This window comes from Notothenia rossii, assembly GCF_949606895.1.
Source record: "Notothenia rossii genome assembly, chromosome: 12".
NCBI lineage: Eukaryota > Metazoa > Chordata > Actinopteri > Perciformes > Nototheniidae > Notothenia > Notothenia rossii.
In genome coordinates this window covers 15,411,641-15,483,729 of record NC_136911.1, presented here as the reverse complement: position 1 = coordinate 15,483,729, position 72,089 = coordinate 15,411,641, and the positions used below count along the sequence as shown (strand labels likewise).

General features: G+C 39.6%; 2 protein-coding genes across 2 annotated transcripts; both read left to right on the top strand.

Annotated features, from left to right (window-relative positions):
- Window positions 1–8,692: 8,692 nt before the first annotated feature.
- dselb (dermatan sulfate epimerase like b) lies at window positions 8,693–15,217 on the top strand. Its single transcript, XM_079661185.1, has one exon. The coding sequence runs from the start codon at window positions 9,693–9,695 to the stop codon at window positions 13,347–13,349; it is 3,657 nt and encodes a 1,218-aa protein (XP_079517311.1). The 5' UTR covers window positions 8,693–9,692; the 3' UTR covers window positions 13,350–15,217.
- Window positions 15,218–30,344: 15,127 nt separating this feature from the next.
- On the top strand, window positions 30,345–54,322 carry LOC307026449 (uncharacterized protein; the record flags this gene model as incomplete). Its single annotated transcript, XM_079661836.1, has 5 exons — window positions 30,345–30,394; window positions 36,996–37,072; window positions 37,883–38,019; window positions 53,685–53,753; window positions 54,305–54,322. The coding sequence occupies exons 1-5, from the start codon at window positions 30,390–30,392 to the stop codon at window positions 54,320–54,322; spliced, it is 306 nt and encodes a 101-aa protein (XP_079517962.1). The 5' UTR covers window positions 30,345–30,389.
- Between the last annotated feature and the right edge of the window lie 17,767 nt (window positions 54,323–72,089).

Here is a 72,089-nt window from a genome sequence, read left to right as displayed (position 1 = left end):
GACTTTTGACTCAATAGTACTCTGGAAGGAAATATCTTGGGGAATGACAACTTAGTGGTCAAAAAGGTAATACTTGAGGTTCCCAATGAAATGTTCCTTTAATCAGTTATTTATTCAATAAATCCGGATTTGGCCGTATCTTTTTAGGACCAAAACTGACTTAAATATTGAACAGTTTTACATTTGTCTGAGTATGATTTTAAGAAGCATTTTTCAGCATATGCCATCATTCTTTGATTACCTCTCCAAAATATTACAGAAATGATTTGCTATACTGGCTCTGCTGCAAGAGAAGGCATTGGCAAGAAAAGCTACTGAAGGCATTGGCATTACAAATCACTGGTTTGTTGACACATTTTTGTAATCAGATTGCTTGATCATACACCGTTTTGGCAAACCGGCAGTTAATCTGATGTTTAGCCGTTTTTAGACATTAGACATCTAATGACAAACTTGTCTTAGATGTGTAAACCCTGATGCTATTAAATTGATTATGTGACATTGCTACTGAATAAAGACATGCCCTTAAAAGTCAAAGTATGTTCCCTGTGAGGGAAAGGTTTCTTAGTTTTTGTTAGAAACTTCAGAATTAATTAGAAATCACATCAGGAGATGTCAAGGGATTTACTTCAAGGCTCAGCAAGGAAGCCCTTTTTCTGGTGAGGCATCCTTCAGTGAGGACAGCCTGTGTTCATAATTCCATTTTTCATCAAAGTGTGTTTTAATCTCAACATCCTCAGTAAGCTGCAGACACATCTTAACAGGGAATCCACTGTCCTTATCATTTATGTTATTCCCTACTGGTCTTGCCTAAACTATTTTAAACTTTAGAAAAGTTTAGATTTTCTCCTACAAATTGCAAGACAGGACTGCTTACTGTGCGTAATTACATTTCAGATTTTCATGATTTCATGATTTGGCTGTAGAAGTGACTCCCATCGAGTGAATCCAATGCATTTAAAGTAAGTCAGGAGTATCACTTGAAGAAGAACTTCACGTCTGAGTCAAACTTGCAACCTAAACAAAGCAGGAAACCAGAGAGTTATGCAGGGGAATATGGTCACTCCTAATGCAGACTCCCTTTGAAGTCAGAATGTCTGCGGTCTGCAGAGCTGCTTCTTCAGGCCAGGCCTCCGAGCTCCATTCGGTTTGCCAGGGAGGAAATGATGGCAGTCCAACAATAAGGACATGCTGCAAACCTCAAAAGACATATGGAAATGAAGACTGGTCGATGGATTTTAATGCGTTTTCTCTTACCAACCAGACACCCAATTGGTGATATAAAGTTTAATTATACTACAAAAGTAAACTTCCCATTAGAGTTAATGAATCGCCAGATTTACTACGTAACATTCTGAGGGGACCATGAATGTCTGAAACAAATGTCATACCAATCCATTCAGTAGCTTGAAATGAATTCTAGACACAATAAATGTCTGTGCAAAATTAATTGCTAATTCATCAAAATACATCCCTTGGGAGACGAAAACTATGACCTTATTGTGGCATTAGATCAACAGTCTGGATTAGCTAACGTTGCGATTTATTCCTCAGGGGATCATGACTATCTCTGCAAAATGTTATGGCAATCCATATAATAGTTGATGAAATTTCACTAAAACCCACAAATATCAAACTTGTGGTAGAAATGTCATACAACCAGCAAAGCCATTATGATGGAAAATGTCATGGCAATCGATCCAATAGAGATATTTCAATCTGGAGCAATCGCTATCCATAGTCATGCTCGCCAAAAGAAAGAAATATGCAAGTAAAGTTATTTCTCTAAACACAATAACAGCAAAAAGGTAAGACACAAGAAAGAGAGTTTGAGAGGTGAAACCTTTGTACCATGACTTTCCATTTAGTGAAGGATTTTCCTCAGGGGAAGATTATTTGCAAGCCAATGAATTTGGCCCGAAAGGCCACCATTCAGAATTCCTTGGCTATTACAAGAACACAGGAAATCAATGAGACATTTTGCTGTGAACTGCAGATGAACTTGCACTTGCGCTTGTTTATGGATTTTAATTAGGGCCAAATAGTCTCATGCATTTATGTAAAACCCTCGTACGCTAGTCTGCGTACCTCACAGACGGAGCTGGGGGAATGGGGCTAGGGTTGCAGGCTGTGGAAGAGTTCTGTTTTCTCCTGCCAAAACATTGCATGAAGTGAAGCAGGCACAGTTTGCTCTGCTCTCTCTATGTCTCATCTTTTAGTCCCTTTTCAGAGACACTGCAGTTTCCCACTGGATACTGGTGTGAGTGACACTAGAAACTCATCTCCTTTTCCCCTGCCTCACGTCAACAAGTCAGCCGTACAAGCTGACGAGGTTTAAAACTATGAGAGGCAAGTTATGCACATTTGAATAATGTGCACCTTTGAGAATACACATCCTCTCCCAGACTCTTTGATATGTTCACTGCGAAACGACGACTTTCAGGTTCAGATTTAACTGCAGACTCTATGGAAGTTGCGAAAAACGAGTGGGGGGTGAGGGCCTTATACCCTTTGAGTTCTCACCATGCATAGAGCTTAACCACAGCAATGGCAGTAAACGGTGTATCAGCCACAGTGTGATGTTGACTTTGGCACCCTCTGAGAAAACCATATGTCACTCTTTGGGATCGGAATTAGTTTTGAGAGCTGTTTATTCGCTTCTGTACAGAGTCACCGTGTCGTGTTACACAAACCAATATCTGCATAGCTGTATCAGCAAGTGGGGAAACAGGACCAAATCAATTCCAGCAGAGGAGGCATTGTGTTGTGACCAGAGCGCTGCCAGGCACTATTGTGAGCTTCAATTGGCTCTGTGTGGTTCACGATGTTTTTTAAAATAGATTTAACAATCTTCCTGTCACCTCTCATAAAAGCATGCCTTTTTTAAATTCAAATGATCCTTTTGGGAGGCTGGAATTAGCATCCTGAAATATTCATGACATGTTTCAGAACTTGAACACCTCCAAGGACTTGAACAGGTACTGTATCAATGCGGCTTGTGTTTGTGAATGTTTCATGCGCTGTGCAGCAGAACTAAGATCAGTTAGTCCTCAATGTCACAGATACATTAAATCTTTCGCTTGCAATTGATGTTTTTATTAAAATCATATTATTATCCTTAAGAATCATTGCTCAGTGTCCTAAATCTGAATACCGTGTATGTTTAAATGCTTATTCTGGTTTATAACAACCTACGTGTAACCTATTTTCAATAGAATTAGATGGGGCAAGAAACATTAGCGATGAGAGAAGAGTTCTAAACCAGTTATACCTGATTACTTGTTCTCCTAAAACAGAGCAATCACCTGATGGGACCTATTGTCCTGGCATTGATTAGTATCTACAATTTCACCTTACAAGTGATTTTCCTCACAATGTTGATATGAAACAGTTTTTGAAGGGATGGAATGCATAACATAATTGTAAAAGTGCACGTAAATGAAATATAAAATGTTGTGTATGACTACTAATGGTCCTAATGACCCTTTAACCTACCGACTGCTGTGTTGAATACAGTGTTATTAATTTAACACATTTCAGATTCATTTTACCTTCAAAACGTCAAGCTCAACACCCAGTTCAACAAAACCAAACCAAAACAAACTGAGGATTTGAGCTTTGGTCAGTGACATTATAGGGAAGTAAAACAAACATGGATGATACTGACAATCATTGACACCCTTTTCTTGACCCTCTTGACAAAGGTCAGCCTAATTTCCTGTTTCCTGTTCCTTCTTTGGATACCCGTTGGCAGTGACATCATGCAAATGTAAAGCAGTGTTTGGAAATATGGAGTATTAGGTGGTAATAATGATACATTCCAATGAAGGACATACATACAGTATAGGCCTACTGCACTTGTTAATATGCTTACAACATTTTGTATTACCTATATGAACAACGGCCAAAACTCTAAAAGTATTTAAGTAATTTAAACAGGATATTTCCTTTTTGTGATAAAATGTATATGAGTTTTCAGAAACTGTGTGGCAGTCTGCACAGGTCATGATCCCCACAATGAGCTTTGTACATTTGTTTGAGTGTTTTTTTAATAAAAAATCAAAGCACTTCACTGTACTACAAGGTCAACTAAAGAACTCTGAGGATGAGTTAAAGGAAACTGGAAATATAAAACATCCTTTGTGCTATAGAAGATGAATGTGAGGTTGAAAAAACATGAGTACCTACTATTTGCATCCATCTGATGTCCTCAGCTGCCGCTCAATGTCAGCTGCTGTGTGTTCTTTCCATTCTACAGATACTATGGAGAAACAAAATGCAGATGTCACAAGTGATGTATAAGCTGCAAAGACAGGACAGCGTGTGCACCAGAACAAACCCGCAAACTGAAATGAACGGGGTGAGCGATGATTTGAACACTTCAGCAAACGGAAACGACAACAGATGTCAGTCCACATTAAGCAGCAGGTATTAGGGACATCAGACAGATGCAAACGCCACTGAAAGGCAACACAGTGCAGTCGTTCACAACACATGCCAAATAACAATTCAATGAACAATGCAGAAACATTTTCTTGCAGTATGCTTTAAAATCTTAAGAAAAAACCGTATTCTGGCACAGCCTTTTTTTTACAATGAAGGAAAAAACAACAACATTGAGTTTAATACTGTTATGCTTTCAGGCTACTCACATTAATAGCCTTGGAATGTGATCATCTTCAGTTGTGTTCAAAAACACTGTAAATGAGGCGCTGACGAACTGAGAACTGCTCGCAGAGGTCTGAGATCATGGTGTGATAAACAGAGCTTACACGATTGTTCCTATTGTAGAAAGGTTCTCCATATTTGTGTGTGAACATTATGAAGTATTGCCATTCTCATCAGGTATCGTATTTCCTGTTCTATAGACAATGTAATGGTTTTAAGGGACCACTAAAGGTACCTTGAGAATACTGGAGCTGCATGCTCTGTTTGGAGGAGACTGCTGTGATTGACAGACGGCTTCACAGAAACCATCTTTGAAACCTGAACAGTTGGAGCCAATTTTCCCTGTGCCTTCACCCAGAAGGCCGGATGCAGGACACAGGCCTGTCGAGCAACCTGAGAGCCTTTGGGGGGGGGGGGGGGGGGGGAATTGAAATTCTCTGCAGGGAAAGAAAAAGGGCAGTCTTTCAAGGGGCCTGGATCGCACCAACCTTTGCTCCCAGCATGGCTTATTTTTTGATAAGGGCATTCACTGTCAGCACACAACTCTCCTTTCAATATGTATGCCTGGAGATTCTGTTTTTTCTCAACAAGCAAAGCCGATATTTGCAAAGCTTCAAACATACAGTCTAAACAGCAGGAGAGCTGCTACACAAGGCGCAGAGACACTAGGTGCCACCTGTCAATCAGTGGTGCATTCAGGATCCATGTTGGACACGTTCTTGGCAATCTACTGTTTATCTCCTCTGATCAGATGTGCTTGGAATAGCGCTAGGCAACCAGCGACAAGGAACAACTCGAGGACCTCCCGCCCGACCCGAGGCCCTAACAGCTGCGGGTGAGAGTGATTAGAGTGTCGGTATACTCGGGTTGACATCATTCCATCACTTCCACCACCAACCGAGGACTCCTCTAATTAGGACGCTCCGTTGAACTCCTTCTCCGCAATGGAAGTCTGACTGGGTGGAATCGACATGCGGCATTGTGGCGATAAGGAGTTATTCCTGTTAGTTTTGGAGTAAAACTTCAAAGGATGTCGGTTGAACAACAGGAAAACATTCCTCTCGCTCAGAGCCCATTTGGAGAAGCGATTTTCGAGTGACGACAGGACATAACGCAAGTGGAGGCAACAAAATGAAGATCAAATTAGTCAGAAGTACTCTGCTGAGAAACATGGAGGTGGAACAGATGGGCAGTTAATGGAAGTGCAAGTCTGGTAGAGCTGAGAGCAGAGGGGAGTGCACTCAAACAAATAAAAAGTTCCTATTTTGAGGTTTTAAACAAGAAATAATCTGAATTTTAGCAAAAGAGATAGTTACACTGTTTCCTTCATATCAGATAATATCTTATAAGACAAGGTTGATGACCTAAATCAGAAAATGCTTGAAAATGAACCAGTTTCCATTTAATAAATCCTTATGCACTTGATTGCGTTTTCTAAAAAATGCATATTTTATAAATTCCTGTATAAATGAAACAGCAGAAGTTCTATAAGGACTTTGGGGTAAACAGTTCTTGCCAGTGAGGGTTGAACTGGCTGTGAAACAAATCCATGCACTTACTTACATTACATTTACATCAGAGGATTGCTCTGATTCCTGGCAATATGTAACACAATCTCTAAGTGTTGAAGTAGCTGAAGTCAAACACATGAAAAGGTGGCAGAAAGACATTAAATAGGGATATATTTTTCTAAGTTCACATGTTTGGATCAGGGAATAGTTTTAGGTTCTCAAGCTGCTGCTGCCAAAGAATTCAGCCTCAGTGTAACTGAGTAAGTTCTGGCCTGAAAGCAAAATGTGGTTAAAACTCGTAGCCCGCAGAATCCTAACAGTCATTTTATCTCCAAGGATGATAGTGGCTCAGTTTTCAGATCAAATATACAAAAGTAATGCACTCAGCTGCCTTAGCTTTTTTCAGCACTCTCATGACCAACCATAGGTTTTAATTTCACCCTTTTTTAGGTTACGTCTAAAAAAAGATATGCCAGTTTTCAGTGCTTTTTAAAAACAACTTCTTAAACGAGCATGTGAGGAACACTTCAACAACAACCGAGCAACATTTTACGTGGCTAAGCTTTATGTGGACATAGCATAAGACACTGCATCACTTATCACTAGCTGTCATCAAGGAAATGCAAGCATGGATTTAGGTTTACATCTTGCTGCTATCACATCATCATCATTTGGGCACTCTTAGGAGTCTGCGTGTATAGATGAGGCGGGATAACCACTACTCATGATGGCCAGTACAGTGAAACTCAACTCTTTTTAATAAAGTATATGATAACCTGAGCAGACATTGTATTGGTTTTTCTACTGAATGAATGGCAATCTATAGACACTAAATGCCATTTTGATTGTCTCCTTCGTAGCCTACTGAGGTTTTATTTTGAAAATCTGAACATTATTTATGAATCAGATGAGATAATTATAAGTATTTATAATTGGCATGTTGGTCCTCATGTGTTCCTCTGCAGGGTGGACAGTTGATGCAGGGAAGCCACATTAAAAACAAAATCTGTTGAGAAGTCTAATCAGTTTTTTTGTTGTTGATAGTATTTCATTAAAATCTGTCGGTTGTTTTCAGAGTTTTAAGCATCCTTTTGATTCACAAAGTACAATCTTTATGTTTATGAAGTCATTTGACCGATGTGAGCTCAAGATTATCCTCACTGTTTAAATCAAGACAGCTGTTTAGCAGTGCATCTCCTCTCCATATGGACTGTTTGTCCTAAGAGAGATTACTGTTCGTGTTTTCTGCAGCCATCCTGATAAGGCCAACTGTGTGCCTGTAGGGTTTGCTTTTGAGCTGAGGGAAGTAAAAAAAAAAACATCATGCAACAGTGTTCCCTGAGGGATGGCATGCTGCAGAAGACACATGTGAACCGGGTATAGAGAACACGATCCATCATTAAATGAAGATGCCGCGCAGAAACCTAACGCACACAGAATGAGGTGATCAATGAGAGCGCAATGCCTTGTGTTAGGACAGTCAAATGTCACACATTTCTCTAAGGGGAGATGCTTTTGAGGCTATTGAATGCCTCTTCGGTTGCCTCAGGACATCTGTACAAAGACATGCAACTGAGACTGAAGATAAAACTGTGTAAAGAAACATTTTATGCAAAGAAAGTCATTTTAAATTTAAAAACAGGATCTAGACTGTAATGGTTATTATCTTTATAATACAAGTTCATGTTATTTCCACACAAAGGCTGGTATAAATGTCAAGGCTAATCATAGTCACTCTTAGCGAAAGTAATGAGTTTTATTTTTAAGTGCCAGTTTCTTAAAGCAGGGTTTTATCTTTATTTGTTCTGTTTATTATAAGGCCAGCAGCTAGTTAGCTTAGCATAAAGGCTGCAAGCAGGGAGGAAACAACTAGCCAAGCTTATCAAAATGTTAAATTATTCCAATTAAGAAAAAATATCAGAATAATGGACTTGTTCAACAGTTTGGGATTCAAACGTTTGCTTTCTCACTGAGTCAGGCTAGCTCAGCATAAAGACCTGAAGCATAGGGAAACTGCCAAATTAAAGTACAATTAAATAAATAGTTTGACAATTCTTGAAACCGATCCTTCCATCATCAACATATAGGCTATAGACTTAAATATGTTCTCTCATTTACATTTGAGTGTATTTCCCATGATCTACTTCTCTTTATCAAAAAGTCCAAAACAAACGTGTGTCTATTAAGTGCAATGCATATCTTTTATTATAAATCCAAAAAGAGTGTTTGTGTGATTTGGCTTCTCTAACCTCCTGCTTTTAGCATGGATTTAACATAATTAGTAACATCACATTATACTGAGTCAGAGAGAGAGAGAGAGAGAGAGAAATGGATATTCAGCTCTCTCTCTCTCTCTCTCTCTCTCTCTCTCTCTCTCTCTCTCTCTCTCTCTCTCTCTCTCTCTCTCTCTCATGAGCGATGAGGCTGGGCTTCTGAAGCCACGGCTCCCTCTACAGTTTGTACAGTGGTAATTTCCCATCCAGTGCAGGAAAAAATAATCAAACTGACTGTGTTGAACAGTCGGGGGAGACACACAACGGAGACGCGTCCGGAGATCTCACACACATACACAGCTCCACACGTGAGATGTGTGTCTCAATCGGCATCGGATACATGCACAACCCGACAGACACATTTACATCTGGATCGCTCATCATTCGGGAGGCTGATTTACTGTTTCCTGCGGACAAACCAAAACATGCCTCATTCTTTGAATACTTGAGGAGTGACGACAACTTTCCTCTCCTCGGACTTCACTATACTAATCGGCGAATATAGGAAACGTGGAGCTTTAAAAGAGGACAGTGACGGATTTGACAATGCAAACGGATCAGTTTCCCGATCAGGATTTGCAATTTTAAGCAGCAGCCAGTTTGGAGTCTCCGCAGCGGGGGGAAACCAAGCCATGATATCCGCGGAGATGCGTGGTTTCCTGAGGTTCCTGTCCGTGGATGTTGCGGCTCGGTCGGGCTGCACAGGGAGCCTTTGGGTGTCTGTGATTGGACCGGACACAGACTGGGGCTGACTGATGTTTGTCAGAGAGGAAATGTTTTGGGGAGGAGATCAATATGAGCTTCTGGCGCACGCGAGAAGGAGAGATCTTAACGAGCACATTTATTACTATGAAGACGGAAGCAAACCTGCAGGAATTTCTCTCTTGGATTTAAATTGAAAACAGACCACAAACAGCGCATTATCGACAGACATTTCTGTACAAACTATCTGATGTTTTTTTTTGCCTTTGCAAACTGTTGGAACATTTTTGCAAGTGGATGTGGTTAGTGTTTCTTTTTGCACTGAAGTTTTCTTCCTCTTCTTTTTTATTATTCATTGGACTACGATATTGCACCATTTGAGTTTTAAAATATATATTCTTCAAACTCTTTTTCCTCCAACAAATCCTGGACTTTTACAAAAAAACAAAAAACGACTAGAGTTGTGGGTAATTTTAACAACGCTTTTATGAAGGCGAATACATAATAAATAATTTCCCTTAGTTTTAAATGCAGTAAAATGTATTCACACATGCCTGGCAACATGGCAGTGAACTGGGTTGTATATTCAGTTTTTTTACTTCCACTGTTCGCAGTGGGGACAGCTTTCTCCGGGGTCTTCAACGCCACAGACAGAGACATTTTTACAGATGACTTGCTGCAGGTCAAGCTCACAGAAGCCAGAGCGACTGAGCAGTGGAAACTCAAGTCGTCTGATTCCCATCCCAACCTATATTTTAACCAAGTGGATGTGTTGCACTTGAGGCAAAGGTCCTCCACCACCCACAGTCAAATATTTAAAGTCATCCGAGCGGCTGCGCTCACAATGTTGTCTAATGTCCCCTATTACATGCCCCCTGTGAAACATGCAGAGTTTACAAGCAAGTGGAATGAGATTTATGGGAACAACCTGCCTCCCCTGGCTCTCTACTGCCTGCTGTGCCCGGAGGACTCTGCTGCCCTGCAGTTTCTTATCAAGTTTATGGACAGGATGGCTGAATACCCGGACTGGAAGGTAACCAGTGCCCCCAACGACGAGGTTCCCACTGCGCACTCTCTCACTGGGTTTGCTACTGCTTATGACTTTGTTTACTCTTACCTGGATGAACGACGGAGGGATCTTTACCTCAAGAAAATTCGATCAGAGACAGAGGAACTGCTTGAGGTGTCAAAGCACAGGGGGTGGGGGAAACAGTACCTCCAAAATCATCAAACCACTAACATATTGGCTGTCCTGATTGGTGCAATAGTGGTTGGATCACATAACTACCCAGAGTCAATGATCTGGAAACAAGTTGCAGTGAACTACATGGAGAAAACTATGTTTCTCCTTAACCATGTTGTTGATGGGTCGCTGGATGAGGGAGTAGCCTATGGGAGCTACACAGCCAAGTCCATCACACAGTATGTCTTCTTAGCTCAGAAACATTTTGACATTGACAACATGCAGAACAACTGGCTGCGGGAACACTTTTGGTTTTATTACGCCACTCTCCTGCCGGGGTTTCAGAGAACAGTTGGCATAGCAGACTCCAACTACAACTGGTTTTATGGGCCGGAGAGCCAGCTTGTTTTCCTCGACTCATTTGTCATGAGGAACGGGACGGGCAACTGGCTGGCTCAGCAGATTAGAAAACACCGACCCAAGGATGGTCCCATGGGGCAGTCGTCTGCCCAGCGCTGGGCTACACTTCACACAGAATACATCTGGTACAACTCCCACCTCACTCCACAGCCTCCACATGACTTTGGAAAAGCTAAGATGCATATTTTCTCAAACTGGGGCGTGGTTACCTACGGAGCAGGGCTACCAAATGGCCAGGGTAACACTTTTGTCTCCTTTAAGTCTAGCAAGCTGGGTGGCCGTGCAGTCTATGACATTGTCCATGAAAAGCCTTACTCTTGGGTAGAGGGCTGGAACAGCTTTAACCCAGGTCACGAGCACCCTGATCAGAACTCTTTCACTTTTGCTCCTAATGGACAAGTATTTGTTTCTGAAGCACTTTATGGTCCAAAGTACAGCTACCTTAACAATGTTTTGGTGTTCAGTCCGTCTCCTACTAGCCAATGTAACAGTCCGTGGGAGGGTCAGTTGGGGGAGTGCGCCAAGTGGCTGCGCTGGACTGATGAGGGGGTGGGTGATGCCAGAGGAGAGTTGATTGTCGCGTCCTCACACAGAGACACCATGTTTGTAAGTGGGGAAGCGGCGTTGGCTTATTCCCCTGCTATGAGACTGAAGAGTGTGTTCAGAGCTTTAGTTTTGCTAAACTCTCAGACTCTGCTGGTGCTTGATCACGTAGAAAAGTGGAGTGATTCACCTGTAAAGTCCCTCAGTGCTTTTTTCCACAATCTTGACATTGACTTTAAATACGTTCCTTTCAAATTCATGGGCAGATATAATGGCGCCATGATGGATGTGTGGGACGCTCATTATAAAATGTTCTGGTTCGACAGCCAGGGTCACAGCCCTGAAACCAGGATACAAGAGGCAGAGCAGGCAGCTGAGTTTAAAAAAAGGTGGACTCAGTATGTCAATGTCACTTTTCCAATGACAGGCACTGTCAGCAGAGTAGCTTACGTGTTACACGGGCCATATGTCAAAGTGTCTAGCTGTAAATTTGTGGATAATAGCAACAATGGCGTGAGACTATCTTTAACCTTAAATAACACAGAGACGATAGTATCCATTGCTACAAACTACAAAGACATAGGGGCTAGGAGGACTTATCTGGGATTTGGAGGTCACTGTAAAGTTGAGGATATAAATCAAATCACTCGATATGGCCTTGGGACTCAACTTATCCCTAAACAAATCAGCGCTGATAATCAGCTATTTGACTTTGGGTTCACAGTCAATGTAATAGCAGGGGTTGTTCTCTGTGTGGCCATAGGATTTTTGACCATACAGAGAAAGTTTTATGTCTGCTTCAGCAGGCTGATGCGTTACGCCCTCCTCTCTGTGCTTATTCTGTGGATAGCCGAGCTGCTGTTTGTGTCTAATAGTTGCGATCAGCTTCTCTGTGGGGTTAAATGGAAAGGTGCGGGCGCCAAAAGTGAAGTAAACAAACAAATCGCACTGTACGAGCTGCACCGGCTCCCCCTACCCACCGTTGTCATAACAACCCTTCCCGGATCGGGGTCAGAAATACTCAAGCACCTTTTCTACAACAGCTCAGACTTTGTTTACATAAGAGTTCCCACCGAGCACCTGGATATTCCTGAGACAGAGTTTGAGTTTGACTCTTTAGTCGACGCCTGTGAGTGGTCAAGGTCAGACGCTACGCACGGACGGTTCAAGATTATTCAGGGCTGGCTGCATTCGCTGGTCCACAACACTAAGCTGCACTTGCAGAATATTCAGCTGGTAGAGGGCAGTAGGGTCAAACAGCCCCAGAGAGGTGGCCCCTCAAGGGACAGGAAGACAAGATTTAGGAGGAGAGAGCCAGCGTCTGAGCTAAAGGGCAAGCTGAGAGCAAGTCTGGACAGAGATGCAGAGTATGTTAGGGAGATGAGACGCCATGTTGTGGAGTACCCTAACGCCCGAGTGGTCCTCAACATGCGGAGCGGGAGCTGGGCGCTTAAACTGCCTTTCATTCAAGAGGTGGTGGGACCTTCCTTGAGGACAATCTACTTGGTGAGAGACCCTCGAGCATGGATTTATCTCATGGTTTATAACAGCAAACCCAGCCTTTACTCTCTTAAAAACATCCCTCAGCACCTTTCCTTGATATTCAAGGAGGATGCTGTGAGTGACAGGTGCCCATCTTCTGCGCCAGAGTTTAAAATAATCCAGAGGCTCCTGTCCCGTTCTGAGACAAACCCCATCCTGATACTGGCTCATCTGTGGCTGGCTCACACCGCAGCGCTGCTGAGAGTCAGCGAGAGCCTCCCCGAGGAGTCCTTCCTCCAAGTGAAGTTTGAGGACGTGGTCAACTTCCCGCAGGAGACGGCGGAGAGCATACACACATTTCTGGGGGTGCCTGTATCCCCCGCAGCCCTCAACCAGCTTATCTTCACCACTTCCACAAACCTTTACAATCTCATTTATGAAGGGGACATTTCACCAGCCAACATAAACATGTGGAGACAGAATATGCCTCGGAAGGACATGGGACTCATAGAAGATGTGTGTGGGAGTGTGATGAGGAGGCTGGGTTACACCAGGTTTGCAAATTAACTTGCTGCTGCTGGTCAGCTGATATTGAGCTGTCTTGTTTACTGTAGCTGCTATTGAGTTCTGTAAAAAAACGTTTTTTTTGCACTGACTTTAAATTTGAAAAAGCTGTTACAAGTTGAGGAGAAACTGCGTAGCATTTCTGTCTTTTTTTCAGTTTGTTGTGTTTGTTTGGGTATTGTTCAGACCATGGCAACACATTTTTGCGAGGGAGGAATATTTTACATTAAAATAAATGGAAGGGAGCTTGTGTTTTTATTTTACCCCTAGGAGCCCTTCACACTCACGTAGAACTCTTTTATTGAGTGAGACTTAAGACCTTTGCTGTCTTACACGCAGAGTTGGATTTTAGCATACCTTTTTATTTTACAACAGCTCAGTTTCACAGTAAATATGATTTAATGTTTGTTTTAGTAAGAGATGAGATTCCCTAATCTGTGATGTCAGAGATGTTTGCACGTAATCCATATCTGTGATTACATTTTTGTTGCGCATGGATCAAAAGATTTTAGCTGGTTTGGAACAAATTCATTATGAAGCTCATTAAGAAGTAAGATTCATATTTATTGACAGTCTTCTTATTTGTGGCTTTGGGAGATCATTTCCAAAGACTGATCTGGCTGTCAGGAATTTCATATCTGATCTTTGTGTGCCGTTTCCCTTTAAAACTACAAAATGTTGCAATGTATAAACTCTTTTACTACGCAGAGAAAAATACAGTATTGCTTTAATATAGATTTATGAATGACATGGATTGTATTTTCATCACTAGAGGGATTTTATTTGAAGCTCAAAGATGTCATGATAGCTTTGTGGTTTAGCACTTGCGCAGGAACTCTTTTGATTGTATGTGGGATACAGTGCATTTCCAAAGCTAACTTAACTTTACACAATGAGCTTTGGATATATACAACGAAGATATGTGAACTTCAGAAGATATAATATGTAGAACGAAGAAAGTTAGAAGTATTTATGGATTCCAAAGACACATATCCCAAAGGATCGGGTATGAATAAGATTATTATAACTCCCTTTAGCATTTATTGAGTAAGATCAGAGGAAAGTGCTTAATAGGGATCAAACTGGAGAAAAAAAAGAAAACCTGTCAGCCTTGACACATTTCTAGTCAAAGCCATTTCCAAAACACCCCCCTCAGCTACTCATAATAATCTGCAAAATGCCATAACGGAGGCTTGGCCTGTGTGCTATTGTTGTGCTGTCTGTCTAAAAGGCCTGGAGGAAATGCAAACAGTTTCCATTTCCTGTCGTGGTCAATCAGATATCCATAATCTTTCTAGGCCTTTGTCTTGAGAGAGTTCAGCGAGCAGTGAATTGAGCAGGGACTAAACATGGGATGAATATTAAATAACGCTACAGAAAAAAAAGTCAGAGACCATTACTCTGTGATGATATTCTCTTTGGCCTGGCAAAACATTTGTTTTCTCAGTAACCTTCAAAGCTTCAACATTTCTGTACTGTAAATGGATCACATGTAACATGCGCATGGCTCACAATCATAAGCTTTCCCATTGCTTTCTGGACACACAAAACCATACTGTGCTCATTTGGAAAAATCCATCTTTCCTCAACAGTCCTGTTTGTTTTTTTCTCTACGAACACTGAAACCCTTGACTGCCTGTAAAAAAAATCCCTTTGATGTTTGTGGTCTTTGTATGTGTAAACTTGGCAGACATGCTTTCACTTTGGTGTTGCAATCCTGTTACCAACTCTGTTTTGTATTTGCTCGTGGGGATATGGTTCCTTGCTTATGTGGCCTTGAATTACAATCATTTATAACGTTTTTTCTGTGGGGCTCCAGAGCGAGAGGAGGAGATGTAATGAAGACAATAAATTCATAAATATATCAGCAACCACTCTTTTGTTTGGTACATTGAATCATCTTGTGCTTTGAAAACAGACTGTACCATGTGATTATGTGACATAAATGCTCATTAGCTGCATGTAGGGTTATTATACTCATGTTTAACCTCTATTATCTATCACTGCAAAAGACGGCATACATTTTAATAGTCTCTTTCCCGTTGGTTACTGCAAAGCCACTTGTAAAACGTTTGCAGACGTCTCTGTGCTGCTGCCACAATTATGCAGCAGTGAAATCTCCATTGTATTAGACATGGATGACAGAAGCCTAATTGCTTGGGTGACGTGCTTGACAAGGAGGAGCCAACAATTAAAAACATGTCAGGAAATGATTTTGTCACGCTCAGACTGAGATGGGACTTTAACAGGAGCAGCCTTAGAAAGAGCACATGCCGTGTCTCGCATCTCAGACCAGTCACAATGAGTCAGTCATTTCATTACTCATTTGTTCTTGATCCGTCCTGTAACACTCTGCTGTTGGCAGGGTCCTCAGTCCTAATCCTTACATGCACAGACACATTCTTCACTGAGAAAAACCTCAGGCAAATGCTCGGGAAAGGAGGTTTCCTCAAGTTCAGGCTTGTACTCGCCAGTTAGGTAGCTTGTTTTGATTTATTCTGCAATCATGAAATGTTGTTTTATTAATATTCTCGTTGTCAAGTCTGAATTTGAACTTCTTATGTTCAGATTTCAAGTGTGTGGGAGAAGTCTTGAGATAGTAAGTGGCATCAAGTGTAGAAATACTGTTACAAGGGAAAGTCCTTCTTTAACAATTATACTGAAGTGCTCAAAATGTGCTTAAAGTCTACAAGTACATTTACATTTCTTTGCAGAATGGTCCTTTTCAGATAACGAGTATTATAATATTTAACTATAATAACTAATTCATTAATTATTATAATACATAACTTTAAAGTTTGATACTGTTTCAATTCCTTATTTGACACTTTTCAATTTGACTTGGTAGTAATATAAATTGCAAACTCAATGAAAAATAATTAATAATGTGTATTAATAATCCAAATGTGTAAATATGAGTCAAATTAGTATAACGTAGAAGTAAAAAGTAGCCTTAAACAAGTATTTTATAGTTATCCCACTACATGAGTAGATGAAATGATATTTCAATATGTATTTACATCACAGTTACAGTTACTTTGTGCAGTTAACTTTTTGGTGCAACCTTCTCCTAAATAGCTTGCAATTTCAACTTATTTCCTTATTAATGTATAATTAATAATATTCTGATGCTTTATATAGATCAATTATAAGCCACTATTGATAACAACATTTGGGTGTCCAGGGTTTGAAAATGATTAATGGAGGTAATTATTCTCCTCCATCAGGCAGTGAAATACATTAAATACACACCCAAGGAATATACATTTTAAGGTACTTTAGGATTTTAAGGTATTTCTACTTTATTTTTTCGGAATCTAATCATGTCATGTTTAATAATATCTCTCACTGTAGCCATTTTAATGTAGAATTTTTTTATTTTTGTACCTCTTTTGGTACATTTTTCCGATGGCTTCCTTCACTTAAGAGCAGAACACTGCAGGTCATGTGCACCACAGTCTATTTACTACTACTAACACCTACAGCTGGATGGAACAAACTTGATGGAAATCAATAACTTATTAACCTACCAAAGGAGTAACTAAATGTAGATTACTGACATCTCGCCCCTTTATCAATGACTGTATTAGCATGTATGACTACAGACTTAATGGATTATTTGAAAAAGATAATAGATAGTTCATAAATTGATTGTCATCCAGATACGCTGCGGCTGAAAAGGCAGAGCGAGTGTCCTTAGAGAGGGGAACAAACTGCAGGCAGAGAGGGGTAAGCTAGCATCATCCAGTTATTGGCTTATAAACTGATCCATAAAGAAAAATAGATAGTTTATGAACCACAATAAACATTTTCTACCACTTTATAAAGCCTGTATATTTCATGATACTACTTTAAAATAGGTCATCCTGTATATGACATTTATAGTTTGTAATTATTTAATTCATATTTAATTAAACATTTTCATAATACAAGTACTTTATAATCCATGACTGAGAAGAGTGTCATGTTTCCCAGGTTGTGAAATCTTAGTCTTATTAAAAAGTTAATAAATAAACTTCCCCATTTATGACTTTATTGACATCACTTCCTGTCAGGTGTGATGTCTATCCTCCCTTGCTGAAGGCTAATAAGAAAACCTAAAACATTAACTATTTATGAATTGAGGGGTTTTTACATCCTGGAAAACCACACGTTTCTCTTGTTAATGTTGTATAACTGATCTATAAAGCAAATTTGATTTATGTATTTACCATTAATAAAGCAGATATTTTAAACCACTTTATAAAAAGAGTTAGGTGTTACTCACTTTATATTTGTGAGATAGAACACAGGGCACTTTATCCATTGCCTTGCTTTCCCCCTATAATCAGATTCACACGTTAAATCTATATGCTGAACCAATGGAATTAAACTTCATCTTAAAAACAAGATTTAAAGATTTAAAGCTGTATGTCTGAGTGTTTATTTCCCTTCTGGAAATAACACTGCTTCTGCAGGGGAAGACAAACATGCTTTATGTAAACCTTTTGATGTGTGATCACAAGAAGCAGATTTGCAGAACAAATTTAAGCTCCAAGGTTGTCTCACAGATTATATTCTACGTTTGATAAGCAATACGTAATCACTGCATGAAATAAGGTTTTATATAGAAAGTGATGAAAAGCTGCATTATAATCTAATTCTATGTGGCGGCTCAGGTGACTGATCAAGTGGGTCTCTCAGACTATTAAACACATGGAGGTTATCCGGATAGAAAAGCCGACTCAATTTCAGCTGAGTAGTCATACCCTTTGCCGTTCCACCTTTTTATCTCTCGCCACTCGTGAGTCCGTGTCCCAGGAGAGCCTCTCCCTCGCTGGAGGCCATCGCTCCTGCCGCTGCTCATTAATTAACCTTTGCTGCAGCCACCATCACTCAGACAGCGGCCTGATATTCTGAAGAGGAGCAATCATCAATACCGTGTACGACTAATGTGCTGGAGAATTAGGCCGTTGATGGAGAGCAGCACCGTCATTGTTTTATAACTTCAGTATGAATTCCACGTCTTGTGTCCTTGAGAGGACACAGCACAATTTATACTTCACCGACAAGGTGTAAGCATCTGGCAATGCCCCTCTGCTATGTTCAGTCATTTTCACTTTGGTAAACAATGCCTGTGAGGTCCGCACACCCCACTGTGCACATTTAACTGCTGATGATACTGCTGTGTTTGGATAGGGGAAGGCGCACGTCCCGGGAAATTGCTATTAATAAGAGTTGACTTGGGAGGAAATATGGCGCTTTGTCAATTTGCAGCTTGAGGCGAGTCATTTCTGAGGTGAAAATGGGATCCTCCGTGCCAATAAAGAACAGCGGAAACTGCTAATGAAGCCCAGTCTGGTCTTATAGCGCGGGGAAATCAGACCCGGTGAGACATTTTGAATTCCACTTCTGGCAAATCAGAGTCTAAAATACTCCTTGAGCCTTAACACAGTCCTCATTGACATTTTTCTCTCACTTCAGTTTGACAGAATATATAATATCCCACTGAATTAGTCGTATTTAGATAATTCCATGTTAACTGTCAAGCTACACTATTTCAAAGAAGTCCATAAAGATTTCAAGGTCTGCTGTGCTTTTCAAATATAATTTCTCCAATATGCAAATACTTTTTCTACTTTGTTCTTAAAAGTTGAGTTTATTTGACCATGCCTCTGTCTGAAGGTCCAATATAAGTGTGTGGAAATTGTATTTTTTCCTGCATAGCGACATGACATGACGTTATGACTGAGGCCTTTCCTTTGAGAATTCTCTGACTTTGGAAGTGAGGCCTTCAGTATAAACCATCTTAACCTGTCTCCCTTGACAGTTTGCTTAATCCCCTCTCTTGTTCTCTCTATAACAGACCGTTTCTTCAGGGCAGGCGGAGCTCTGACTCTTGGAAATTGAGCCACTGTAGTATGACTTTGTGCTGGGCTCCTCTCTTTCTCCTATTTCAACTCATGTGGTTTGCTTGCAGTGCAAAAACCGGACAGAATGATGTGTAAGCTGGAAGAAAAGAAGGAAGGATTTAGCTGTTATGATGTGAGTTTACCAATTCTGTTATGGAAAGGGTTTGCCACAGTTGTAATTTAATGAGCTGTTTGTGCTTATTAAAGCAAAGAGTGGCTTTGCAACAGCGTTCGAGGCCTGATGTTATTCCGAGGAGTAGGATTGAATCCAGCTGGCTGCTGGACAGACAGACGGGGGAGAGGCCTTTTTCCTGGATGACACACTCTGTAGTCCTTCATTACCGGGACCAAGAAACCATAACCCGCCTGTCAAAGTGCTGCCGCGGCCACCGCTCCTCTGTACCATGTGTAGCCAGGGCATGTCTGCAGAGATCATCATTCCATGTACTACACAATTGTACTGATAGGAGAGGTTAGAAAAGAGATGAATTCATGTCATACAGTTTTAGTGGGGGCGTGCCATCCGGCCTAATTACATCAAGCATGAGTCATTGATCTCCAATTAGTGGAATTTATGTCTTGAGGAGGAGTATCGGCCCCTATGACATTGGTCACAGTCTGCCTCGGAAATTACAGCAGAGCAACAGATTGGTGTAAAGTCTTTAGGAATGGAATGCAGCGTTCTTTCCCCCGGTCCTCTCTTACATATTCTCATCACATCGGCTTTTGATGGAGAGGAAATGGAAAGATACTTGCTACAACAAAGAATTGGCAGGAGTGGGAATCTTGCACTGTGTGCTTCAGAGATAAGACAATCATTATACTCTACACAGATTTGATATCATCCCCTTCCATAACTGTCCCGCCCAGCGTGGCTATCTAAGATAAGTAACTTAAATCAGGTTATTTTTCCCTTGGTGACTTTGCCTTCAACCCTAAACTGAAATGCCATCACACTATTGGCTCCGTATAGTTTCCGACAACAGTGTTTTATTTTTAAAAGAGACATCTTGACACTGACAGGCGGCAGGAGACGGGGGACATTCGTCACTCTTCTCTTATCCCCCGCGATTTTTAGCTGCAGAGGAAGCCAGATGGTCAGATTCTCTGCTCATATGGTTGCGTTCCTTAGAGATCATCATTCTTGGCTTGCTTGGCAAAAAATAATTACAAGAGTGAGGAGATGCTAAGAAATGAAAATAATTGAAAAAGATGGGACAACACCCCCCTCTCTCCTCGTAGGAATTTCACTCATTTACACGTTGATTCCTAATGTAAGAAACAACACTTCACAGGTGGGAAGAAACGGGCAGAAAAACAAAGCAATAAAAAGAGGTGTCGCAGCCTTGTAAGAGGTGATAGTAAAAGGTGTCATCATGGCTGCTACAGAGTGATGATGATTTGTGGATGATACCAACTGTTAAATTGTCCCAGATAAAATGACAAGAAGGGTACAGAACGACCTTCAGAAAGAGCTATTTTAAGTCTCCAAATGGTACAGGACAGTTTGTCCACAGCTGGATTAAGCTGAGTGGACCCGGGGCTAAAATGTGCTTCTTGTTACCCAGTCAACAAAGAGCCCCATTTGGGTAATATGATTAGGCACAATTTAACAAAGCTGTATATACAGAAATAGTCAAGTCATTTTTGAAGTAAAACAATATCAATGTTCTCTCAGGCGGCTTAGACCCTTGCAGAAAATAAAGAAAAACTCCCTCCAAAAACCTTTAAACAGGGAATAAATGGAAGTAACATCAGGAGGGGCATCTTGTGTCGTGTGTGCAGAAAAACAGAATTGATAAATGACAATACAATCCAATTGACAAACTGTTACATATAATGTGAGCATATAAAGATGAGCAGCTTTTTGGTGTTGCCTGAGCCACACAACCTCCTCCGTACTTTAACCTGGAAAGAGGACAAGCTACACAAACACGCAAGAGCACATCTCCAGCACATCATTCACACAGATAGGAAGACAAACAAACACACAGAGGAGAGGGGGAGCACACAGCCGCGCTCCAGAAGCAGTGACTTCAAGTTATTATCATTATCTCTTCAGCAGGACTGGAAGGCTTGAATAATGCATTGCGGCCGAGACTGATCCCGCCAGCCAAATAATAAAAGAATAAGCAACTCATTGAAAGTTAAGGCATTAAAGATGAGTTTGGATTTAAAGGCCTCAACCCAATAAGACTGATGTCCTTTAAAGGTGGTTCCAGAGGAAGGGGGAGACATCAAGATGGCAGTAACAAATCAAGGGTGTTTCCACTTGAGTGTTACTGTGCAAACTTAGTGTAACTAAAAATTACTTTGCAAAGAGGATTATTCGGGTGATGATTCAAATAATCAACGTTTCTAAAAAGGTCATCGCTATCAACTTGTATTACCTGGGAGGTTGCTTTTTTTTTCTTTTAGAAAACACAAAGAAAACACAAACGGCCATACAAGCCAATTGATAAGGTGAAATGCCTTGCTCTCAGTCAGACCAGACCTTCACGGACACGTAATGCATGGTGCAGGTGCACAACTCTAAACCTTAAAATACATTTTTGACAATAAAACTGTTAGAAGCTATCTGATATCTTATAATGTGTTAGGTACTGTTAGGAAAATATCACTCATCGAGTCGTCACCAGCTTGAGCTCCAATATCAGGATACATGTATTTATTATCCTTGCAAGAATGGAAGTATACATCACATACAGAGCTGCGTGGGACAAAATAGTTCCCAGAACAGTGTCCTTCACATGCTTATACAAGAGAGGGTGTATCACAGTCACAAGATGCAGAATACCGGTTCAAAGCAGTATTTCATGTTTAGTTCAGATTAGCTAAGGCCTGCGTAAGCAATAAACATGAAAGTCATATGTCTATCTCCATAGAGGCTGCATCATCATGTTAATCGTTGTCACATAGCTATCATATGTCTAAAACAGTCCTGAAGCTTTTCTAGGTAATCATACTTCTGGTTACGTACGCAGCCACGTAGGGCCTTTGTTATCATGTGTGCTCATAATAACAAAGTCACAGTGACACAGTCCCAGTAGTTTGTTTAGAGTAAATTGGCAAGTATGTGGCAAAGGAGAGTGACCGCCTCCATGCCAACAACTTTTGCAGATGTCTTATCCAAGATAAAGCCTCCTGTTCCTGTTTTAAACGCAGACAACACTCGTGGCTTATGACAGCAAGAAGTGGAAGATAAAAAGCAAAGTGCTGGACATGTTTATCACCCAAAGTATCAGTGAAATCAAAGAAAACAGGAGCCTAATAGGTGTCGCTTCAATTTGATTTCTTGGAAGTTTACTAGAAAGGGGCATCCATCACTTATTTGATTGCCAAGAAAGAAAATCATGCTCATAATTGTAACTGGCACTACACCTAATTTAGAAACTGTAGAGCTCAACGTGTGCTGGGTAATTGACTGTACAGTATGAATAAACTCAGAGATTAACTCTGAGCTTATTTCCAGCTCTTCCTCTGGCTCTCCGGGGGTTGTGTCTCAAATCCGTGCTGCAATTCCACTTTAAAAATGTTTTCAAACAGGGACATTCTCCTCTGTCACAGCAAAGTTGCTTTTAATAATTCATCACTCCTTACAAACCTCCTCTAGTCCCTTTAAAATTCCTGCCGCAGAGATTAGCAACCTGAGCTTTTTCCTGAGACAGAGAGGTGACACGGCTGCATGCTGGCTCTCGGGGTGTTTACTTATTGTCATTTGTGTGCTTTCGCAAACACCCTTTTGACGGGTTTTGATTTGACTAGGAGGCACAGATGATGGCATTACTTTAATAACCAGCCGTGGTCACAGTGGCTTTGCTCCTGAGCGGTGACTATAATAGGAGTAATGTGTGGATGCTGTCCCTCTGGCTGGGTTGCCTCATTAAATGGCTGGAGAAGAGTGACTGGCTGCAGGGGCGATGAATTATTGATGAGAGAGCCTGATTAATTGAAAATATCCTCCACCACAGGCGAGGGTGTGTGCGTGCGTTGGCGTATTTGTGTGTGCAGTAAGTGGCTTCATTTTTAACTATAATCAGCTGACGCCTATAGCGCAGTTTGATTCTGCACAGGCACACTGCAAAATATTTACCCCATGTGCAATCACAAATATGAACTTTATGAATTATATTAATCATATAAGTCAAGGTGGGAGGAATAACCCTAGGCAATATGCACACTGTCAGTTGTTATTAAACATTAGGAGTTATTTGTGTAGCATGTCCCCTGTTGTTGGACCTGCGACCCGGGACAAGTGATGGAAATAAAAGATGAAGCAACAGGACAGAAATTAATTAGCAAAAGTAATCAGTCGCTAACAACATCAGAGCGGGTGTTTACATGCTGCGTTCCATTTCAGGTGGATCTGAAGGCGAGGTCGAACCTGTGTCTCTCTTGAGAAGGAGACACTCTTTCCTCACAGAGGTTAAAATTAACGATGCATTCTGGGCGCCGCTTGTCAAGTCGTAGAGTCAGACATTTACAAGCTAATCACCAGGAAGGTTCTTCAAATGGACTACAGAGTTTAAACACAAAGGTAAAGTGTCACAGTGCGTGGTTGTTAAACTCAAACACAGCAAATGTCAATCAAAGTATTGTTTTTGCTATACCACAGGGAAGTTTCAACCACACATATTCATACATTCAGTATTAACGTATAAAAACTGAAATACAAAAATGACAATGCTAGAAAGAGCCATCAAGGCACATTATATAAAAAGAGCTAGTGCAATTTGTCCATTCACTATAAGAGAAACAGGTAGAAATATAGCTAATCTGAACAAATCTAAATCAAATTCTTGTAAGATGTTGGTATGGAACATATATTAATAAAAAAAAGCTTTTCCTGCTAAACCTGGTGGTCATCATATCAGGGCACACGTTTTTAGTAAATATAATGCATCTAACAGTGGCTATGTTGGTTAATAGAACCAACTTAACTTTCTTCTAATGTCCAAATGTTAAACAAATTGAGCATAAAAAGGGGAGAAAAGGCTCACTCTTTGGTCAAACTGCTCACAGCTCATGTTCACACACTAAAGCAATATTTTGTTACAAATGAGGGGACACACCAACATAAATAGGACCACCAGGAGCTGCCAAAACAGCCTCAGGGCTTCCTGTCAAAGAGTCTTCTGTTCTCTACGGGGGCAATGCACCATATTTTTCCAAACCTATTCCCTGTTGTGGTGTTCTGATGACGGTGGAGAACGGGAACAATGTCCAACATGTCAGTCAAATAGTTCCCAGTTGGGTCAAATCTGTCAACATTGACAGCCCTAACCTATCATTCACATTCTTTCCATACTCTATTTTCCATTATTTTCTGACCTATGGTGTCATATATGGAAGCAATATGACATGATCACAGTAACATGTTGACATCAGAATACTGCTATCAACAATTAAAATAAAAAAATGTTCCATCCCAGACCGAATCATGGATTTGTCAAGGTATCAGATCCCTTCATCACAACTCTGACGTTGTGACCATTTTGTTAACTTTCCGAAACAACCACGCTCATTTCTCTCTAGTACTGACTGGGTGTGTTGAAATGTGAAAGTGTGTAGAATTTGAACTGTGACGAGCTTTCAAGCATGATTTGTATTCACACTTCAAGTACTTCAGTGCTTACATTTTGTGTAAACAGAAGGGTGACAAACAACAAAAGGCCTTTTTTGGAGAGACTATCCAAAATTAGTCCCAATTATGTCCAATTTATTGTATTCGTATGTTTGGCCACATGGTTTTTGTTCCGTGTCGAATAACAGAAAAGCTATTTGGCTTTAAATGTGGTGCAACAACATGTACGGACTACTTTCTTCCAAGCATCCGTCCCACATTTGATGCATTTCTTGGCTCCGGACGGGCTTCGTCAGCGATTTCCGACTGAAACAAACGTGGACTTTGGAGGATCCAGCTCCTGATTTGGACGCAGCTACAGTACCTCCATTATCGTGTTTCCTTCCCATCCTTTGTCAACATGCAAATCCAGTCCATTCTCCTCACTGAACTTCCATTAAGACCCATCAAGGCTGCTATCAGGATTCTGTCTGAAGTCATGCCAGGGGAAATTACAAGCCCTCCTGGCAACCGCCAATAACAAATGACTTATATATAAACCCACATTGATTTGAAATTCATAAAGGCAGAATAAATTACCGTCTGACTCGCTTTTTAAAACGCTTTAAGGACACAAACTCATTTTTACCTCAGTGTGATGTGACATTTACTGACTCAAATGAACATCATTGCATATGCAGCAGTTACCTCCATTGCACCCATATATCAAGGTGATACCAAGTGTGGGGTAAACCTTGCTTTAAGCACAGCCCTGAGGCAAGTATGAGACTAAAATATTATGCGATAAGAAAGTGATACACTACTACTTAGTGCTGCAAACGAGGAAAACATTTCTAAATATGTTAACCATAGAAGCAGAGTGAGGAGTTGAGACTGTGTTGTGCGAAGAGATGTTTTTGCTCTGAATGTGAGGCTCTGTGGCAGCGAATGCAGCGTAATGAGTCCCGGAGCTCAGGCTGAAGTCACACCATGTGTACATTCATGTTAAAGGTTGACCACTTACTGTAAGCAAGCCTCTGCTCCCTCTGGAGAAACGTCAGATAAATAGTAAAAAAAAACGATGGAAACAACACTCAGTTTCTCGTAACGACCTGATGCTGAAATGATCAGTATGCGCCAGTGAACGCCTCACGGACATTTAAAGCCTGCACAGATGAACTAATTCAGACCAGGTGTGTGCAAAACAAACAGGTGTGCAGTTAATAGATTTCTTAACTCCCAAAGGAGGAGAAATTTAGCCTATAAAAATCTTAAAACAAATCCAAATGAAAAGCCCTGCGCCATCAACATATTGTTGCTTTTAAGTGCTAAAAACAAGTGTTGAGATCTTTCTTCTCCCAAAGCCCTTTGGGGGCCAGACAATCCAAATAATCCATTACGCCTCAGACTGAAGTGAAAGCCTCTCGGCTCCTTGGGGTATTAACCAACTCCAATACCCATATAATGTAGTTCATTAACCACATGTCCACGTCAGCTGGAAACGCCTGACAGTGTTTGATTTCATTTGTTAACTTTAAACGCAGCATTTAAATGTACAACTTCAGCTCTTTTCCCCACATGAACCTTTATCAGGATATATAAGTATAAAAAAGCACAACCAATTTTGGCAATCGTCCCCTTTTTAGATAAGCTACTTAAAATCCAATAGAGAATCTGATTATTGTTTTTTCACAATATCTTTTGTTCCATTTCACTGTTAGTTAAATCTGCTGAGTATTGCAGTACTTGAAGTGTTTTTTATTTTTCTTCCTGGTGATTCTTTAGTGATATTCCTTTAATCATCAAGTTCTACTTTCTTAAATGATGTAGAGTCTTGCAGTTTCTTTAGGAAAGACTTCAATATGTTAACGCCAATACAATATTGAATATATGGCATGCTTCAGGCAATTTCTATATTGTTTATGAACAATATTACTCTTTTTATTATTCAGTGACTATAAAAGTGAGCCCCTAGATAAATCTTTAGCTTCCTTCCATCCCTGAATGTTGTCTTTATATTCATATGTGTCTGAACTCATAAATCCAGTATACTCCCTGAACTGTAACATTTCCACATTAATGTCCAACAAAAAGACTAGACTTAGTTATATTTATATGTTATTGTTGTTGTGTACATACATTATCAAACATATCCATTAAATTAACAACCCTAGAGAAATATATGTTTTCTATCAAGTTAAAATGCTTTTTCTTCTCTTGCCGTTGTTTTTGGAAAGAATATATGCGTACACAGGAAAGTAAGCATCTGTGCAGATAAATACAAAAAGCAGTTGAATTATAACACTGTGAACCAGCTCCTTACCCTTCTTAGAAAAATGTTCTGCTATATTTTATGTCAAAAAAGGCTTGAAGCTGTTAGCTATTCACTATCACATCATTTGTTTTCGCCCCTGCTGTATCCTTTTTAAATGGCCCTTTCTCATCTAAAGACCACCGACTGTAGATAATAGCTTATTCGTCCAAAAATCAATTAGATTCTCTTTAAAGATTGTCAGCCTGCGTTTTGGTTTGCTGCTAGTAATGGTGTTTGCTCAAAGTGTGGTCATAATAAATGAGAATCGTGCCCTTGTACTGAAAATTTAATTTGCCAACCTCTGCGCATCAAGATAAAGGCCATCTATATGTATTCTCATCTCTACAACTGATGTGTTTTCCCTCAAGGACGACTTCATGTTAACAGAGAGTAGGAAAACATTTTCCTTTTTCGTCCAATTGGACATAATGTTGCTAATATCCTTTACTTTCTGTCTGAAATGGATCTAAGTTATTGTAAAATAAGAAGAGACTTTTATAAATTACAATAATTTTAAGGTCTTGTTACCCAAAGGGTCACCACTTTGATATGCATATGAACATTTCTTCCATTGCGCTCTTGATAATACACTACCTCCCTCACGGCCAGTGCAGGAGCTTGAAGGATTGAAAATGAGATTTATTGAGCCCAGGCAGATTGTGGAGCCAACGTTTGGCAGACGTAATGTCAATATCAACCTGGTTATCTGTGTTTGCTTTAGTTGCCTTGCCAATTTACTTTGGACTCTCATCAGGGTTATTGGCAAGTAAGCTGGGTTAATATTTGATGGGAAAGAAAACAAATTAAACAGGTCATCTGTTTCTAGATAGTTCTCATTAGAAGATGCAATGTCTCTCAAGTGCTTATCAACATCAATCAATGCTTTTTATCAGCAGCATTCAAAAATAAGCAATTCATGTGATTTACAATGTTATTTGCCGCGTGAAGGGATTGTAAAATCTTTTTAAAACTGCATTCCTGCTCTTAAGAGATCCACTTTTACGCTACTGTAAGTATTAATACAAACTAACACTATGTATTGTACACTTAGGTGCTATTGTTGTGCAATGTCCTTGAGTTTAAGAAAGATGCTTTGGATGTTTAAAGTTCATAATTTGTTGTCTACATTTTGTTAGCTGCAAGATGTATTTATAATCATTGCAAGGTGACTGTGCATTGATCAATATATAAGATGAAATGGATAAACATGGGCATTACTGACACACAATGTTACCAAAGTACAATTATTATTATTATTATTATAAACCTACTCTTATTTTCCTTGCCATATTCAAGTCCATATTATTTAACCTTGATGAGTTCAGTTCAAGGTCATCCTGGCTGCTCAAGTCTGAAGCAGTATCCACGTTTTTGGCAGAGATGCTTCAAAGAGGCTTCAAAGCCAGACTTCAAACACAATCATAGCAACTTTCATAAAAACACTGAAAAAGTGTGACTTTTAATAGCATTCATTCACTCATCAAAAGCATTTTAAATTCAGACGCCTTTTAAGAACATGTTTCTCGTACTAAGCTACACAGCAGTGGAAACCACTGATTATGGTTAAATCCAAGGAGCAATGAAACAAGCTTAGACATCTCACTAAGTATGAGTTAAATCGTTAGGCTCAAAAATATTTAAAAAATATTTTATCTTATCATTTTCAATAAGAATGAATTGAAAACAATAGTGTGTACAATAACAATCAACAAATTAAATAAGATAAAAAAGGTTTTACACAAATATTTTTGCTGTTTTTACTGTTTGGCCCTGTACAGTCATCTTTCTGTCAAATGTTCTATTGTGAACCTAGGCCGTCATTAACAGGAGACAAAGAATCGATATTTGCTATTTTCAGAACTTCGCTTTTTCTGTCACTATTCAGACAGCTGTCTAGAGTGGCCTATAGATCATAACAGCCTGCCTTTGTGTTGAAATGTTCCTCTCAAGGAGGTGGTGAGAAAGGTGATGGCTGACACCTGTGCTAGGTGGAGTTGTTCTCTCCTGGTGTTGGATTGTTGGATTTTAATTAAATGTGGTAGTTTGAACAGTTCCCACTTCTCCATGTTTAATCATTAGTTTGATTGTAAGATGGATATCACTGTAATATATGTTGGTTACATATAATGCTATAGCCAGCAGCCAGTTAGCTTGCTAGCTTAGCATTAATACTCAGAACATAGGGAACCATAGGGAATAGGGCGGTGGTGGCGAAGTCCATAAGGACTTAGCTTGGCAACTGGAAGGTCACCAGTTCAAGTCCCGGAAAGAGCAAGTGCTACCGAGGTGTCCTTGAGCAAGTCACCGTTCCCTACACTGCTCCCCGGGCACCGTACATAATGGCAGCCCACTGCTCCCACTAGGATGGGTCAAATGCAGAGAAACCGTTTCGTTACATAGTACCTGTACTACGTAAAGACAATAAGTTGAATCGTCTTCAATCTTCAACCCGCTTTTTTAAATCTATTTCCAAAGTACAATTACTAATCATCACTTTGGGTTTTTGTACTGATTGAATAAACTAGATGTAACATGTTAGGATAGGGAGCCTTAGAGGTGCTTGTAGGTGGATTCTGTTACATTCCGACAAAACAAGGCTTGATGCCTCTTTGTGTACTTAGCTTTATGCTAAGCTACACTAAGCTAACTTGCTCCAGCTTTATTATTAAGGGATCTTCTCATCTGTTCTGCTACATTAAGACAATGAATAAGCATATTTCCTATTAATGACCTACAGAAAGTGTTGTACGTTGTCTCTTTCTCTTCTTTAGCTTGACAGTTACAATTTAGGTTCTTGCTGCCTTTTTGCGCTTTTAGGAAATATCTTCATCTTTCAGGGTTTGAGACTTGTCAACACATACAGTACAAACAGGTGCAGACACGCTGCAGTAACTGATAAACAAGATTCAGGTGTTGCAACAGGCAGTAGGCTCTTAAAAGAAGAAAATCAGGTTATAGTACTTGCGAGCAATTGTGAGAACAGAGACCATGAACATAAATGTTTTTATTGGGTCATTCAGAATCAGGACTGCCTACTGTCGTTGTAAAAGCCACTATACTGTTGGAAGCTGATGTAATGCTGTACGAGGACAGGTGAATACATGGAAAGCACTTACAGGTCTTGTTGGGTGTATTTAAAAGTGCAGTAAGTGGTGTTTATCTAAAAGAGCCTTTCATATTTCTTCTTCCCCCCTTCAACTCTTTCTGATTACAGGTGCAGAGCCAAAAAATCAGATCAAAACAGCTCCTCTCCTCTCTGACTGTTTTGAAGATGCATGATGTAAGCTATGTTTTTGTTGTGCTCCAGTTTTTGGCGCCTCAAAGATAAAAATGAAAAAAAAAGTTGGCAGGCAGAATACATGATCATGCGTTCATTAACATGATAGGTCAAGAACATCCACAGCATCTTCTCTTCTCTTGTTATTAAAAGTGTCAGCATTTTACAGCAGTGCCCTGTTTATATATGAAGCTGAAATGTGTGGTGATATGTGATAACTACACTAATTTCACAGTATGGCTCACGCTGATGAATCATATTATCTCAGCACGAGTTGTTCTGTACCACACAAATAATCAAATCAGTCTTTTAATTTGATTTTAATCAGTCAAATTATTCTCTCTTTTTTTGGCTCTCTGTTGAAAGGCACTGATTAAAGAAAAAAATGCTTCTACACGGAACACTGATGATAAGCTGAGCCTCTTCACAGCTGAATGGAAACTTCAATCAGAGAGCATAACCTAAATCATAATGATATGTGAGGGTGTAAAACAGTTATTTGACTTAAAAGTACTTTCTGAACAATGTTTATGTTCTTCTGTCAATCCTGCCACTACCTAAATCCAAAGTCCATTATATGTTATTTAGTTGACTCTTTCATCCAAAGCAAGTTACATTCACTTCAATAAATACCAATAACTTTTTCGTTGGGCATTGCACAACTTACATTTAGTTTGAAAGTAAATCTGCTTTACAAAACAATTCCAATATTTGTTAAAACTCAAGGGTACACACTTGTGTTTACTATATATCTCATATAACAACCTAACAACCCATCAAATCCCATTGTCGAATTGAACACTTTAACATTTCTTTAAACATCTTTTTGCTTACTTTTTACAAATATAATTGTGTATAAGTCCTGTTACATCCTTATTCTAAAACACCAGGAACATAGCTTCTTGGCACGTTTTTTGCCCCTCACTCGGTAAAACAAGAGAGCGCAGATATCAAATATTAATATCTGTGAGAATGTCTTGCAGCGGCACTCATTTGCACAAATACTTACATTTTGGGATTCATTCCACTGCTTTTCCTCATAATCAGCGTTACTACTGAATACAACAGAGGGCCTCATTCCAAGTCAGTATTATGCCCAGTAGGGTTTGCTAAAACGACCCATTAAACCTCCCCTGTAGAACCGATAGGTGCTGTTAAATCGTTCACAGTGATGCATTTTGAAGATGTAATTATGTTCCTCAAATAAAATAATTTACTCTGTGCATTCCGGTCAGCCAATCTGTAATTATTGCTGAACCCAGGTCCTATAACATTTTTAATCAGGCTGTGATATTGAACTGCTCGAGGTGTAATTAAAAAATGAACAGGAATTAAGCACCGTCACATGCAAGGGGAAGGATTGGCAGGACTGTCAAATACAGAAAAATGAGCGCACTGGGTTTCTCATTTGCAATGTAGATTACTTTTTTGCAGGAAAACAATAGGATTATTGAAAGCAAAATCTGACCCAATGAATAATGCATTATAAGCTAAGAAAATAATGGCAAGACGAAAATAGGCCAGACAAATGCTCATGAAATCACAAATGAGAGGTGGCTTTAAAAGTGGGAAATACAAGAAAGCAGTGGAAGCAGGTTCATATCGGGGTGCCTTTTGTGTAGCATAGTTCCTATTTTTTTTACGTTGTGATTGTCAACGTAATAAGAAGATCTTGCGACCTTTGAATTCGAAGCAAAAACCAACAACAGGAGCAAGGGCACACCGGGGAAAAAGAAGCTTGCTATTTACAGCCGTGCTGACACTGGGATTGGCCCCAGGGTCCCTGATGCTCGGCGTGAAGTTTGTCACAGAGGCAGTCGCCCAGGTGACAACGAAGCAAGGCACCCTTAGAGAACTCATAATCTCCAGGCATCATTACAGAGCTCTATTCTTACCTCCTGGCTTCTCCTGCGAAAATGATAAATTAGTCAGGGGTTACTCTATTTACTTTTTGCACTCCGCTCTGATTTGGCTCTACACCATACATTTCCATTTGATCAGTGAAGTGAGGTGCTTGAGAAAGACTCGAGGAGTATGAGGGGCCATGCAATGGAAACACTTGGCAGCCCCTCGTGTAGAGGTTGACGTCAATGTCAAAAGTGCTATCCTGTGACAGGCGAGATTAAATATTTAAAAGTGTTGATAGTGTAACCGGAGAGTGTTCCTCTGCTATTAGAATACAGTCCCTCTAAAGAGGCCTTGTGGACAAGAGCTGTTCATTTCCTCCTGCCTTCGTCTCTCGTCTTCACGCCCAGAAACCGAACCCCTGTGTGCGTTCAATTATCCTCAATATAAATACGAACTGAAGTTTTTTTTTCAACGATGTTGTTCCTACTTTCTGCGTCACAGCAGAAATGGAGTTATTAATATATGGCCAGATGGCATTTAATCATCTGTCTGTATCGTTCTGCAAACATGTCTGCAATTAAGTTTCCTAATAAACCAGAATGTATGGTGACGTTTTTTATCAGAGCCGTTTTAAATCCAATCAATCAGCTTTGAGTTCTTGAAATTAGATCATAATTTTAAATCAGTGTGGTCAGCCTGTCGACTTCCCCAACTATCAATTCCTGGATAAACTGCTGGGAAGTTAGGATGGACTTTTACGTTTAAGTACATGGACTTTTAAATGTAATTTATAGGGTTGGCTGTGCGCAGTGGTGGGAAGTATCCAAAAACTGTTCTTGATTTGCGCTTTTTACAGCTATATCTATTGCCTCAAGGCAGATTACAATATCTCCTTGTACAGTGGAGCAAACAAGTATTTAGTCAGCCACCAATTGTGCAAGTTCTCCCACTTAAAAAGATGAGAGGCCTGTAATTTCTATCCTAGTTTTACCTCAACTATGAGAGACAAAATGAGAAAACAAAATCCAGAAAATCACATTGTGTGATTTTTAAAGAATTTATTTGCAAATTATGGTGGAAAATAAGTATTTGTTCACCTACAAACAAACAAGATTTTTGGCTCTCACAGAACTGTAACTTCTTCTTTAAGAGCCTCCTCTGTCCTCCACTTGTTAACTGTATTAATGGCACCTGTTTGAACTCGTTATCAGTATAAAAGACACCTGTCCACAACTTCAAACCGTCACACTCCAAACTCCACTATGGCCAAGACCAAAGAGCTGTCAAAGGATACCAGAAACAAAATTGTAGACCTGCACCAGGCTGGGAAGACTGAATCTGCAATAGGTAAGCAGCTTGGTGTGAAGAAATCAACTGTGGGAGCAATTATTAGAAAATGGAAGACATACAAGACCACTGATAATCTCCCTCGATCTGGGGCTCCACGCAAGATCTCACCCCGTGGGGTCAAAATGATCACAAGAACGGTGAGCAAAAATCCCAGAACCACACGGGGGGACCTAGTCAATGACCTGCAGAGAGCTGGGAACAAAGTAACAAAGGCTGCCATCAGTAACACACTACGCCGCCAGGGACTCAAATCCTGCAGTGCCAGACGTGTCCCCCTGCTTAAGCCAGTACATGTCCAGGCCCGTCTGAAGTTTGCTAGAGAGCATTTAGATGATCCAGAAGAAGATTGGGAGAATGTCATATGGTCAGATGAAACCAAAATAGAACTTTTTGGTAAAAACTCAACTAGACGTGTTTGGAGGAGAAAGAATGCTGAGTTGCATCCAAAGAACACCATACCTACTGTGAAACATGGGGGTGGAAACATCATGCTTTGGGGCTGTTTTTCTGCAAAGGGACCAGGACGACTGATCCGTGTAAAGGAAAGAATGAATGGGGCCATGTATCGTGAGATTTTGAGTGACAACCTCCTTCCATCAGCAAGGGCATTGAAGATGAAACGTGGCTGGGTCTTTCAGCATGACAATGATCCCAAACACACCACCTGGGCAACAAAGGAGTGGCTTCGTAAGAAGCATTTCAAGGTCCTGGAGTGGCCTAGCCAGTCTCCAGATCTCAACCCCATAGAAAATCTTTGGAGGGAGTTGAAAGTCCATGTTGCCCAGCGACAGCCCCAAAACATCACTGCTCTAGAGGAGATCTGCATGGAGGAATGGGCCAAAATACCAGCAACAGTGTGTGAAAACCTTGTGAAGACTTACAGAAAACGTTTGACATCTGTCATTGCCAACAAAGGGTATATAACAAAGTATTGAGATGAACTTTTGTTATTGACCAAATACTTATTGTCCACCATAATTTGCAAATAAATTCTTTAAAGATCAAATAATGTGATTTTCTGGATTTTTTTTCTTCTCATTTTGTCTCTCATAGTTGAGGTATTTCTAGGATGAAAGTTACAGGCCTCTCTCATCTTTTTAAGTGGGAGAACTTGCAGAATTTGTGGCTGACTAAATACTTTTTTGCCCCACTGTACAGTATATGTATATTCTTTTCTTTTTTGGGGGGGGGGAAATCAATCACCTCAAAAAGACCAACAAGATTTTGTGTAAAATGATCAATTGCTGGTGTTACAGCCCTGGCTCCATGCTTAACATTTCCAGACAACAGTCAATGGTAAACAAATAATTAATGATCACAAAATCTACATCTCTTAATGTTTTATTATATCATTAATTTCTGCACCACAGTTTCCTTTTATCCAACTAACCCTATTAAAGTGGGATGCAGAGTCCCAAAGTTTACTGTTAGCACTTAACCTGTCTTTTATTCTGCACTGAGATTGTTGAATTGAAAGATACCTATTGACAACTTTGAGAACATACTTGTTAAAGGAATTTGAATCCTATATTCAGTGCATTTTCAAAGACTGTAACTTAACACTTGTACTAAAACACAAAAGACTGGATCTCTTTGATTCCTCCTGCTGAACTGCTTAAATTCCTTTTTTAATCCTGAGTCAGTGAAAAGCATAGCGCTAGAGTGAATCAGATGTAATGAAATAAAAATGAGTAATGAATTCCTAAATTCTTAATTAGATTTTCACATTCTTTCAAAGTTTTCTTTTAGAGAAATTCTGAAAATGTAATACACAGTGATTTATGATAAGTTTAACTGTGTCACCGTGTCCAAAAATACATCACTTGAACTTCTATAAAAGATGAAAGATAACCTTAATTCAAGCCAGGTGCCGTATGAGTCATTCCTCCTCTCCACCTACAGTGACAAAGTAATGGAGCCATTTATTTTTCTTTCTCTGACGCTGATGAAATACAATTTATTCATGAAGCATTGTTAAAGTAGCTTCACCCTCATTGATCAATAATACAACAGAAACATCTTCAAGAGAGGAAGAAAGAAATTAGTCAAAAGTGGGGAAGCGGCGTAACTTTTGATGAAGCTTTTTAATGGAGTATCGGGGAATGGGAGATAAGCTGGGAGTGGTAATGGAGAAGCCCCCTCGGGATGGGCCAGCCTGGAAGCCAAACCACCTCCGCAGATTGGATTAATATTGCATGGCTGCTTGTGCAGGGCCTCTTCTCTTGAAGGAACACTGATTGCCTCATACACTCTCTCACATTCTTCAAAAGGAAAAGTTATCAGGATTCTACAATGGAGCAGCGACGATGAAAACAAAGCCTGCTTCATCCCTTGAAAAAACATCAATGGCAGAAAAGCTTTCAAATGAGTCCTCTGAAGGGGACAATAACAAAGAACAAGTGACAAGGATCATTTATCCCTTATTTTATCTCGCTCTAATGGATACATGAAAGATGTTTTCGCTCTTCTGGAGACATGCTGTGGTAATAGAAGCATATTTTTTTCAGACTCTTCGGCTTTGTGTGAATAAGGGTTCAACAAGATCGGTGCTTTGACAGAGCCGCATTGTGTTGTACAGCGGGGAGCTGCAACCTTGTGAGATCTGCATGTGTCCGCCTGTATGCTGCTTAAGATATATACACAAAAAGTATGTCTCAGATTGTAGGGCCCCAGTAAACCACATTTCAGATTTTGAGTGATTCTCCTTATATTAGGGACTGTAGGGGTGTGTTTTTGAAGGGCAATTGCTTTCAAGGAAAATGCTTTCTGATTATGCAGTCATGGCAAGACAACATACTTTTTATAAATACAGTCTATGCATGATACAAGGCCTCTTTGTGGACTGTTAAAAAAAAAAGCAACTTCTTAATGTCAATACATTTTATATACTTCCCCAGTTTAAGTGATATTGAGGCTTACACCTATACATGATTAAGGGTGTCACCTCTTTGATTGACAGGTAGGTGCTGTCAAAGTTGTCTCCTCTGCTGTGCCATGTAAAACTCTTTTTTAAATCTCCTTTGCTTAGTCTACTTGGTTTAGTGCCAACGTATTGTCTGACAAAAAGATTCAAAAATGTTAAATAATAGCATAAGATATGAAAATTTGAAGTTCAGTCAGTCTGGACTTAGAAAATGGAGCGTTGCTGGTTCAGGTCCCGTGATGGAAGAAATAATGTGAACTGGGACTTCGCCAGTTCACCTGCTGGGCACTGAAGGGGTTCATTTAGCAAGGTCCCACTCCCCATACTGCTCCAAGGATGCTGTTGTGATTCAATTAGATATGACCAATTTCAATGTTTAATGTTTTCTATCCATCAACGTAGAATGAATACATATTGTAGTCCTACCCTCGGCTCTGACTTGGTTTGTGTTTTGTTAAATATGGCTCCATGTTTGTGTTATAGGTGCTATTCAGAAGTGTTTTGGTGCAGCTGCAGAAGAGACACGTGGAAAAAGTCCACCATCGTGTTCCCGTCGCCAGGTAGGCTACAAGCATCTTACTGCTTGCTGCTTTTTGAAAACATGCTTAGTTTGCTTGCTCACTATCATGGGAAAGGTTATTTCAAGTCGTGTTTGAATTCATTAAGGGAGCACTGTTTCTCATTATGTTGCTATGAGTAACAGGTTTGAAGATGATCAGTGTTATCTTGTTGTTATTGCTTCAAGCAATTAGATTATGACTATAAAGCATTATGTGTCTCATAGGGGCCCTTTGCTTTTTTATATCTCTTTCAATTATTTAGATGATTGTCTATCAGTGTTTGCATTATGTCCTTTCACTTCTAAAAGCCAGACTTCAAACACAATCATAGCAACTTTCATAAAAACACTGAAAAAGTGTGACTTTTAATAGCATTCATTCACTCATCAAAAGCATTTTAAATTCAGACGCCTTTTAAGAACCTGTTTCTCGTGCTAAGCTATCTATCTACAAACATGGTAGAGTAATCTTCAACCAGTTACAAAAAAAAAAGAAGTATTTTCTACAATTATGTTTGGTAGACTTTGGTTAAAAATGTTCTCCATGAGCAAACCTTTATTATTGTATACATCAACCACCAGATGCAACATAGGAAGATGAAGCAATTGCACATGTTTAATTCAGGGTGTGCAAGTACTCTAGTATTATCATTAATATCGTAGTGACTCAATGTATCACTTCTACAAAAATGAATGGAAGGGAAATTGTAATTATATTGGATTTAAGGTCCTGATTTAGCATTTAACAAAGTAATTAAGAATCAGAAACACAAAAATAATAAAATAACAAAAACAAGTTTAATTGATCCAGATTTAGGAACATCATGCCAACCCACTGAAAGGAACATCCACAACATATGGATCATCCAACCAGTGCCATGCCGGTTCCCCCAACAGAAGATGAGGAAATCACAGGTCCATCTCATCAACATCTGCCCACGACCTCAGGTAATACTGCACAACCCAACCACACTCTCTATCCGGTGCTCCAGCAGCAGATCCAGGCCAGCCGTCTATCCTCACAGCTGCTGCTGACATAATTTAAATGAAATCCAGAGGGCCATTTTAGACCAGCAGTAGGCTGGTTTATTAGTAATTGGCTAGGGCTGAGTTCCGGGGCACTGCTGAAGTGCCCTTAAGCAAGGTACAGGACCCCCAAACTGCTCCTTGGGCATTGTTTAAATAAGAGCTCTCAACTGTGCCTAATTCTGGGAAGGGTGAGGTGCGACGTCTACATTTTACAGTGTGTGCAATGCTGTGCTGAAGATTTAAGGTTGACTTGATTCAAGTCCACCATTTCCATTTCCATTTTCCATTTCCCCATACCATTCCCATGTTTCATACACTTTTCCATTTCCATTTTCCATTTGTATAATTCATTCAAAATTCAAATCATTATTCCTATTATCTTATCTATTTACAGTTTTTTTTATGTAAAATAAAATATACAGCAAATACTTATTTCCTTTTTCTATTCCTTTAATATGTGCCTTTTTATTCATTTTAATTTAGTGATATGAAAATGACTTAGGTACTTGAGGCTGTAACCAGAGGGGGGGTGGGGTGGTTTGGGTTTGGGGGGGCCTAGTGGAACACGTTGCTTAGGTCTAAAAACATTTGAGTTACGGCCCTGAATTAATTTGCTGCCTTTGTTTTAATTTGAGGATTTTTGACTTCATGCACAGATTTAAACTGCATGAACTGCCTCTTTAACTAAATGTTTCAGTCATTGTCTGCCGGAGTGATATTTGTCAGTCTGATGAGAGATCATGTCAGTGGGTGAATCCCTGAATGTATGTGAAGTTATAGCTCAGACCCAAAGTCATGGTTCAGACACATAGTGTGTTTTTTCCCTCTCTCTAAATTTACTGACAACCTCCCTGTTGTGACCTCCCTGGTTTATGACCCTCTGTGGCCCCTCAGGGATCTTGCAGACGATGACAAGGCTCACATTCACCTGCACATTTGTCATGTTTTTTCTCCTGCAACTTTTGATGAACGAGAGGAGCATTTGAAACACCTCTACCCTTTCTCTGTCACGCACAGTAACCGTGCACTTCGAACACCGGTGGCAGCTTGTGACTGCGCTGATCTTCCTCTCGCCACACTTGATGAGCGCTTAATTACCCTGATCACCGTTGATTTTGTGAAATGGGCACAGTGCGTGATATCATTCTCCACAGCAAAACTAAACCAAGGAGCACATTTGGACATGAGCCTTCAGCCTCGTTGATTTTTACCGTTATACACTTTGGCAGATGTTGTTTGTTTTTTTGGAGTGGCATCATGACGCCCGAGGTTTCTCTCAGCAGTGATTGATTATGTTCTCAGCTGTCGATAGCAAGTACAAGAGTAGCTTAGCTCACACTTCCAAAAAATCTGTTTTCATGAAGCGCCTAATAACAGTTTGATGGAGTGCATGTCTGTTGCAGGTAAACAAATCAATGAATATGAGGCAATCAATATGGAAGTGAGACTCCACTTCAGTATCAGTGTCTGGGGTGACTGCCATCTTCTGGCTGGCACGAATAACTGCAACTCCTTACCGTCATTATCAACAATCTCTATATGGTGGCCCAGTGGCAGAAAGTACATTTACTTAAGTACTTGTTACTCTAAGTATTTCCATTTGCTTCCACTTTATCCTTGAATTCCACTACATTTCACAGTATTACTTATTTTTACGTTTAACGTCTATTTTACAGCTAGAGCTACTTACCCAATTTAGACTTTAAATCCAGCACTCTTTCCATTTTAAAACAAATGATTTGTCCACATTTAAGTGGTTCCCAACTTGTTTGGCCTGTGACCCCTTATGGAAAGAAAAAAAGCTTTTGAGTAACACACATCCTGGAACTTTCCCACAGGAGTCTATTGCATAACATGCTCAAGTACCGTGTCATCCATAAAAATGTGTGTTTAGACATGTTTCCATCTGCGTGACTATTGAGATTGATGATTACATATTCCTAGCAAGTGGGGAACATTCTCCACTTCACTATGACTTCGCTAAGACACTGGGTGTTTCTCAATGTCGAGGACGCTTCCTTGGTAGGACATGTCTTCCGAGTCACTTCCTTCAGAAGCGAGGCAAGAATCCTTCCTAGCCTCGGAAAACGAAGAATGGTGGAACAGGCTAACAGGTGTGCAGGTGTGCGTCATATGCAAGGCCCCGCCTTAAATCGAGTGCGATTTCCTCAAAAGATTTGGAAATTGGTCCGTGCGCAAAGCATTGTGGGGATTTTAAGACCGCGGAGGATACACATGTGCAGCCTCGAAATGTTTCGCTACGAAGGATACCGGGCTCGGTAGAATTCCAAGGAGCCTGGACATTGGAACAGTCCTTCAGCGGGACTCGATGACGTAGTGGCTCTGGAGCATCCTTCCTTGACATTGAGAAGCACCCACTGAGTGTATAGGCTTACAGTAATTCAGCACACACTCATACAGGGAGGAACCCATAATGACATTGAGATATTCTAAGTAACTGATTCTACAAGGAGGTTGACGCCAGGTGTTATTGCAGAGTTTCAAAAGGTTTTATTTATATTTCTACCTTGTTTGTTGTTTTGACGGTAATGCATTAGCAAGAGACAGAGTAGAACAATATATAAATGTGAAGTGAGTATTATCTAGATGTACAAGGGGAGGCATTTATGTCGCTCTGCCAAAAAACATATTAAACCAAAAGTCTAACCGGACCCCGGAGACGTCAGCTTTGCTTCTGCAGCTTGCCCATCACCTCATTCATTATTGCACAATTCTGCAACCACATGTTAAAGCCCCTCTAAGTTATAACCTATCAAGAAATGTTCCAGCTAAAGCTAGACTCATAACATAAGGCAGGTAATGTGTAACAACAGGAGTTGATTTCCTCACAGTGATCCTTCTTAATGGCAAGCCAGGGTAAATGCACCACTTCAGGTAGGCTTTCCAATCTCAAAGGTATGTAGACTTCATTAAGAAAGGAAGGGATTTGCAAAATGTTGGACAGCGGTGTCTTTTATTTAATGTATGGAGAGATATGGATACACAGAGGGCTCCTTAGATCGCAATGAGCTTAGCTTGAGACATTCTTTGAAATCTGATCAGGGATGATTTTGACATTAGCTAATGCTCTGCCTGCCAGGAATACAAATGAGATAATGAATGTTTACTGAAGGTATTGATTTGAAAAGAAAGCCAATTCAATCAAGAGTTTATGAATGAGTTTATAGATGTTGTTATTGAAATAAATGAATAACATAAATCCCATTGAGAGACAGTGAAGTGGAAAGTAAATGGAGCTTTATTCTCAGCTTTTTCGGAAGTAAATTTACTTTTTAAGTAACTTATTTTAAGTAATTGCAAATAAGAGAAAACAATACATTAAAACATACAAAAAGCCCTTATGTTCTGTTCATCAACTTTAACACTGAGTAATGTTGTTTATCATTAAGGCTTTAACCTACCTTATTGTGACCCGATGGGACATTCCTCCACTAACTTTAACTCTAATTTAGCCAAATGGGACCTTGCTGCCCAGAGGCTGCTACCAGCTAACCAATAGATTTGTTGTTTGCATCACAGTGTAGCATTATTAGGGGAAAAACAATCCCAAGAAGATCTATTCTTATTAAGAACAAATACCAATCGTTCTCAGGGAAACTGGATGTTATTATTCTTGAGCCCTTAAACTACTACTGGGTGTGCGTTAATGTAGAACAATGACAACTGTCACATTTTCTGTATTTTATAATCTATTTGGTATATCGGATATCATGTCCAATGTCTACATTTGAACACCTTTTTATCCTCCGCTAAAGACGGAACATGTACTTTTATCAGTTAAATAATAACCCACATTAGTCATTTAGGCTAAAATGGTGCCGGTTTAATCTACTCTTACCAAAACAGGGTAAAAGCCTTTTCCCTTTCTTATTTAATTGATGCGTTCACAGGTTTTTCTAAAAATAAAAGTAGAAGGCCTGTAGATACAATTAAATCCTGCATTGGTGTGCAGGGGCCACAGCTGTAGGCTCCTCTGCTTTGGGCAGGAAGAGCTTGGGAGTTGCCTGGAAGCATCCATCTTCATCCTTGTCAATTACGCCGTTAGCGGGCTGCACATCTTCATTTCCAATGTGGGCACTGTCTCAAAGTACTTCCCAAAGTCACCGTAATCCAATTATATTCTGGCATTCACTATGATACAGCCCATTAGAAAAGCCTTAATCAATGTGAGGTCTTCATTAGAGCAATTTATGAATATTCATCATGACACTCGGATACTTTATGGGAACTCAAATCCCACCATTTCCCCCCGTGGCGGCATAACATAACCTGGCTTGGGTTTTAATGGCAGGTCTTTAAGTGGAGGGGTATGATTCTGCATTTAATGTAAGGCATTATGAAGCTCTCTCCTATCTAGACCCTATTTAATCCACTGATAACATTTTACAGTCAAACATAAAAGAAAATGTGTGGTTTTAGAGAGGTGGATGTAGGGCTTTTGACTCCTTGATGCTCCCAATTAGGAGTCTGCACACTTATTCTTCCGGGCACTGTGCATAAATAGCTAATTGATCAGTAACCCTCAAATTGGTTCTCTCAACGGAGAATAACAAACAGCCAATAACTCATTCCACACTAAGTATCCATTACAAGTGTTTTCCCCTTTATCTCCAAGGAGACCACACACACAGCATCCTACTAAACTCAGTTTCATAGTCCACAGCTGATTTTTAAACCACTGGCAGCCTAATGTATTACCAACAATCCTCCTGCGTAGATAAACGGTAAATTACAAGGTGGTGCAGCTTTTGTATAATGCATGTAATCCAGCATTATTTGAAGAGGTTTATAATTATAGAGCAGAACATGCTTTTATCACATCCAGGCTAGCCGCTGTCCCCCTAGCTTGCAAAACTCAATGCAATCTCTCATTTAACATTTATTTTTCTTTCATCGCTGTGATAAAATGAAGCAGGCTGTTCCGGGACTTTCTCTAGATGTCTGGCAGCAGCAGAATCTGCAATTAGGACTTTAATGCTTCAATCATTTCCAACTTTTTATCTGTAATATCTTTGGTCTGGAAGCAGAGTTCAGTCCTCTCGGTCTTGCTGTTATTAGAGACATATTCGACCTATTCGCTACTTATTGACTCCCCCTTGAACTTGTCTGGGTTTTTTGCTAAATCTCTCTAAAAAGGTCAAATGTCACTTGTTTTGCATCAATCTTGATACAGGGTACTTATTATATGTTGTACTTTGGATTCCTACAGCTTTTAGTCTACCATCCCATCATTCAAGGGTGATTTTCACTATAAGTAAAAAAAAAATGTTGGACGGACACTATCTTTTACAGTGTTTTACTATGTTCAATCTGAATTTTCTTTAAAATAAAAAAAAAACAATATTGATTCTGACTCTTCTACATCCAACTCACAGGTTTATCATTACTTTGAGAAAAAGATGATTAATTTTCCCCTTTTTAGAAGTGTAGTTAAGGTCATTTGTTCTGGAAATGTCCTTTTTCAAGCCTGAAAAACAAGGATGGGGTTTAACAGGTTAAGTATTATTTGATGCCAATACTTTTGTACTTTTACTCAAGTAAGCATTGAAATGCAGGAGTTTTAATGGTAAGAATATTTTTTAACATTTAGTATTGCTACTTGTACTTTAGAAACATATCTAAGTACTTCTTCCATCACTCCACATGAAGTGAACAACTCATGATATTCTATAGAGAGGTGCTGGATTTAGTTTTTGCACATCTCAGTGGAATGGAACTTTAATTAGGTTTTGAGACTTCTGGGACAGACAGAAGTTCCGTTTTCCATTCTGCTCTCTATTTGCTCTCTTATTAAAAGTTAAATGAAAAGCTAAACAGCATTCTCATAAAAGCCATTAAATATGACGCTGGAGACCTCTAAAGCTGAGTAAATAAACGATATATTGTTTATTTTAAGCGAAACAGAGGTGATTAAACTAGTTTTGAATTTGAGTCATTATTTTTAACAAACATGACTTCACTTTGCTGGTATAGTTAGTGAGCTGTTTTTTGTGACAGCTCACTAAAGCTGTGACCTTTTTCTCAGCCTTTATGCTGAACTAAGCTAATTGGTTACTGGCTGGATTTTATATTTTATTCTATATTTAACATACCTCACTTATATTATATTTGCATTTGTATAGGATGTTTTACACAACATATCTTATTGTGGTATTTTAAAATAAGTCTTCCTTCAAGCATGCAGCCAAGTAGTGAATACATTGAAATAACTTCATACTCCAATAGATAGATCCTTAATAGATTGGACAGCTCCTATAAAACCAATTCTCGTTGTGCTGCTGTCTGTCCTATTTGTTTTATCTTTGCAAATGTACTTTCTGATTGTAATGTGAAATAGTGGCATGGAACCACTTAGTCACCTCATTTGCATTTTCCGTCAGATTTTAAATGTCACACATAATAAGCTCAACTTTGATGGTTTTAAAATATAGCTTATTATGCAGACTATGTTTGTTTCTCTCTCAGATGCACATCCAACATACTGCACCCTTCCACTATGCTGACTCACTGATTAGGATTCATTCGTTACATCTCGGATCATTCATGGCCAATCTATTTCACTCCTTTTTGTTAAAGCCCATTAAAATGCATGACAACATAATTGTTCACAGAAGCTGAAGATAGCTCCCACTTAACTGCATTGATGTGTACATCATTTAACTGTATGAAGACAAATGTTTTCTATTCTTTTTCCTGCAAATGGCTTGTATAAGCAGCACGTTTTGGTTTTAATTTCAGATACAATCCAACATAAAGCTTAGGATCTGTGGTAGGCACTTTGTCAGTATTGTTAAACTGTTGAAATATTAAAGCAGTGGGGTTAAAGCGACGGCATTTAAACATTATGTTCCCTTAACAAGTGAACAAAGTGAATGAATAGATATAACCTAAAACCCCTGTACACCTACATGTGTTTCTGCGTCATCCGACCCTCACTTTTGTCAAACTTGTTAGGGTGGCACAAATGACTCTTCATCAATATTCATAATACAAAGACGTAGGTGGCATGGTTTAATTTGCAGCCTGAGCGCTAATCAGCCACAATAATTGGAAACACCTGTGTGGGGGAGCAGGGCCTTAATTAAGTTGAATCCTCAGCAGATCCTGTCACTCTGCAGGAGGGACCAGAAACAACAAAGGAGGGTGAGCTCTACCTAGTGGCCAAAGTATATAATACAAAACGAATATATATGACTGGATAAATGCTCATATTCCCATATCTCATATCATTTGCTTGTATATATTTGCATAGTATGTGTGAAAAACTGCACTATATGCCCATACAATCCCGTTAACACTAATTAATTAACACACAAACAAACATTTCTTAATTATGTATTTTTTATTATTCATTTGAATCACTTATTGTTCCTATTTTTTTTATTAGGGTGAGAGGTTTTGAGAGTATCCCAGCATGCATTTGGATGTAAAATGGGTAGACCAAGTTACTTTATGACAAGGAAAACAGATTTATTGGACAAATAAATGCCCCGATATATACACATGCAGGACTATGCAGTTACATGAGTTATGATCTGATTCTGACAGAATGATCTTATTGCCAAAATCTTCTCACTCTACATTTTTGTTCTCAGATTTCAGCTTTGTATTAAGGGATTTCCTTAACATTTTCATCCGTGCTTTGTCATTTTTATGGGGCTTTTTATAATAACAAATTAAAATGAAAAATGTTCAGACAGTTTGTTAACACTTAATCACATACATACAGTATATGATTAAAGGGCTTCTGCATCTGCACACGTGGTTCAAAATGTGTACTTGCAGATAACCTCCACTAGATGGCATCGTCTTCAAGTAAATGTTGTTTTAATAACAGTACAGTACAGCAGTCTCCCACTTCAGTAAATGACCTTGTGCTGTCCATTAATTAAAGCATTATAATGTTTAAAAAACATTCAGTACCTCCTTTCCTATCTCCCTTCAATGAATCAATTAAATGTCTTATAAATAGCTACTAAAAATGTCCTTCATTTAAGGTGAGATATCAGTTTGAGTTAAAAACAAAAAAAGTAGAAAACCACTGTAATACATTTAGGCAACCTTTACAGGACAAATCAATATTGGACAACAACAACAAGTGTTACAGTGTGCCTGTGCCTCGTCAAAACTGCTTTTACCTTGAGGGAAAACAGAAGCTCTGACTCATCTCCCACACTGTGCTAAAGTCTCCTTACCGTAGTTAAGAGCATCCATCATAGTGAAAGGTCAATACAATATGAAAAGACCCATAACAATATTCGGAGCAAATCTGTCATTCGATATTCTGAAGGAGCGGTGTACTGAAACCCCGTCTGCACGTCGTTCATTGATCTGAGCGAGAACACTGAGTGATGCTGAAAACACGCTCTTTATTGGAGCATTTGTCTGGGATCCTATGTGTTCTGCCTGGTGGACTTTGCCTCAGGCAGCAGTCGAGTGTTTCCTTGAGGACGAGCCCTACTGTATAAGGAAGGTCAAGCGCCACTGCGAATCATTAACCATCCTTTTATTTGCCTTCATTTCTCCCTTGTATCGATGAGATCTGAAGTGACAAGGACAAGAACTCTGTGTTTGAATCTCATTTGGAACCATTTTCACATATGTCTTTTTTTGTGTGGATGGGGGGGGGGAATTGAATTGCAGATGTCACTATACAGTAGCTATAACCTCTGCATCAGAAAGGGGGGGGGGTGTACCTAGGGGGATCAACATACAAGGTTAAAGCTCTATTTGTTGGTGAAAAATGAAAGGCTGCTATATAAAACAGTGTGTTTATTAACATTTTAGAGCTGGCTGTCCATCAGATTCTTCCATAGGACCATTGAATCATGTAATTTCTGTCATGGGTGAAAGATGAGGGGCTAGCAAAGCGGGATGGCAGACCTCACTAGTTTCACAAGCACCCTGAAAGACCCTGAAAATACACCCACTATAGTCTCTCCCCGTATGATAAGTTCGGGGAGATTGCTTGCTTGAGAGTCTTTCATTTCACACTCATTAGAAAGGTTCTTAAATTAATGATGCATTGTCGACCACGCGGTGCGATAAGATGCTATAAACAAGCCAAGGATATTTATGATGCCGAGGAGAGCTTTATCCACTCCTGTGGAGCTCATGCCAGGTGCACAGGGCTCATATGCACATTACATATGTATGACATGCTACGGTTTACTGTGCTATTCATATCATCTTATACTTAGTCCTTGTTATACATTTTGTTCTGGTCATGCATTCCTGGCCCACACAACAAACCTATTACTATTCCTCTGGTTTAGTTTGTTTCATGAAAACATTACTCTGAAATGATCAACTTATAAAGCCTTTGGAAATGTTCTAATGGTTTTAAATGGTTGCACCGAGCAACATTGGCATTCATTTGGATTTGTGTGAAGTCCTGTTTTAGCTTTGTGTTGCAAAAAAAGTATATTTTAGCTGCTAAATGCGACATTAAGATGACCAGCTCATGTCTGTCTTTGTCAGTCTGCCATTTGCTGCCGTTACCAGTTAAACCTGCTTAACGCTTGTTGTGGGAAGGGTCATAATGCCACGCACCTCCACGCACAGCAGCTGTCAATCACAACTGTCAATCAGTTTTCTAAAAGCAGGCTGGTCCTACAACAATTAAATATTTATTCAGGCTTTTTTGACTGTTGGTTTGACAAAACATATCAAATCAGTTGGACTCAGATCAGTTGAACTCTTGGATCTCCACAAACAAATGTTATCAACAACAATTATTTGATGAATTGTTTAATAAATACCATCAATAATGCAGCTCTAGTGCAGTACTTTTACCAGAGCTTGCTGTAAAGGGGATTACATATGTGGATTTGTTACGACAAGCCTCTTCTTTCACATGACACATAGTGAACGGATCCATTGTTAACGTAAACATATGGATATGTCAAACCATCAGGTTCAAACTATATATACATATATAAAGTATATTCAAATATAAGAGATATTTCCAGGTTGTACAAATAAAGTGTGCTACTAGTATCCCAGACATACTTGAGAACATCTCAAGTCTTTTCTTTCTTTCAAGTTGGAACCACATCTAATCAAAGGAAATGGAAATGGATTGTAAAGCACCTTCCTCAGTTGAATAAATGGAACCTGAAGTGAACATTATTGTCTGTAATTTATACGCAGTGAAAGAGAATACTGTCATGCAGATCAAAAGTCGTCAATATTACGCATACAGTATGTATATTATATAATGATGTAGAATATGAATACGATTAAAAAGGTATCAATTGTTTATGGCGTTATTTTGACGTTAAAATGAATATGCCTCTCCATAGCTGTCCCTGAAATACACCCGACAAACAAACCTGATTTGCTCATGCCTCAAAATAATAATACATAATGCATGAGTGTATGCCACATGGATGATGCCAAGTGTACGTCCCACTTCATTAATTCATCCATAATGAGTTTTGCAACATGTAGGAGCAACTACCTTAGAGGCAGCCCCAAGAGTCAAAGCTAATTAAATCAGAATCTTAAATCCCAATCTACGCACATCTGCTTTTGTTTGCGGAGTAAAAACGAGCTGCACTCACATGAAACACACACTTTGTCTATCCTTTATCTATAGATACTAGTAAGGACACAATTCAGCTCAACTTGTAAACTCCAAAAGACCACAGGTTATTATTTTCTGCACAAAAAACCCAAATACGATCCAAACCAGTAGGTGTCTCTGCGACACAAACAAATCCTATTTTATTAGAGGAATTGCTTCATTGAAAGCCATATCAAATTGATCTCCACTGTGTGTGTGTGTGTATACACTTTTGAGAAGGCTGAAAATACAACTTAACACTAAGTTCAAGTGTAATGCCCTTTGTTAATTGGTTGCTGGAAGTGTGATGCACATCTCTACATTACAGGAAGTAAAAGCTGCAGGTGGCTGAGTGAGGCTTTGTTAATCTCCCGCTGTCTGTAGTTGCCGCAAACTCCTCAAGGACATTATCAGCACGCTCATTTCTGAGCTGACCATATCTCGCTATTCTCTCAGCAAGTGATTACAAATCTGGATGTGCATCAAAGATATTGAGTGATGACGCAACTTCTTCCACTGAGGTGTTTGCAGGCCTAAATAGAGGTGATTATTCTGGGTGTTATAAAAGTCCCAGTTGAGGGAAAAAAAATAAAATAAATTGCCTTGGCCTCATAAATTGTACATTACTGACTACCCTGCATTTCTGTTGGTTCAACACATGCTGTAAGTAGTATCTAAACAGATCCCATACATATGCATGCTAATGTTTCTTGAATGAGGAATCTGCGTGCTTGGATATCCTCGCAATTGTTTAACAGTAAGCACAAAATGTAGAGCACCACGTGCCTTAATGTTGTCTGCCAGGCCCCTGCGCTGTGGAGAATCTACGAGCAGGGTGAAAATCACCATCTTCCATGCTCTCTCAGAATACTTTCGCCCGTGGTTTATCTCTATAAGAGGAGCAGTTTGAGTAACCTAGCGCAAATGTCACAAGTCGTCATTAATCATGTGAGTGTGTCATGCATCACACAGAGGTGGTTTGCCGCATCTGGTCTTTAGTCATATATCCTAATCATCACCATATCAGCGTTCCAAATCCGTCCGCGAATACATTATTCAAATTTAGTTCATTAGAAAAGTCATTTTGGCCGACAGTTAAGTCCACCTCAAACTTGGAGAACTGCCCTAATGACATTATGTTTCATTGTAATGCCCTGCTCTTGCACTGGGAATATTGTAGCCATTTACTATTATTCATGATGACATATACATTCCCAAAATATCAAAGGAGGCAAGTGAAGTTAACTTCTCACATTTAAAAATAAGTATTTTAATATTTTAGGAGGCACTTCTAGTGTCTTACTGGCCATTTGCTTAATGATAAAGACATCATTAGCAAAATGAGTTTAAAATAAAGTACTCTTATATTGTTTTTCTATTCAAGAAACCATCATTGACGATAGAATGTCTTTATCAGGACTTCCAGGACACACTGTGTGCACTTTTATATCAGCCTCTTATATAACTGCATGACAAATCAATCATAAAATTGTTGTTTAGATTGTTTTGACCGATAGACACCCTGAACCCCAGAGGAGCCAAACAACCAAATAAGTACAACACACACTAAAAATAGCTGAAATAGAAAAAGGTGGCATTTCTAGCTGCAGCAATACTCCTGCAGGTATGTTTGTATTCCACCGCTGTAATGGGATCTCAAGCTTGTAATCTTACTATTCTATATTTTATAGGTCTGTACAAACATCAGTGAAGGCTCCTGTTGACCTTGAATCCATTCGTACTGAATCTCTGTGTAAATCATTTAGGTATTATAGGTGTTCTTTTACTGCAAAACTGTCTATTTCTTGACAAATGCAACTGGACCTATACTGTACATCTTGCCTTGGGGATTAGCCCGGCTTACACTGTGGAATGCTTACCAGAGACAATGCATGATCCATCTGTGTGCAGAGAAAGTCTTATTCGCCCTTCCCTGAACTAATCTCACATCGCTATAACCACAAGTCTCAATTCACCTGTTGACGGAGGGCTGGAGGCGGATTTTACCCCCGAGTCCAACATCACATCTCCGCTTTATTCACCAAGGACCAACCAAGGAGATTTCACGTGGAACATGCAGCCCCTGAGGCCTAATTTGAGAAATCCATGATTTTTTACTTTTTGTTACAGAATGACTGTTCTGTGCATCTGTGCTCCTGTTAGCTTTGACCTCTCTTGTCCTCTAAATTGAAAAGCCTGACCGACTTAACAAAATAATTTAAAAATTTTTTTAAATGGGGCTCTTATTTTATGTTGACTCTGATCTTTCGTTATGACCTACTACAGCCAAAACATTTTCAAATATAAATCTGGCCCTTCTACAGCAGACACGGGACTCATTTCCATTTTCTCTGCCTGCAGTGAAAAAAGGAAATCAAACTGCTGATGATCCGCAAGTTGACAAAGTGGATGGAAGAGGATCATTTGTTTCTTTCTAAGCCTGACTTGGGAATTGAATGTGACAAACAAAAGAAGCTATAACAGTGTTGTTGGGCTATTGAGTTGAAAGCATGAAAAACATAATCATTTTAAATCTTCTATTCACAGAAGCCTCGCACATACATTACACATTATATAAACTGCCAAGAGCAGAACATATGTTGTTTGGAAATAATAAAGGTTGAGAAACAATAAACCAATTAATTATGTTTGTTTGCAATCATTTGAATTATATCTGAAATTCTTAAAGTCAGAATTTCATTGTACATAGTTTAAGTTTTAATATAAGTGTACATTTGCTCTTTATTGCATTGTTCCAGTCATCACAGGAACAGCATGTCCATTATTATAAATCGGGTATATGCGCTTTCCCAAAAAAAGCATGTACAGTGGGGCAAAAAAGTATTTAGTCAGCCACCAATTGTGCAAGTTCTCCAACTTAAAAAGATGAGAGAGGCCTGTCATTTTCATCCTAGGTATACTTCAACTATGAGAAAAAAAAATCCAGAAAATCACATTGTCTGATTTTTAAAGACTTTATTTGCAAATTATGGTGGAAAATAAGTATTTGGTCAATAACAAAAGTTCATCTCAATACTTTGTTATATACCCTTTGTTGGCAATGACAGAGGTCAAACGTTTTCTGTAAGTCTTCACAAGGTTTTCACACACTGTTGCTGGTATTTTGGCCCCTTCCTCCATGCAGATCTCCTCTAGAGCAGTGATGTTTTGGGGCTGTCGCTGGGCAACACGGACTTTCAACTCCCTCCAAAGATGTTCTATGGGGTTGAGATCTGGAGACTGGCTAGGCCACTCCAGGACCTTGAAAGGCTTCTTACGAAGCCACTCCTTCGTTGCCCGGGCGGTGTGTTTGGGATCATTGTCATGCTGAAAGACCCAGCCACGTTTCATCTTCAATGCCCTTGCTGATGGAAGGAGGTTGTCATTCAAAATCTCACGATACATGGCCCCATTCATTCTTTCCTTTACACGGATCAGTCGTCCTGGTCCCTTTGCAGAAAAACAGCCCCAAAGCATGATGTTTCCCCATGTTTCACAGTAGGTATGGTGTACTTTGGATGCAACTCAGCATTCTTTCACCTCCAAACACGTCTAGTTGAGTTTTTACCAAAAAGTTCTATTTTGGTTTTATCTGACCATATGACATTCTCCCAATCCTCTTCTGGATCCTCTAAATGCTCTCTAGCAAACTTCAGATGGGCCTGGACATGTACTGGCTTACGCAGGGGGACACGTCTGGCACTGCAGGATTTGAGTCACTGGGTGCATAGTGTGTTACTGATGGTAGCCTTTGTTACTTTGGTCCCAGCTCTCTGCAGGTCATTGACTAGGTCCCCCCGTGTGGTTCTGGGAGTTTTGCTCACCGTTCTTGTGATCATTTTGACCCCACGGGGTGAGATCTTGCGTGGAGTCCCAGATCGAGGGAGATTATCAGTGGTCTTGTATGTCTTCCATTTTCTAATAATTGCTCCCACAGTTGATTTCTTCACACCAAACTGCTTACCTATTGCAGATTCAGTCTTCCCAGCCTGGTGCAGGTCTACAATTTTGTTTCTAGTGTCCTTTGACAGCTCTTTGGTCTTGGCCATAGTGGAGTTTGGAGTGGGACTGTTTGAGGTTGTGGACAGGTGTCTTTTATACTGATAACGAGTTCAAACAGGTGCCATAAATACAGTTAACAAGTGGAGGACAGAGGAGGCTCTTAAAAAACAAGTTACAGGTCTGTGAGAGCCAGAAATCTTGTTTGTTTGTAGGTGACCAAATACTTATTTTCCACCATAATTTGCAAATAAATTCTTTAAAAATCAGACAATGTGATTTTCTGGATTTTTTTTCTTCTCATTTTGTCTCTCATAGTTAGGATGAAAATTACAGGCTTCTCTCATCTTTTTAAGTGGGAGAACTTGCACAATTAGTGGCTGACTAAATACATTTTTGCCCCACTGTATTTTGCACAATAAATTAAGGGAATCATCCTTCTACTTTTTAAGCAAAGTAATCATATAACAAAATAAACATTTGCATATATTCTTATAATTATGTAAAACGTATTTTGTAAAAACCAAATATTATAAAAATATTACATTACAAATAAAATGACCTGCATTTAAGGTGTGGCTTAACGACATGTATGGAATGATTATGAGAACAATGTAGATTGAAGTACTCATTTTGCAGAAAGGCCCCTTTTTAATAATTATATTATTAAATCATTGGATATTTACCTGCTCCATAAAGGGTATTTCTGGACAGCTTTATCGTTAACAATCCACCTTTTTATCAGCTGATCATATGTTTTGTTTGTAAAATCTTAATGTAAAACAATGCAATACCACAACCTTACAAAGCAAACAAGTTAATTTGATCACTGGGACTAGCAGAGTGTGATTCTGATCAGCTGTGACCCATCATTCTTCAACAAAAATGGTCTTCTCTTGCCACCCAATGTAGAAGATAATGGTATTATTGTTATTGCATTGTTGCTCCCTGTGTTGGCCCAGTTGGTGTTTATTTTTCTAACACTCCATGTCCACAGACTATGGCAGTGATCCATCCTGACAGCCAGAGGCTGAGCGACAGATTCCACACAAGAGGGAACCCCAAGGTAATCATTTGCATTTGTTTTTTATTGCAATCATTAGGGCTCCCCTGCCGGGCCTCAGCACAAGTCTGAGTGTGACAGACCCCATGTTTTATCTGAGAGTCGGGGGAGGTATGTTGCTGGGAGGGAGCCGAAGAGTACAGTACGCTGCACTGATAAAGAATAAGGCTGGCTACCATGCATCACAGAGACACTGACATCTGTGTGTCCCTATGTGGGCTTTGTGGAGTTGGAATACAAAAGAGTTTGTCTAACAGACAATCTGTGATTACAAATGCAGCAGATAGTAATTATCATACTAACTTGTATTGCCAATTTTCCCTGACAATGTGTTAGAGGCATTTCATTATTTTAATTTTGCATCATTAAAAGAAAGTACAAACAAAGCACAGACTGCTGACAGCAAAAGGGCACACCAGAGAGGAACACTGTGGGGAACAAAAGAATCCTTGATCAAACTGGGCACCGTGCTGCTGACCCCTCCTGTCCCCCAATGGAGACCCAGAAAGATCACAAGTGGTGCTTGAATGCCGAGCTCCATGGCTGTGCATCAGGATATAAAGATCACCTAAAGCTCCTACTTTTCTTTTAATTATCTAGGGGTCTAGGGACAATAGGGATGCATGCTCTTATTCAGCATTAATCTACAACAAATTACCTTAAGCTGGAAAACCACCTATTTTCACAGTGTAAGTCCTAGGTGGTGAGTTCAAGTGCTAGAGCCAAGAGTTTTCAACAGCGATATAAATACAGTAGGTATGGTCCTTACAAAAAAGTACCATGGTAATAAATACTATTCAATAATATTTTCAGGTTAACTAGGGTACCATCCGTGCCACAACTAATAGCACTTTGAAATGCACTGCAAACTATCTATGAAACCCTTTGTGTGCTTGTTGGTCGACCAACATTTGCTCATTCTTGACTTGTAGCATTCTTGGATTCAGGCCTGTGTCAAAATGATTTCTGAAACATTGGCCTGTGCAGCACATTCATTAAAATGATCCCTCGTTTGAATGCACTGTGTCACTAATATACCCCTGTGCTTGTCACTGTGGAAGCAGGATCATTACGCTTTGAAGAAACAATGGCAGGGCTCTAGGTGAGGTGGAAGAAGCCTCCCACGCCAAGTCCAAACTTTCCACCACAAAGTATTACACTCATTCAGCTCGTTAGAGAGCAAACTAGCACATTTCTTACCCTCTTGCTTACTTGTGTCTCCCTGCTAGCAGGCTACAGATGCACCTCTTAATAGATGCCTAGGTCTCCACTCACTTTTTGTCTGTGTCCTCCTTATCTCTGCTCCCTCGGAGGAAGTCTGACCCCTCTCGCCATAGCTGCTGCTTCTAAATCAACGTGGCACCAACCCCCAAGACTCATTCCAATTTGGTCTCATTCCCACGATACAAGAGCAATTACTCAGTTCTGGCCATCTACATCCCTCGCCACACTGTATGCCACAAGCTCGTCACAGTGTTGCATTACAGAGGAAATAAAGTTCCTGACTGTATATGCGTAAAGGGTAGGTGACACCTGTATCTGTAACAACTCAATATATAGATCCTGTAGGCTGTTTTGTACTTTTTAATTGCAGATCAAAGTAAAGTTTTAAATAGGTAAACATAAACTACAGTTTTGGTTATCAACTTACGTGTTTGGTTAGCTTCAACAGAGCCACAAACAAGCTGGTTATCACCTAACATCTAGTGTGTACACATGTTGCATCTGTCCAACTCTGTCTTTCCCAAAGACATTCTGGTAAAATGATTTGTTGTTTAGGGGATTTAATCAAAACCAGGCCATATGGGTGTACCAGCTACTAACAGGCTACGGCATATGCTGAGTGCTTTCAGTTGCCAAACAACAGCAGAAGGATAGAGGCCTTACCTGAAACCCTGCTAAGCTCAACTTCCCAAAAATCAGAAAATACAACCTGTGACCCTGACAGTGTTTCACTCGTTTGTTGATACGAAGTGATGGAAGTGGTTGTGTACAAAAGAGAGACAGTTCAAACCCTTGCTGCTTTCCCACCTCCACACATCTGGCAAATTGCTTTTGGAAGTGGGTGTTCTTATTGGGTTGCCAGTTTCGCAAAGTAACAAATATCGTTCAACGCAGTCCCACCACCCCTCGTTTTTTGACTTCAGAAAAGTGTGGGTGGATCAGTTTTCAGACATAAACTGACCATCTGGCAAGCACTCCGGATTATCATATTGACAACTTAAAGTGGCAACAGACAAGAAAAAAACACATCCCAAACTCAACAGTAAGAAGCTCTTCTAAGTATTCGTGAGAGAGTCCTTGCTCATCTCTTTGGCAGAGGTCACTGGAAAGGTTACCACAGTGGGAGGGTGCCAGGGGTGGACAAGATCTGTGCTGAAATAATGAGGGCTCTAGATATCAGGGTGTCATGGTTGATACATCTCTCAAATGACATTGAGATGTCAGGAAGGACTAGAGGGCTGGGTGGGGGTCTGGTCTTTGAAGGGCCCAGAGGGTACGTTCGAATAACCAGATCAACAAGCCTTTTTGGTAGAAGGAGTAAAGCAGAAGAAAAAAACCCAGAAGATATTGCTTATCATGCCTTTATAGTTTTATGCTCCTAAAAAACATCTGTGTTCCCCAAGGGATCCATTGGGAATTGGGGAATTGGGGTTGCTGCTGGTCTTTTAAACCACTCTTGCAGCCTTCAGATACAGTAGACACTGTAATCTTGTTCATTCAAGGTAGAGGTCAATCTCCAAAGTGTCCTACCAAGTGTTGAAATATCAAAAGATGTGCAGAGCCTTGATATCTAGGCAGTACATCTTCAGAGGCGGACATCTCTTTTGCCTTTTTCAATGTGGTTTGCTCCTCAAGGTGATATAGTCAGAATATCTATCTGCAAAAACTTGCCCTACTAAGATAGTGAATGAATTCATCATGTTTTCTTGGGTCTTCTCAACCTCTGAAAGTAACATTGGGAGATTTACTGCATCTACAATTGTTTGAAGCAGTGGCCACAGTAATGCATTTTCTGAGTGTGGTGATAAATAGAGGTGGGCAACAAAGAAAAGCGCTTTATTTAACAGTCAGTCCTTGTCCGGCTAAAGTTATATTTAAGGGATCAAAGGAATGATGGCGATGATGATGTCCCAATGCGGGGTCAAGTCGTTCTGACAGGGTGACGAGCTCAGCGATCCAAGACAATATCAGTCACAGCCACTGCAGTCTGCTATTCCATATCAAGGGGAGCTGGTTGGGATGGTTTGGGCTTTTTGACGCATCCTGCTAAAAGTGTAACACAATGAAGACCAATCACAAGATGTTTGGACAATTTACTGAATGGATATTAACATGCAATACATTCTCCACTTGGTATTAAATGGCTTTGATCCCTGTGATCAACCTTTTAACTCCACTGAACATTTAGAGGCCACTCAGGTGCTTAGATTGAGCGCTCTTGTCCATCCTAGCTCTAAGCTACAATTAGGAAAGAACTTCGTTTTATAACATTGGATTTGTCTTCCCCTTTGCCACATTTACAAGTCTTCTTGGAACCTTAATAGAGGGTGATAAAACAAATCACTTGACTCTGACAGATTATTGTTGTTCCTTATTGTTGACATGGTGGGTGTCTTTCCCTGAGATATCCTCAAATGCCGACACTTGGTTGACATTTGTTGTTTTTGAGTGTCTTAACCATAGACTGTATACATAAAGGTCTTAACAAGTGTTTGAAAGATTGTTAGGAAATGTAGTAAAAGCATTTATGTTTCCTGTTTGATGAATTGTAGATGTTATTTGGTGGTTCCATGAATGATCTAGCATCATCATCATCAGGTCATTTATATTTTCATGACTTTGGTGTATGTCCAAAAACTACAAATAATAAGAACTTTGTGTTTAGTGATACTTGAAAATGCGAGAATGCTAACATCTGCTACGCTAGGATGCTAAACATTATACCTGCTAAACATCTGCATATTAACATTGTTATTGTTATATTATGAGCATGATGTTAGGATTTAGCTTTAAACTCAAAGTAGAGTCTTGGAAAGTTGCTAACATGGCTTTTTACTATAGTATTGACTCTTTATCCTATAGATTTCTTTACGTATATAAACAACTGTAAGCCTTATTATTTACCTACCTAAGTTATAAAGGGATTTGCTGCAACAACAGTCTTCAAAAGTGAAAAGAACCTTTATGAATATGTAGGATGTTATTAGGTTACATGGTGGCAGGTTGTGGGTGGATTGCATTTTGCAGCATGAAAGATAAATATTGGAAACTGAATGGATACTTTTTAAAATATAACTTTCTTCCTGCCAGATTCACCACGGCCAAACATTGGAACTATTTCTGCAGGCTAATCTAAAGCTCAAAGTTTACATTAAATCAATACATCAATACTCATAGGGATAAAGGGTTAAACCAGTCTATGGGTTAAACACATTTTTTAAAAACCAAAATGTATTTCTTTGTACCCAGACTTGCTGAACTGAGGGTATCTGTGCCTTTCACACCCACACACACGCCACAGCAAGAATCCTCCGTCTGTCCTCTTCATTTCCATTTTGAACATAATTTATCAGGAAGATAGCGAGCCCAAGATAAAAACAACATTTGTCAAAAATTACTCCTGACCTTTTCTTCGTCGCACAATAAACCTCCCTTCTGTTTTTTAGTAAATCAGCTCTAAATGAGAACACAGTTTGTAGCTTGCTCTTCACTCTTGGACCTTTTTAACAAGACACTGTGTCCTCCTGCATCTCCCCCGTTTAAACCTGTTTTGCTTTTAACTTTCTATTTATAAAAGTTCAAAGATACTGACGGCTTTCAGAAAGTGTAGACTACTGAGACTCTGAGGGTGTTTCACAAACTGTTTGATGGGAAGTTTTTGTTCAAAACTGGAGGTCAAGCCTCGGTTGAACATTTGTATGTTAACACTTGTTGACGCCATCTGTGGCTTATCTTGTTTTGATACACGCTTTTGTATTTGCTTCTTAATGAGGGCATACTATTCCTATCAATAGTTACATAATGTTTATACACATTTAATGTCATGTTTTAAAGATCACAGTTAATATCTTTATTTTCACACCTGTTGGTGTTGGATGTCATCTTAGTTTGATTGTTTATTTCTCATATACAACTTCTAGTTAAGTCTGAGGCAAGGTACTTCAGTTAAGTGGGAGATAAAGTCTGCAAGTGGATAGAGAGGGAGTTTAATAATACAAGATCAGACAATAAGTCTTAATAAACACGTCTGTATAGTACCTAATTCCCTGGAAATGTCAGGACAATAAGGCAGCAGCTGTTTGAAAAGGTTGGCTAAATAGGAACATGTCATCCAGAGGGATTACTTCCACGGCTTTAATATATTGTGGAGGAATTTGACCGACACCATGCTGCCTGTGTTTTAGATATGCTACATACGATACTGACAGACTACACTATATATGTGGAAGATTAGAACAATTGTGTCAACAGCATTTTGGAGAGAAGCAGACTCAGTTTGTCAAATGTCTTGCATACATCTTCATATTATATTTAGCTTTTAAATCCTGAGTGAACAGGATTCAAGATTCACTTCTGTCTCATTATAACGGCAAACAAAAGAAAGAGAACTGTCCTGTGCCATAATGTGCAATGTCAGTCTGACTTTGCACTGAGCAGATCTATTGTACAATGAATTGTAAATGATAGGAAATGTGACTTTGACGGTAATCCAGGATGATTTCCTGAGGATCATGATGCATTTGTGGCTCGGAATTCACTGCGCCATCCGGATATAAAGCTCAATCAAATATAAAAGTTTAGACAGGCACTGTAGACACTGTTGTTAGTGAACAAAGTCCCAAATTAATTATAGCTGTAGCGACTGAAGGGTTTTCATCGGGACACCATCATGATTTCTGATGCTGCTTTTCAAGCAGCTCATACATTCTGACTGAATTTATGAAACATCATTCCTAACAATGACTTCAAGCTGGCTAATAATACTCCTCACCATTGATGGTATCCTTGATGGTATGCCTATCTTGGCAATGATCAGTGTTCTTAATTTATGATGGCTTTTCTTAAAGGATTTGTTTTTGACAGCGTTCTTATTGCTCTCTTGCAGACCGCTTTGATGATTAATACCACTTTTATGTCTTTTAGAAGCCAGTTAGCTTAGCTTTGTATAACATCTGCAAAGAAGGGGGGGAAAGCTAGCCCTATTCTATCCAAAGTTAATACAATCAACCAGCGCATCTTAAGCCAGTAGGGCCTGGCTCATTTCGTGGCATCTGCAGGCAGTGGCAAGTACTTCCGGCATCTGCCACAGAGGCCACTACTCCGTGGTATCTGCGGCAAGTATATGCCACAGATGTGGTATCTGTGGCAAGTATATGCCACAGATGCCATAACTTGCCGTGGCAAGTATATGCCACAGATGCCACAACTTGCCGTGGCAAGTATATGCCACAACCATGCCACAACTTGCCGTGGCAAGTAAATGCCACAAGTTAAGAGAAGGTTTATGGTAGCTGCCACCCGCCTTCCGTGGCAAATGCTGATATTTAAACCCGTATTTATCGCGTAAAATGTCGCTGTTTTGGCATGACTTTATCGGACTGCTCTGTACACAAGACTGATGATCTGTTACTAATGGTCCGATCTCTATTTTTCAAAAAGATTAAACATTATATGTTCTATAGATTTTACTTGGAGAACGTGGTTTGTTAAAATAAATAAACGTGCTATTTTTATGATAATACTCAAGATATATTATTAGTAAGTTGACATAAAGATCTAACATTGTTGACCAGAGGTGGGAAATAGGCTAACTTGTATACTCAAGTACTGTACTTGTGATTTAGAAATAGCCTACTTGTGCTATAAGGATAAGGACAACCAAGCGCAAAGCCTACAAGCACTGAAAAGCTGGCAAGGGGAGACGGATGAGCATGACTCAGCGTTCTGTCAAGAACTCGAACAATATAAATTGTTCGCCAGTTTCAAAACGCAATAAAAGGGTTGATAAAAAAGCATGCATTGTGTCTCGATTTTTAATATACTGTCATGATTGTCTTAACGGAATAACATGGTTTGTTTGGATTCACTGATATCAATATCTAATAAGAATAATCTGAAGCATTTAAATAAAAATGTTCAACCAGAATTAAAATATTAAACAACAAAACAGATACAATGACATTAATCTGTTTATTAACAACGAAAATAATACAAATTAAGTACATATGCCTGGATTTAAAATAACACATTTATACATGTGTACAATCAAATATAACTGTCCTTTGCCTCATTTATAAAATATAAATCTTAGCATCTCACTAGCAGTGGCAACTGCAATCAGTTACAGCTGCCCTAAGTCTGTAGCCAAGTCTAATAACACCATTGTACACGTTGCTGTGTCAATACAGATATTTATTTTTTAATTATTTGTCTTTACTAGTAACAATACACCTGGTTATCGTAGCAAGCAGTGGAAACTCCCCTCAAGAAGCGACAATTGCCAAGGGCTTGCGTTGCAACGCTCACTTGCCAATATTTCTTTTTTTATTACAATATAGGCCTATGTTTAGCATACTATCATAGATATAGCACGTTTGTTTATTTTAGCAAACCAAGTAGGCTATTCCAAGTAAAATTGAATATAAATGATAATTTATTATCTTTTTGAAAAATAGAGATCGCACATCAGTCCTGTGATAGTCCAGCGACATTTTACACGATAAATACGAGTTTAAATATCAGCATTTGCCATGGAAGGCGAGTGGCAGCTACCGTAAAACTTCTCTTAACACTGGCATCTTGTGGCAACTCCCGTTCAGCATTCGCAAATGCCACGGCAAGTTGTGGCATATACTTGCCAAGGCAAGTTGTGGCATATGCTTGCCACGGCAAGTTGTGGCAGCTGTGGCATTTACTTACCACGGCAAGTTGTGGCATATACTTGCCACGGCAAGTTGTGGCATCTGTGGCATATACTTGCCACAGATGCCATAGAGTAGTGGCCTCTGTGGGAGATGCCACAAATGCCAATGCACATGCCACGGCGAGTAGTGGCAACACTCATTGTGTTCTAGTATGATAAATAAAATAACATTGTACCTTGAAATGCATTCGTTCATTTGACACGTTGGTGGTTTTAGGTAGGCTGTACAGCGACCCCTGGCGGTTCTAGTGTGAAGTAAAAGTAGAAGTAGCCAACCTAAATGTTGGAATACTCTGTTACAAGTAAAATTCATGCATTAAAATGTTACTCAAGTAAAAGCGCAAAATGATTAGCATAACAATATACTTAAAGTGCATATTACATGTTTTCATTATAATGATTGATCATGAAAGTGTTCTCAAAGCTGGTAAAGGTGCAGCTAGTTTTCATGACTTTGTATACTGTAGTAGGGTATCTTGTGAATTTACTCCAGGATTAACTATAAAGTCTGATTTAAGACTTGATTATATGTATCATCATTAATCAGAATCTGTAGTAAGTAACTAAAGGTAGCGTATTAAATAAATGTAGGTAGGCTACAATTACACAATTTACCTCTGAATTGTAGTGGGGTAAGTAACCTACTACGTAACATACCATTTACATACTCAACTAAAGTACAAGTAGGCTATTTCTAAATCACAAGTACAGTACTTGAGTATACAAGTTAGCCTATTTCCCACCTCTGGTCAACAATGTTAGATCTTTATGTCAAATTACTAATAATATATCTTGAGTATTATCATAAAAATAGCACGTTTATTTATTTTAACAAACCACGTTCTCCAAGTAAAATCTATAGAACATATCATGTTTAATCTTTTTGAAAAATATGATCGGACCATCAGTAACAGATCATCAGTCTTGCCAAAACAGCGACATTTTACGCGATAAATACGGGTTTAAATATCAGCATTTGCCACGGAAGGCGAGTGGCAGCTACCGTAAACCTTCTCTTAACTCTTAACTTGTGGCATTTACTTGCCACGGCAAGTTGTGGCATATACTTGCCACGGCAAGTTGTGGCATATATAAGTTGTGGCATATACTTGCCACGGCAAGTTGTGGCATGGTTGTGGCATATACTTGCCACGGCAAGTTGTGGCATCTGTGGCATATACTTGCCACAGATACCACGGAGTAGCGGCCTCCGTGGCAGATGCCGGAAGTACTTGCCACTGCCCGCAGATGCCACGAAATGCGCTTGCTGTCTCTCTCTTAAGCTCACCCATTAACGCAGTGTCTTGTTTAGAATCTTTACACTTACCAACAGGGGGCATACTTGCCAACCTTGAGACCTCAGAAATCGGGAGCATTTCAAAATGCAAAATGGGGGGGGGGGAGGGGCATTAACATGCTTATTGTAGTTCTAAGTGCAATGCCTTGCGGCCTGAGCATATGTGTGGGCTGGACCTGTATTTTACAGGAAAGGAGTGAGCAGAGGGTGGAGTTGTCGATTCTTGTTCTGTTTTCTGCGACTATCTGCCTCACCCTCGCAGACTTTGAGTTGCGCGCGCTACTAAAGAGACGTGTTACCATGGAAACCAAACAATGGCTTAGCTGTATTAAAGTCCGAGTGGAAACAGTCCTTAGTAAATCTGATTTGTCAGAAATCGGGAGAAATGCGGGAGAAATATGACCCCGGGAAAAAACCGGGAGAGGGCAATGAAATCGGGAGTCTCCTGCGAATATCGGGAGGGTTGACAAGTATGACAGGGGGTGACTACACTGGTTACCATTTGTATAGATGTCTAGGAGAACGTGATGGTAAATCTCACTTGATTTATTACATCAGTAAACCTTTTCCTAACTACGCTAATGGTCACTGTTGCTATAGTATCCATTGTTCTTACAAAGCTTTTTATAATACAGTTTATTTAGTGAATCATGGTCCCTTTTAGGGTAAAAAAGACGATAAAGCAGTGTATGCTTTAGGGTGCTGCAACTTTAGGATTGAAAGGTTGACACGCTTGTCCAGTTATTGTATTTTCTGCTAAGAAAATTACATTTTAGAGGTTTGGATGCCTAAAGATATCTTGTTTAGCATAAATGTATTCTATAAACAGTATGGTCCTGCCTCTGTGCTAAACTTAACTATCCGTTATCTATCTGTAGCTTCACATTGAGCAGACACATATGAACACAGTAACAGGTAACAGATAGACCTGATGTACAATGTCAGAAATTACTCCCGTCTTTTTAGGGATGAAAGATGCTCATTCTGTGTCTCAGTCTCCTGTCAGCGGTGGAGTTAACCCATCGCTGCTATTATGATTCATCGGGGAAATCAATCAGGATCGCTTAATCGGCATTTTGTAAGAGCCGCACGCATTGATGCGCTGTGCTGCTATCACCACCATTTTTAATGTTCAACCTCAGAGGTGTCTTCATCAACATATTAAATAACAGGTGTTGTTTGTAATGGATTAATTACAATTCTCCATGGAGAGGGGGGGAAATTGCGAGGCAAAAATGAATTATCATAATTAAGTCATCATTGTTCAATCGATATGAAAATAGCAAATTGCCTGGTGGTAACTACTGTATACGAGTGTAATTATGGCTGTAAACATACTTCTCCCTTCATGCTAATCTGCTGCTCATTTTAAGATTGCAGCTGGATACCACATAGAGAGAAACATCTCTGATTGATCCTTGGAAAACTCATTCTTCCAAGGATCTCTACAAATGTGTGCCAACAACTCATCCTCTGTTCACCACAACATACAGTGCTAACCGACCTGAGCACACGTGTTTCTCTTGTGGTTTACACACAGTGCTTTGCATTGCTCTGCATCGTTCTGCCTTTACACCATTGTGTTCTGCTAAACTGCCTTTGCACTACCCGTATTCCTACTGTCATTTAAACTCGCATAATATACATAATATTTAGGTTGTTCTATACATATATTATATTGTATACTTGAACTTTGTTTTATGTGTAAATCCAAAAGCGTAATATAACATTTCCTTTTTTTCCACAACATATCTCTTTTTACGCATGCATTAGTGTTGTCTGCTAGGAACGGTCAACATTTTCTTTTTGTACAGTTTTATGGAACATTTCCGATACATTTTGAGATTGTAACTTTATTTTAACCAGACAAATGATTTTAGTAATCGGTCGTCTAGATCTTTAGTCTTTAGAGACATACTGGGCAAAACGTGGTGACACAGCCAATTAGAATTTGAGAAACACAAATTCTAAACATTTAACATATTTACATATTTCTTAACCTGTTTAACTCCTCATGTCTGTTTGTGTTTAAGAGGAGACCTCTGCAGAAATGTGGCTTCTGGTTAAAACCAATTAAACAATGTTACAGTGACTCTATGGTTGGATCATACTTGTTTCTATTGATATGAAAAGAGTCAATTGCAGGGTGCTTACTGTTTAAGAGTGCAATGGAAGGTGTTAACATACATCACAAGAATGAAACTGTATATATATACATATTTATGTATCTTCCTTGTACATATAGTATTGTTGCTTTAATATATCTTTATCATCGTGAGTTTAGATTTTTGAATCAATTTTTCACATCGGTTCTTATGAATAATATATTGTTATTCAGCTTCCTATACTGTGCTCTAGAAAGTAAACTTATACATTAAAGAGCCTGTGACACGAACCCAACAACTGTTGTGCAATGAAATAGTGGGCTACTAGTAATCTCGAACCGTCAGTTTAAAAAAGAAAAAGCGATACCGTTCCGATAAATATCAATAATTTCGAACATCGCGGGAAAATTCCTTCGACTCATTTTGAGGTTTTGGGGGAAGCCGGAAGTGACGTCAATGCGGGGACGCTTCACTGTGCGGCGAGAGAGCCAAACACGGACAAAGTGTGTTGTCATGCGTAGAAATGGTGAATTACTGAGTTTAGGCACGTTAATAACGTTTTAATGAAGTTGACTACAGTATATTCATATTTGTCAGTGCTTTCATGTCAATTCGGCGAACATAAACATAAATGATCGTGGTGAAGATGATGATTAAATTAGGATTAAAAATCGGTAGTGAGAGCTGCTGAATTTCCTCCCGTCGGATGTGATATAAAAACAAATCGATTATTTTTGTAGTTGTAAACTCAAGTTGATGAAACTACATTTATTAGTGCTTTCATGTCAATTCGGCGAACATATGATACATTAAATGATCGTGAGGATGATGATTTAAACATCTTTTGTTTGAGCCGGTCTGCATTTCCTGATGAGAAAACAAACCTTAGCTTTTTGTAGTTGCAGATCAGTGGTGTAGTGGGCGTTGGACGCGGGGGTACGCCGTACCCCCACTTATTTGAAGCATGATTTCTTTTTTTAATAGTCTAATAAATCTAAAATCATTGCCAGTGTTATCAGTTGCAAGTGTGTGTTTGTTGTAATAATGACGAAAACATAATAGGCAGATTTCACAGTAATTATAATAAAAACGTAGCTCAAGCATTTATGCAACTTGATTTGAAGCGTGTGTGTGTGAGGGGCAGAACTGTGTGTGTAGGGTGACCAGGTGTCCAGCACTGTGCGGGACTGCACACACAGCATTTTTATTATTTGTCCCGCGTCCCACACATTGAGACTATGTCCCGCATTTGAGTGATAGTCGCGCAGAAAGGCCGGATCGGTTCGTTGACAGCCGGCACCACCCTTTATTATTATATTGTCTAAACGGCATCATGTAAGTTGCGCTGACAGGCGACACAGAGGTCCCCAAGCCCCCCCCCCCCCCGTTGACAGTTCACGAGCGCGTCCATAGTGTCTCCCGTCCACCCACCACCCCGTCCACCCAGTAAAAACATCCCCACTACACCACTGGTTGTAGTAGTACACCAACATGGATTAAACGTGTTTTTTTTTACCACAATGTTGGGGAAATTAATGGATAAAATGCACGGATTATTATTATTATTATTATTCCCACTCGGATCGGGACACTAGGTCCACCGTTTCCCCCCAGCGAGGCTCCCCCCGTTGACAGTTTACGTGGGCTGGGCTGGTACCGAAGGGACGAATCCCGATGGGCCGGTACCGAAGTGGGCCGGTCGGATAAGTCACTAGCACATCCCCCACTCCCCCTGTTGACAATTTACTAGTTGTACCGAAGTGGGCCGGTCGAGAGTCCCGGGCTGATTTTTAGTCCCAGTCCACCACTGGCTACATGACCGTATGATCGCCCATATTGACGCACCTAATTCCTAAACTTCTAACAGATACAACATAAACCGATCCTTCAGCCTCATATGAGCTCTCAGACACGTTCAAAATTAAACTGTCATCGCTGTCTGAGCTTGCCGCTGTGTGCCCCATCGTGCGTTTACATGCAGATGCTGGGATCCTGAACGGTGCAGCTGGAGCGCTGTGCCCGCAATGACGTCACACATAATTTGGCGGGACTTGAAGAATCCCCTAGAAGATCTAGAAAATTGTAAACATTGAAGGGCAGATTAATGGTTATCAAAGTACCAATATCCAAAATCAGTTCAGTAACGGTTTTCAAGGGGACAATATTTACTCAAATTGATGGGTTTGGATGATGGGGGAAACTCGTGTCACAGGCTCTTTAACTAGGGGTTAGATAGGGGTACAGCTTTTGCAGATGTATTCTTAAAACTGATGTTTTGCTCCTGCTGATGTGTTGATTCAGTAATTAAGATCTGAAGGTCATGAGCTTGACACCCAAAGAGCTGTGTATCTTTTGTGAAGTCTCTGCACAATAGGTGTTCTGACAGGAACCCTGACACGACTCAGAAGAGTTTGACACACTACCAGACATCTTCAATCCTCTGTGCCTTTCTACAGTACCTCTTACTTACACTCACACACACATTATCAACTCTATACGCATCCGAATCCTTCAGCCACTTGATTGAAATCTAATCCTCCATCTGCAGGAGGGTCTGCAGCAGCCAATCAGAGGAGCATCAGACAACAGCAGCGGTTATTACCAGATGTTATTAGCTCTACAGTTGTGTTTACATGCAATAATCTCATCATTTTCCGCACCCGGATTATGTACATAAACCCATTACATTGTTTACAATAAATGTGAGGAAAGTAGCGTAATTCTATGTTAATCCAATCTCACAGCTTGTAATTGACTGAATAGAATAATTGCTGCTACCGGAAACGAGTGATGTCAGTAAGCTACCTTTGGTTATTACTTAAACTCCCACTGATTACAGCTTTTTAAATATTATTGGGTGGGTTGATTTGAGATACTTTAAAGCCTGTATTCACCCACATTACACAAATAAAAACAATGAAAAAAGTGAAATGAACAACTCTCTAACATGTAATTTATACATTCTGTGTGTATACACTGTTGGAGATTTGGAGGATGTTTAAAACCAACCTCGTCTCCGCGTGTCGTTTGATAAACTGGGTAAATTCTTAAAAAGGAAGGGATTAAGAAACACCAGAATGCAAGTGAAACAATAATCTTGTTTTAATGATACAAAGTAACGATACAAATACATCATCGAATCACGAAGCACTCTGCAGAGTACTCCGGGCTCAGGTTCTACCACGTGTGAGACAGGTCTCAGGAACGGCCAGTCAAAAACAAGAGCGCGAACCAAAGGAAAACACAGGCTTTCATACTAAAACACAGGAGGAGGTGTGTGCGTGCTTTCCCCCAGAGGTCATCTTATTGGGAGAGACCAACACATGGCCTGTCGCACCCAATCAGTGCGACACAGCAGAAGAAACCCGGAAACAAAAAGTCTCTTTCAGTTTGACGAAGACCAGACACCTTTTGGTGTCTGGTACGAACCTGCTCTAAACAACAAGTTTCCTTATCTTATTTCACATCTTGCAGCCAGCACACACACACATCCCCTTTATGGCCCTTTGTCCCTGAGTCCATCTTCCCGCCTCAGGCTGCCACACACAAGTTAAAAGTATGTTTTAAGATATAGTTGTTATAGTTGGCTAAATATACGTAATACATGTAAATCACTTTCATATCAATAATAACGAGGAACACATTACCTATGCTCTTAAGCAGTATTAGAGATGCTTTTCAAATAGTCAAACTTCACACAGGCCTAATATAGAGAACACACTCATTTGTCCTACAGCCCCTCCCGCCATTTGAGCTATTGTTCACATCTTTACTTCAAATAAAAGGTTTCACATTGTATATTTCCAGCTTCCTTTACACATACTGTTATTATTAATACAAAGTAATTAACCACACACATCTATTTAAAACAAGTAGATTTCCCTGATAATTGACATGCTGAAAATCTCAAGAAGAATGTTCCCTCCCCCAGCTCTCTCGTCCCTGTCATAAAAGCTGCTTCCATTTCCTATAGAGTAATAAAACATGTTTAAGCTAATTTCTCCACAATGTTTGTAGCCATTTAGTACCCACACATGAAAGAATAAGAACAGAGGTATAGTTGAACAGTAATCACGCAGCACATATATTTACTGCAATGAAAACACACATATTTGCCCTAAGCATGTGTAATGCACCCTCTTCTTTTATGAGGGAAACATTCCAGAGTCTTGGAGCTATCCCCAAATTAGGATGTCCCCTGCTTGCATCCTTCTCTAAACACAAAGACTTCACCTCAATATATTGGGGAGGGAAAATATACTTTGTCCCTTCAAATTTAACACACATGAATAAGGTGACATCAAAATGAATATACCAGATTTAACTTTCCTGCCATAACACGTTACTTTAATACTTCAAATAATTCAACTTAATCCTTCAACACTTGTACTTTCAGTTAAAGATTTAAAACAATATATAACAAAATACATTACTAAGTTGCACTATGGGAAGTGTAGTATTGAGTGTTAATGGAGTTTGACCAGGATATTATATATACAGGACTGTCTCAGAAAATTAGAATATTGTGATAAAGTTCTTTATTTTCTGTAATGCAATTAAAAAAACAAAAATGTCATACATTCTGGATTCATTACAAATCAACTGAAATATTGCAAGCCTTTTATTATTTTAATATTGCTGATTATGGCATACAGCTTAAGAAAACTCAAATATCCTATCTCTAAATATTAGAATATCATGAAAAAGTATACTAGTAGGGTGTTCAACGAATCACTTGAATCGTCTAATTAACTCGAAACACCTGCAAGGGTTTCCTGAGCCTTGAAAAACACTCAGCTTGGTTCAGTAAACTAAATCACAAGTATGGGGAAGACTGCTGATCTGACTGCTGTCCAGAGGACCGTCATTGACACCCTCCATCAGGAGGGTAAGACACAAAAAGAAATTTCTCAAAGAGCAAGCTGTTCACAGAGTGCAGTTTCAAAGCACATCCACAAAAAGTCTGTTGGAAGGGGGAAATGTGGCAGGAAACGCTGCACAACCAAGAGAGATGACCGCAGCCTTAACAGCATTGTGAAGAAGAGTCGCTTCCAGAATTTGGGGGAGCTTCAAAGACAGTGGACTGAAGCTGGAGTCCAGGTATCAAAAGTCACTGTTCACAGACGTGTCCGGGAAATGGGCTACAATAGCCGTATTCCCATGGTCAAGCCACTTCTGAACTCAAGACAACGGAAGAGGCGTCTGACTTGGGCTAAGGAAAAGAAGCACTGGACAGTTGCACAGTGGTCCAAAGTCCTCTTTTCAGACGAAAGCAAGTTTTGTATTTCATTTGGAAGTCAAGGCGCCAGAGTCTGGAGAAAGGCTGGAGAGGAGCAAAATCCAAGTTGCTTGAAATCCAGTGTGAAGTTCCCACAGTCAGCGATGGTTTGGGGAGCCATGTCAGCTGCTGGTGTTGGTCCACTGTGTTTCATCAAGCCCAGAGTAAATGCAACTGTGTACCAAGAGATTTTAGAGCACTACATGCTTCCGTCTGCTGAAAAGCTCTATGGAGATGAGGAATTCATTTTCCAGCATGATCTGGCACCTGCCCACAGTGCCAAAACCACCAGTAACTGGTGTACTGACCATGGCATTACTGTCCTCGATTGGCCTGCAAATTCCCCTGACCTGAACCCCATAGAGAATATGTGGGGTATTGTGAAGAAGAAGCTGAAAGACACCAGACCCAACAATGCTAATGAGCTAAAGGCCGCTATTGAAGCATCCTGGGCATCCATAACACCTCAGCAATGCCACAGGCTGATTGCCTCCATGCCACGCCGCATTGATGCAGTAATCCGTGCAAAAGGATTCCCAACCAAGTACTGAGTGCATTAATGGACATTTTCAAATGTTTGATTGTGTTTTGCTGTTATAAATCTTTTTTTTTTACTTGGTCTGAGGAACTATTCTAATTTTTTGAGATAGGATTTTTGAGTTTTCTTAAGCTGTATGCCATAATCAGCAATATTAAAATAATAAAAGGCTTGCAATATTTCAGTTGATTTGTAATGAACCCAGAATGTATGACATTTTTGTTTTTTTAATTGCATTACAGAAAATAAAGAACTTTATCACAATATTCTAATTTTCTGAGACAGTCCTGTATATATATATATATATTGTGTATTTTGACATTTTTGTATTCTAACTCTTAATGGAATAACCCTTTAAATGACAGTTTATTGGGTTGTTTAAGTCACAAAAATCGATAGAGGTCTTAAAAAATTATTAAATCTCAGGACAGATTGTACTTTTTGAAGGAAATGTTGAGGTGAATGAGGGTCATACTAAGAGTTTGCCATGTTTATCCAGTGGATATCCCGGGCATCTTTATATATTTATTTATTACCCCAGCTTTAGGGCACTACATTACTTAATCTGTAGAATTCTCCTTTAATTGAGTATTTTTTAGTATTTATGGTCACAGAAATGTAGTTGTGTGCCTTACAACAGCTGTACATCTAGAGATCTTTTCATTGAACACATCAAGGCAGCGCTTTCATACTGTCGTACATTAAACAAACACGATGTAAGTCCTTCTTAGACGACTGAAATTTGATAAATAAAACATGATATTAGCAGTCGATGTTGCTCTGCTCTGATTACACACACACACGCACACACACACACACACACACACACACACACACACACACACACACACACACACACACACACACACACACACACACACACACACACACACACACACACACACACACACACGCGCACACACACACACACACACACGTTATATAACAGCAAATTAATGCATTATAAGCTCTGAGTGTAAAACTCTCCAGAGTGAGCCAGAGATTTGTCTGATATGATGTATCAGGAGACGTATTACCTCAGGGACTGCCATGGCCAGCCATGATAAATAATGCAACACAAATACATCATGACGATGTCTCTCTTTATCCAACATGTGTAGCTGTCACCTTTGATCAATAAGAACGCACTAAAGGCAATGGTATATAGACACAGGCCTTTTTATGATGCATGCT

Excerpts from the sequence above, each read along its gene's own strand:
- dselb (XM_079661185.1), top strand. The coding sequence starts at position 9,693 with ATGTATTCACACATGCCTGGCAACATGGCAGTGAACTGGGTTGTATAT.